At 38.4% G+C, this 71,789-nt stretch overlaps 5 protein-coding genes across 10 annotated transcripts; 2 read left to right on the forward strand and 3 right to left on the reverse strand.

The window, feature by feature from the left end:
* Positions 1-2,097: 2,097 nt before the first annotated feature.
* Positions 2,098-21,437, forward strand: LOC121985225 (translation factor GUF1 homolog, mitochondrial-like). 2 transcript variants are annotated; one of them, XM_042538535.1, is made up of 12 exons: positions 2,098-2,580; positions 10,405-11,155; positions 11,291-11,447; positions 11,589-11,643; positions 12,159-12,226; positions 12,295-12,399; positions 12,486-12,557; positions 12,634-12,747; positions 13,553-13,693; positions 13,780-13,839; positions 19,527-19,713; positions 21,392-21,437. In XM_042538535.1, exons 1-11 carry the CDS (start codon positions 2,233-2,235, stop codon positions 19,690-19,692), a joined length of 2,037 nt encoding a protein of 678 aa, XP_042394469.1. In that variant the 5' UTR covers positions 2,098-2,232; the 3' UTR covers positions 19,693-19,713; positions 21,392-21,437. The 2 variants fall into 2 exon arrangements, with proteins under 2 accessions (XP_042394469.1, XP_042394471.1); XM_042538537.1 differs by having other exon boundaries at positions 2,445-2,580; positions 10,409-11,155.
* Positions 21,438-24,619: 3,182 nt separating this feature from the next.
* Positions 24,620-25,458, reverse strand: LOC121987698 (mavicyanin-like). The gene is made up of 2 exons (XM_042541434.1): positions 25,207-25,458; positions 24,620-25,121 (listed from the first exon to the last, which is right to left on the reverse strand). Exons 1-2 carry the CDS (start codon positions 25,397-25,399, stop codon positions 24,730-24,732), a joined length of 585 nt encoding a protein of 194 aa, XP_042397368.1. The 5' UTR covers positions 25,400-25,458; the 3' UTR covers positions 24,620-24,729.
* A 4,295-nt stretch (positions 25,459-29,753) lies between these two features.
* On the reverse strand, positions 29,754-40,622 carry LOC121985226 (glucan endo-1,3-beta-glucosidase 14-like). Its single transcript, XM_042538538.1, has 3 exons — positions 40,259-40,622; positions 31,151-32,190; positions 29,754-29,999 (listed from the first exon to the last, which is right to left on the reverse strand). Exons 1-3 carry the CDS (start codon positions 40,323-40,325, stop codon positions 29,916-29,918), a joined length of 1,191 nt encoding a protein of 396 aa, XP_042394472.1. The 5' UTR covers positions 40,326-40,622; the 3' UTR covers positions 29,754-29,915.
* Positions 40,623-48,931: 8,309 nt separating this feature from the next.
* Positions 48,932-49,796, forward strand: LOC121986878. Its single transcript, XM_042540807.1, has 3 exons — positions 48,932-49,092; positions 49,163-49,271; positions 49,515-49,796. The coding sequence occupies exons 1-3, from the start codon at positions 48,932-48,934 to the stop codon at positions 49,794-49,796; spliced, it is 552 nt and encodes a 183-aa protein (XP_042396741.1).
* Positions 49,797-53,259: 3,463 nt separating this feature from the next.
* On the reverse strand, positions 53,260-56,644 carry LOC121985227 (zinc finger CCCH domain-containing protein 53-like). 5 transcript variants are annotated; one of them, XM_042538540.1, is made up of 10 exons: positions 56,442-56,644; positions 56,166-56,341; positions 55,159-56,071; positions 54,936-55,088; positions 54,667-54,852; positions 54,486-54,580; positions 54,129-54,416; positions 53,964-54,054; positions 53,730-53,864; positions 53,260-53,641 (listed from the first exon to the last, which is right to left on the reverse strand). In XM_042538540.1, the coding sequence occupies exons 3-10, from the start codon at positions 56,049-56,051 to the stop codon at positions 53,620-53,622; spliced, it is 1,863 nt and encodes a 620-aa protein (XP_042394474.1). In that variant the 5' UTR covers positions 56,052-56,071; positions 56,166-56,341; positions 56,442-56,644; the 3' UTR covers positions 53,260-53,619. The 5 variants fall into 5 exon arrangements, with proteins under 5 accessions (XP_042394474.1, XP_042394475.1, XP_042394477.1 ...); XM_042538541.1 differs by having other exon boundaries at positions 56,166-56,338; positions 56,442-56,459; XM_042538543.1 differs by lacking the exon at positions 56,442-56,644 and having other exon boundaries at positions 56,171-56,414.
* Between the last annotated feature and the right edge of the window lie 15,145 nt (positions 56,645-71,789).

Here is a 71,789-nt window from a genome sequence, read left to right on the forward strand (position 1 = left end):
TACCACATGCTAATTTTCTATGTGCTAATTCTCTTATTGGATCTTCCATTTCTAACTTCTTATTTGATTTTCATATTTTCTAAATATTTGATTAACCTTGATCCATTTAAATTCCATTCAATATCAAATATTTAGTCAAACTTATTCTATTTGACATATTAGTCAAATTTAAACTCACTCCAATCATATTCCTCATATATATAATTGCATCCACACAGGGTGGATCCTAAATTTTAAAGGATCATGTGAAAAAAAAATCATATAAAAAAATAATAAAATTGATGTTATAAAATAATCTTATTAACAGGACATATAAATTAAATTTATGTTTAGGAATTTTAAGATTTAGGGAGATAGTAATAAGAAAAGATCGGTAAAGGAGAAGAAAAGATCTGCTCTACTATTATTTCACTCGGATTTTTTGGGACACTTTTATAAAATTTTTTATAATATTTTAGAATTTATAATTATATATATATATTTTTTTCAACACGACATTTACTTTAAAAAATATATAACTTAAAAAAAAAAAAAAAAAAAAAAAGTGGATCCCACCCTTTTTTTCAATTAACAGTTTTGTTAACATCTACTTTATTTTTATATATATATAACCTATGCTCTGCTGGAGGTGGGCACTGTATTTATGTATTAGGTCTTATTGTATTACTCATAATTTAAGATTTGTATTTATGTATTTTATTTTTTATTTTTTTCACTATTAAAATGAAAATTGCTTATAAGTTGGAAGGTGTGCCCTTTGATAATTTCCATCTATCATTCTTAGGGTTGTAAATGAACCAAACGTTCGTGAACAAATTTGGTGTTCGGCTTGATAAGAGCTTGTTTATGTTCGTTCAATATATATAAGATTAATTAAACAAACAAGCTTGAACAACTTGTTAAGCTAAATAAACAAGCTTGAACATATATGTGTTTCAGCTCGTTAACGTTCGTGAACAATATTCGTGAACAATGTTCACGAACTATATTCATTAATAAAACTCTTTTCAATATGCTAAATAAACAATAAAATAAAATAAAATAAATAAATTTAAATTATCAAGCTCAATAACCAATCAAACAACTAAAAGTTTCAAACAATCAAACAAGCTTGAATTGAGAGCTTGATAACATCTAAACGAACCAGGCTCGAACAAAGCTCAAGTCAAGCTCGAACCAAGCTTAAGCCAAGTTCGAACCAAGCTCAAGCTAAGCTTGAATTGAGAGCTTGATAATATCTAAACGAACTAAGCTCAAGTCAAGCTTCAAACAAACTCAAGCTCATAAAAAATAAACCAAGCCAAACTTGAACATATATTTCAAAGCTTGGTTCATTTTAAGCTCGGTTTTGTTATCTTATCAAACACACTTGAACACCACAAAATTCGACTCGGCTAGACTTATTTACGACCCTAATCATTCTCCACGCCCATAAAAAAAATTAAAGTACCAAACCTTTACAAAGACATCTAAAAATAAATAAATTGAAATTATTAAATAAATAAATTAAAAAATTCATATGAAGAACAATTTAGATGTTGGTTCCCTTATACAAAACTTTATAATTTAGAAAAAATAAATACCATTAAATAAAAAAATTGTATGGAACAATGTCAAACTTGAATGGTTTGAGCTAGGGGTGTAATCAAGTCGAGCCGAACTCGAGCTTTATTTAACGAATATATTCATGACTCACGAGCTTATTCGAGCTTTTATCAAACCTAAATAAGCTTAATAATTATAAATTATAAATTTAAATATTTATTAATAATTAAATTATATATTTAGAAAAATTATAATATTTTTATTAAAATTTATAATTTTATTTTAATAAATAAATTTAATATATTTATCTATACGTTTCATAAGTAGTGTATAAAATATATAAATTCAATATCAAAATTTTTATTTTTTTATTTAAAAATTTATTTATGACTTTAAAGAAGATGTTCACAAATTAATAAATAGAAAATTATAAAATTAAAATTTAATTTATTTATCTTAACGTATCTTATTAAACAAGTTTAAATAAATTTTTAACTAATGAACGGCTTTTTTCATTTATCCACTAATTTGAGCCCGTAATATGTATAGAATGTATAGAACGGGAAGTGAAGACCGAAACCCTAAACCTTTTCCTTACGCGCCAGCTGCCGATGTTCCTCCCATTTTGACGACGAACTGGATCGAAGCCGAAGCGGGGGCTAGGAAGAGTGATTGGTTCAATTTCCCATGGCTGCTCTGGTTCGATCTTCCAGAGCGCTGACGTCAAAGCTTCGGCGGCATCTTCTCCGTCGACCCTATCCATCAAGCTCTCCTTCATCTTTGCTGGGTCTTGATCCGTCGGGAGAGATCTATCCATTCATGTTTTTGGATGAACGCAAATTTTGTTCCCAGTCTCGCCATGATGGCCGAGGTGGTGGGATAGATTTGAGCCAATACCCGCCCGAACGGATTCGGAACTTCTCCATCATCGCCCACGTCGATCATGGAAAATCCACACTTGCAGATAGGCTTTTGGAGCTTACGGGCACCATTAGGAAGGGACACGGCCAACCTCAGTACCTTGACAAGCTTCAGGTTCGGAGACTAACACGATAAGTATTTCCTGGCTGATTTTGTAAAGGACTAGGATGCTTGAATTATGAGTTTAGCTGCGGAGGTGTTGTTTTTCGCTGACCCAATGATAGAAAAAAGTTTGGATTATTTGTAGATTTTCTTGATTTCAAATGAACAATATGGCTTCAGTTGGCTCGCAGGTTGTTGTTTTAGTCGAGCAGCACTCTAAATATTAACATGAAACCATTAAAGCTGTCAAGCTTTATATAAAGGAGATAGGATGATCAATATCTGTTGCCAGATGCACTATTTGCTTCTGCATTGTTCACCAAGGAAAGAGTGTAGCTTAAACTTGAAGGGTTGAGTGTTTTTCTCCATTTTGCAAATAATGCCCTTGTTGGGTGTTTCTTCATGCACATCAATGCATTCATCAGAATATTGAAAGATGAACTTGGGGTTGCTAGTGTTGGTGCAATTTGCCTCCTTGGTGATCAGGAACGATTATAGGTTTTGATATGCAGACAAAGAGCTTAAGTTGAGATTGCTTTTGATTTTGATGTGTATTTGAGTCTTATAGTACTTGGAGGAATACACAGAGATAACTTGGTGTAGCCAAGGTCGATGGATACTCGATGGCTCGAGGTTCGTGGAGATCTGTGAAGGATGATGTTGAGCATCCGAAAGACCACAAGATAAGGAGGGTTGGAGAGTGACTAACTCGGGGAAGCGGACTTTGAAGTCAAAAGTGTGGAGAATAACACAGAGAGGAGCGGCTCAGGTGCATTCAAAGGATGTGAACCTGAAGGAAGATGACTTTAAGGTGAAAGTATAACTTCTTGAGAGTTGTGTGTTGAGAAAAAAATGTAAGGCGAGGGTAGATCTCAATATAGGTGGATTCAACCTTAGAAGTGATTAGAGTTAGAGTACTTGTTGACTAAGTTGGGGAAGCAGACTTTAAAGTCAAAAGTGTGGAGAATAACACAGAGAGGAGCTGAGGGCTTGGGTGCATTCAAAGGATGTGAACCTGAAGGAAGATGACTTCAAGGCGAAAGTATAACTTCTTGAGAGTTGAGTGTTGAGAAAAAATGTAAGGCGAGGGTAGATCTCAATATAGGTGGATTCAACCTTAGAAGTGATCAGAGTTAGAGTACTTGTCGATTGATATTGAACACCAGTTGACTAATGGCTGAGTTGTGGACGCAGTAACTATCGAATAGAATAGTTTTTTCATGGTTATCTAGTCCAGTTGACTGATGGATTAAATCAGTCAACTGGTGAAACCCTATATCTCAAATCAGTCAAGAGATTTGGAGTTTCTGACCTGTTTGTGGTAATATCAACTAGTGTAGTCGATTGAGGCTAGATGGCTAATAAACAAATTGATGAATAGCTAAGTCGACCGAGTTGATTGATGACAAATCCTAGTTGATAAAGTAGCAATGGTCGGATCTACTTACAACGGTACTCCAATCTACTGATGATGATTACCAATCAATTATAGTTGATTGGGCATCGAGTAGTAACGGTAGCCAACCTAAAAGAAAGCTATAAAAGTAGAAGTTGATGGAAGATTGAAGGTTAATGTCCTAGCTATATTTCAAGCAATTTAGAGCACTTTGTAATTATCTTTTCATCATGCTTCATTGTAAAACTCCCAAGTGCATTGTAAGAGGTTTTTCTACCTTTATGATTTGACTGAGAAGGAGAAAACTAGAGGTTGTTCAGGGTTGATCCACTTGAAGGAGTGGTAGACTGTGAACTAGGAGTGTGGGGGCTATCGAACCATGTTAGATGACCCATTGTTTAGCTTTTTATCGAATCACGTAGGTAAGTTTCTGAAACTATCAAATCGCGGTAGTTTCAAAATTACCAAATCACGTATCCATTTTCTATTTTACCCCTAACTGGAGCATTTATTGGTTGTATAAGTATGTCAGTACCATCTTAAATGTATCTTTCAGAGTTTTTCCTCAATAGATGCAACTCCGACTTTCTCTCTAATGCTCTCATTTCTTATTTTATCCATCTTCGTATGTCCACACATTCACTTTAACATTCTCATCTCTGCAACTTTCATCTTGTGCTCATGTGCTCGAGTCATAGTTCAACATTCAGCTCAATATAATGTAACAGGTCTAACTGTGATTTTATAGAACTTACCTTTAAGTTTTATAGGTACTTTCACATAAAACACTCAACGCTCCCCTCCATTTCAACCATCGTGCTTGTATTCTATGTAAGACATCTCTTTTAATCCCTCGATCATTTTGCAAAAATGATGCTAAATATTTAAATCTCTCGGTTCCGAGCAACTCGTCCTCTCCTATCTTAACAATTGTCTCATTACTTCTAATATTATTAAACTTAAATTCTGTATATTCTGTCTTTAATCTACTAAGCTTAAAATCTTTCCCTTCTAGTATTTCCTGTCGAGATTCTAGTTTAGCATTTACTCCTTCACATGTTTTATCTATCAAAATAATATCATCTGCAAACACATGCACTACGATACTGTGTCTTGAATGTGCGCAGTGAGTTCGACTTGATGTAACCCTATCTTTATTGGAAATACTTCAGTTACTCCGCCCGAAGTCTTTACTTTGGTTGTTACATTCTCGTACATATCTTAATTAGTTCAATATATGTCACGCTAACACCTCTCTTTTCTAGAATTCTCTATATAATTTCTCTTGAGATTCTATCATAAGTTTTTTCTAAGTAAATGAATACCATGTGTAGATCCTGTTTTTGCTCTTGATATTTTTCACTTAATTATCTAAGAAAATGTATAACATCTATTGTCAACATTCCAGCCATGAATCCAAATTGATTTTCGGTCACTATGGTCTCCTTTAATTTTTTTCTATTATTTTTTTTTTCAAAATTTCATGGTATGACTCATTAGTTTAATACTCCTATAGTTTACACAATTTTGTACGTCTCCCTTATTCTTATATAAGGGAACTAGAGTACTTATCCTCCATTGATCAAACATTTTTTTCGTTTTTAATATCATGTTAAATAATTTTGTAAGTCATTCAATACCTTGTTTTCCTATGCACTTCCATACTTATAACGACTTTTTCATTTTGCATCCCATTTAAAGTTTGTTCTACTTCTGAAGTTCGAATTGTACGATAAAAATTAAAATTTGTATACTCATTTGATTTATTTAAATTATATAAGTTAAGTTGGTCACCTAAACCTTCATTAAAAAGTTGATGAAAATACCTCTACCACCGCTTTTTTATTTTTCCATCATTTACTAATATCATATTACATTCATCTTTAATATATTCTATTTGGATAAGATCTCTTGTTTTCATTTCTCTCACTTTAGTTATTCTATTAATGTCTCTTTCCCCTTCTTTTGTACTCAATTTTTGATATAATCGTTCAAAAGTTTCATTCTTTACTTCATTTACTATTTTCTTAGCTTCTTTCTTGGCTATTATATATATTTTTAAAGTTTTTCTCGTTCTTACAAATATATAATTCCTTATAAGTTATTCGTTTTTTCCTTCACTTTTTCTTGTACTTCTCATTCCACCACCAAGATTCCTTACTTAGTGGTGCATGCCCCTTTGACTCACCGAGTATACTCTTAGCTATTATTTTCAACTTTGATACTATGTCATCCCATATTGTATTAGAGTCATCGTATATTTCACCTAATGCTTGTACTTCTACCTTCTCCTTAAATTTATTTTGCTTCTCATCCTTTAACTTCCACCACTTAATTGTAGGAGTTATATATATTTTCTTTCTATTGATACTATATTTGAAGCGTATATCCAACACTACTAACCTATGTTGGGTGGTTAAGCTTTATCTAGGGATGACTTTGCAATCTCTACAAATCTTTCTATCCTTCTTCCTAATCATAAGAAAGTTAATTTGCGATTTATTATTCCCACTTTTTAATGTGACTAAGTGTTTTTCTCATTTCTTAAAAAACGTATTAACTAATATAAAGTCATATGCTATCGCAAAATCTAATATAATTTTCCTTTCCTTATTTCTTGTTCTAAACCCATAACTCCCATGTACCCTCTTATATTCCTCATTTTTTACTTCGACATGTCCATTTAGATCACCTCCTATTAAAATTATTTCAATTGGTGGAATATTTTATAATATTTCATCTAAGTTGTCTAAAACCTTTGATTTGGTAGCTTCATCTAATTCTACTTGCGGTGTATATACACTAATTATGTTCATATTTTCTTTCGCTACTATTATCTTAAGTGCTATAATTCTATCCCATTTTCTAACTATTCCTACAACTTCATTCTTTAACGAACTATCTACAATAATAGCCACTCTATTTTTTGTTTTACTCTTTTCAGTGTACCATAACTTAAAACCCGAGTTCTCTATCATCTTTGCCTTCTTGCCTACCCATTTTGTCTCTTGTACATATAAAATACTAATTCTTCTCTTAATCATCATATCTACTACCTCTATTGATTTACCAGTGAGAGTTCTTATGTTTCATGTTCCAAGTTCAAAATATTAGATTATTAGTTTTCCTATCATATTTGTTTTTCTCCAACCTATGGTGTGAGAATTCTTGCCTATTTAACACTACACCTAAGTTCTCATGGAGATGTAGTGGTTATTGTTGATACGTTACAGTCGGACTTTATAACGCGAACTCTTACATATTTAGTATTACACCCGAGTTCTGGAGATGTAGCGGTCCTTGTCGAGACGTTACAGTAGGACCTTCTAACTCGTTCCTTCCGGGGAACAACCTAGTATTAGCACAATAATTTAATAGATCTATTCATTGAATATTTGTCATAGTTTTAATTTAGGCTGGCAACCTAACGCAACCCTCCTCTTTTATCCGGGCTTGGGGCCGGCTATGACCGATCGTCTAATTGTAAAAATATTCTTCTCCAATTTCTTGAACTTTTAATCACATTTTAGATTATTATTTTGTGGTGGGAAAATGTTTTGTGGCTCATTGTATACTTTGTTTCACATTAATATTTTCCTAGTCATATTTTTTAGGGAATCTAGTGATCTATTGTTTTGGTGAGATGTAAAATGATGGTCAATGGAATTTTTTATTAGTCAATCAAAAATGTGTACTTTCTGGGATAAAATTATTTCCGCTTGTAACTTGTGGAATTCATTATTTGTTTAGAACGAAGCTTATTTTCCCCCAAATGAATTGTCTATTCCTCTGTCTCCTTGAGCCCGTGTGCCACTTTTAATCCCTCTATGAACCGTGCATGAGTTCCTTTATGACGACACTACCTCATCCATCTCACCCTTGCCACCTCCTCTAACTTGCACCCACCACCTCCATCTTGCTCTTCCATGTTGACCATGGGACTAATGCTTCCGCTCATCTCCGCAACTTCCACTCCACCCATCCGCATTGACATGGGGCTGGTATCCACCTCCTCGTACTTGGCCCCGCCACCACTTTTTCCCACTCTTCTCTTGCCAACTATGGGGATGACGCCCTTGCCGACTCCTACCACTCGTCCTATTGCCTCCTCCCACTTGTTCTTATGAAACATGGCGTTGATACTCCCACCCCTTGCTGTGTTCTCTTTCAGGTTTCACCTCCCCAAGTCTGATATAACTACATCCTTTTAACTCGAGCAGTTGACCTTGTCCTTATCTTTTATCTGCTGCCGCAGATGCAGCAGCTTCCAGAATGGAGAAAACTTTAGTTTAGCCATGGAAGGAAGAAAGGTTAGAAAAGGAAAATGTTTTTATATATCACAATGAAGAGTAAATAATAGATTTTCTATTATAGAAGTTTTCCTTGGAGAATATGCACAAAAATTATTCTATGCAAAACAAATGGACCTTTAGCTGAGTACTATTATCCATCTAGCTTATTGTGAGTTTTCTCTTTCTATAAAATTATATGGTGTGTTAACTCTCCTTAAACCTTTTACTTTTTATTTGATAGATCCCAGATATATTTTGACCAAAATCAAGTCTGTTACCATTTGGATCTAACTAGTTGCGGTCAGGCTTTGCTATTTCACACAGATTCTTGATAAATTCTGATTAAGACTTTAGTCTAAAATGGGAATTAAAAGTTCTCTGATGATCAATCAAATCAGATTTAGTACCTGATTATGTTTGAATTCTGAATCAACAGTTAATGCAAATTTGTTCCTTGAACTATGCTATACATAACGCTTCATTCAATATTTGCAATGTTGTTGGCTATGCTTTACAGAGTTAGCCTAGAATTGGTTTGCTAGACCTATCAATCTTTTTTTTGGTCTAATGTGATCGTATCAAGACATGTCTTGGTCATTTCAAACTTAGTTGTTATTTGGGTTAATTGTTAAAGTCTAAAACTAGCATAAACTTTGAGGTTTTAACAAATATAGTACAAAACTTTAATTTTTAATTATAATACACATACTTTCAACTTTGTAATAGATCTGTTACTAACACAATTCATAGCTCTCTTTGATAAATCTTACATCACAATACATGTTGATCGTTTTGATCGTTTTAATCATAATAGACACATTTTCAATTTTGTAATAAATCTATCACAATCTTAATGCAATTCATAACCCCTCTTTGATAAATCTTACATCATATTATAGATTGACCCAAAATTTTATTAAAAAAATAAAATGAATATATTTAAAATCATTTGAAGCAACTTTTAATTGATATGTAACATACTTAGAAAAATGTCTCAATTGGATTTATGTTGTTGCGTGGATGGTTGTTAAAATTGTATCACAATTGCAATTTAATAGTTAAAAATTCAAGTATCGGTTGAATCAGCTTGGTTGGATCATTGAAATTGAAATTGGTAGGGAAAACAAAATATGAGGAAAGATATAATAAAATATTTATATTACAACAAATGCTCTAAAATTTTATAATCGTATTTATATTACAAAAATGACTATTTATACATAGCTGATTGTTAATAATGTAATATACAAATAATATCATTTATTGATATAAAAACAGTAAATAAGAAAAATAGATTATAATCAATAATAAATCATATTTTTATTACTTAATATTCAATATCATATGAATCAATTAGGTTTCTAGCTACATTCAAATCATTTTTTTTAGTTGAAGGAAGATGAATTTTAGGATGTTATCGTGTTCGCTCTCACTCCAAAATCTCACTCAATCATAGTGTGAAAAAGAAAGATGGGTGAAAATGTGAAATATTGAGGTTTACAAGTTGACAAGGACGAGTGAGTGATCCTTGAATCTTGAGATGTGACAAGGCAAGCAATTTAATAGGCTGACAAGGGCTCCTTCCTGTGAAAGGAAAGGCTAAATCAGTTAAGTTTTTTAAAGCCATCTCAATCTTACCTAGTTTTAACTCAATTTATCCATTTTATCATCCAATTTAATCAAATTTTAATGCATTCCAGTAATTTTCTAATATAATTTAATTAATTTGTAGCTAATTATTTTTAATATCAAATTTCTATATTTCCCTTCAATCTTTATGTTATGTTGATTTCTCAAAAAAATGGATTAACCATTGTCAATACCGATCCAACTTGGACAATCCTTATAGCTATGGACCAAATTTGCTAATTATGGTCTCATGAAAATAATACTTTGAAGATTTAAATAATAGATTATATATTTCTTTGGGGTAGAGTTACAAAATCATAAATATTCGTGCTAGATTTATGAATTATCCCTGAAGATTTTTGTAGCAAATGAAAAATATCTAAAGGTATTTTGGAATAGTGAAAAGTAAATTGTAACATTTTGTAGCAAGGCCATCTTTTCCAAATCCACACTTGGTTATGAATTCTTCTTGTTTTGGTCCTGGCATTTGATTTTCAACCTTTTGGCATTTGTATGTAGGTAGAAAGGGAGAGGGGCATAACAGTCAAAGCACAGACAGCAGCTATGTTCCATAGACATGTTGTAGATCACCTGGATTCTTCTGATGCACAAATGACACCTACTTATTTATTAAACCTGATTGACACTCCTGGTCATGTGGATTTCAGCTATGAGGTATCGAGATCTCTTGCTGCTTGCCAGGGTGCGCTTTTAGTTGTTGATGCTGCTCAAGGAGTTCAGGCACAGACAGTTGCTAACTTTTATCTTGCATTTGAATCTAATTTAAGTATAATCCCTGTGATAAACAAAATCGACCAACCTACTGCTGATCCAGAGCGTGTTAAAGCTCAGTTGAAGTCATTGTTTGATCTTGATCCAAAAGATGCCCTTCTAACTTCTGCAAAAACTGGTCAAGGGCTTGAACAAGTCTTACCTTCTGTTATAGAGCGCATACCTCCTCCTCCTGGAAAATGTGACTCACCTTTGCGAATGCTTTTGTTGGATTCCTATTATGATGAGTATAAAGGCGTAATTTGCCATGTTGCTGTGGTTGATGGCACTCTTCGCAAAGGGGACAAGATTGCTTCTGCAGCAACTGGTCAAAGTTATGAGATATTAGATGTTGGCATAATGCATCCAGAACTTACTTCTACTGGAATGTTATTTACTGGACAGGTTGGTTACATTGTTAGTGGGATGCGTTCTACAAAGGAGGCACGGGTTGGTGATACACTGCACTATGCCAAAATCCCTGTTACACCTCTTTCAGGTTTTGTCATATTGATGTAGCTGTTCTTTAGTCATTTTTTGTCTGTCATATGCTTGCTTCTAATATCCATTGCATTTCTTAAATTCATCACCTGATTTGACGTCTCTTATTCTTCATGAAACTTATCTTTTTCAGGTTTCAAGCCTGCAAAGCACATGGTTTTTTCAGGGCTTTATCCAGCTAATGGATCTGACTTCGATGCTCTCAATCATGCAATAGAGCGATTAACTTGCAACGATGCAAGTGTATCAGTCGCCAAAGAGTCTAGTACTGCACTTGGGATGGGTTTCAGGTGATCATTTTCTGTGTATTATAGCTGGAGTTTTTAGTTGATCCCTCTATTGTTGCTTTTTTTTTTTTGCACGTGAAAGATATCATAACCTGACAATACAGTGGATATTGCAACTTCTGAATCTTATGACTTCTCTTTCAGGTGTGGCTTTTTAGGCTTGCTTCACATGGATGTCTTTCATCAGCGGCTTGAGCAAGTATACAATTTCACTCTTAATATGTCCTGTTTGTAACATTCTAGGCTCTGTATGTTAGAGAACTCACAAATTGCTTACTATCTACTTGTGTACTTGTATAGGTCAAGATATTGAGCAACATACCATTTGGGGTTTGTTAACAAAGATAATTAGAAAGAACAAAGGAAGTTTATTGTTAGTTTAATGTTGATTTCGTACATTGAATTAGATCTTGAAGATGCTTAAAAATATCTCCTGTATTTTTTATTTAATTATGTTTTATTGATAATTCTGACAGAAGATAGATGTAGGTCAACAAATTTATACTTGAAGTTTTAGGATTGCAAGTATTATCAAGGTTATTGAACTATCATAGTTTGCCTTTTTATTTATTTATTTTAAAAAGATGCTCCTATCCTTTTTTACTTTTGATCTTCTCTTTGTTTGGGAATTTTCAGATGCTATATGGTGTACCGATTTTCTTACTGACTAATTCTAAGTTATATCTTAGTGTTACTTGCATTGTCCTCTTGTAGGAGTATGGAGCTCAGATCATATCTACAATACCTACTGTACCTTACATATTTGAGTTCTCAGATGGAAGGTGAGTTTCTGCTATAGTTGATAACATATGATTAACAACATCAACATCAAATTTTATCTTCTTATTAGTAAGATACAGGTTCAAAATCCTGCTGCACTTCCTTCAACTGCTGCAAAACGTGTCACTGCTTGTTGGGAACCTACTGTCATTGCCACCATTATAATTCCAACTGAGTAAGCTCTGCTTCCTGGTTTTGCTTAAAGCAAAAGTATTCTATATGGGAAATTTAGAGCTTCATTTTGCTTTAATTTATTCTTAGGTTTGTCGGGCCTATTATCACACTTTGTTCAGAGAGGAGAGGAGAGCAGCTGGAATATTCTTTTATCGACAGGTAGGTATTTGGACAAAGTATCGACATTGAGTTTGCAATATGTCAGTTTCTTTTGATATTTCTTTTAATTCTGCAGTCAGAGAGCACTCATGAAATACCGATTGCCATTAAGGGAAATTATTGTTGACTTCTATGATGAGTTAAAAAGTATAACATCGGGATATGCTTCATTTGACTATGAGGATTCTGAGTAAGTGCTGGTTATTTTGTCAGTTACACTGTTGTTCTCAAAGGTTAATTTTCATGGTTGTCCTCACATTCAATTGGTAGCTTCTCTTCATTTAGCCACTTCATTTAGCCTGTTTTGATGACAAAGGACAATGCTGGAGTTTTTGCTAGTATTCTGTCAAGTATTACTTATTTAGGCAAATTGGGATCCAAGAGAACCCTTGGCCCAGATAATACCTGATGTTTATTATGCACATCAACTGGACTGATTTTAGCCTTCTTGATTTCCATGGTTAATGGGACATTTTTATGCAATCAGTGCAGTTGCTGCAAGTGACCTCTTCCAATCTCTTGTTCCTTGTCATACACACCAAAGTTTTAGCATCATAGGTTTCTACTACTGTATCATATGAATGTTAGAACTAGAACTAAGTCCTTTGAGTAGATTTTAATTGGGAACTAAACTTATATAAGAAATTATGAGTCACCAACTGTAACAATTTATATCAATGCAATTGCTATTTTACAATCATCAAAGCCTCCTCGCTATTATCATCAAGTAAGCTTTGTTTGCCCCATTTTACTAGCATGAAGGTTTATATTGCGTAGTAGTTATGGAAACTTGCTTGTATGTGTAAGAACTGTTGTTTTTAAGTGTAGCTTGCAATTTCAATTCTTTTTAGTCATTCAGTCTTCAGAAAATAAAGGCCATACTACAGTTATATGATGCTTCTTGTGCCACGAGGATCAGATTCCACAAGCTATGCGCTTTAAATACTAATTGTCTTGATTCAAAGGTTGGTGGTAATTCTCATTTGTAATTGCAGGTATCAAAAATCTGATTTGGTTAAACTTGATCTCCTCCTCAATGGGCAACCAGTTGATGCCATGGCGACAATTGTCCATAACCTTAAGGCACAAAGGATTGGCCGAGAGTTGGTGGACAAACTAAAGAAATTTATAGACAGGTACAAGCACACATTGGGCAGTGATTTGCTTTTGACATCTTTATATTCATCTCATGCCTATGCATCATTCATCATTGTCCTGGCAGACATATGTTTGAGATAACAATACAAGCTGCAGTTGGATCAAAAATTATTGCAAGGGAGACGTAAGTTTCATAATCTCTTCCTATCTACTTAATTCACCTTGATGTATGATATGCTTGGAAGGGATCTAGTATTGGTCCATCAGGTCACATACTGCAGCATTTTTCTCTATAAGTACTATGCTATTCCTACTAGTCATACTTCTCACATGTGGGTCTCTTGAACTTACAATCATCTGTGTCATGATCTAGCACCAGCTTTCATGGTGAAAATTGCTCACTAAGATTGCTGAAAGTGCTAATAATATTCTATTATTGTTTTTCTTATTTTTTGCATGTATGCTCTTTAATCAAACTGGATTTTTCTTTAAAAACAAGTAAAACTATGTTATTGTTATTGGGACTCTGATACGATCTCCATGCACATCATCAGCCTATGCCACATCAGTTTATGGTGCCACAAAAGAAGAACATCATTTATACATATTCTAGAAGAAACAACAAAGCATAGGCATATATATAGAACACTTGTACTGCAATGCATAAAATAGGAAGATGGCTATAATTTCCATTGATAACTACCACCTATTTACAAATATGTAAGATGGTTATAACTTCCATTGATAACTACCACCTATTTACATTTATATATAGAACTTAGGACTAATAAGGAGATTGTCTTTGAAAATAGTTATTTATTTTCAATATTAGGAGGGTTGTCCACTCCATAAGGACAAATATATTGTCATAATTCTACATGATACATTCTTGTTTTCCTTGAGATAAATTGTCTCTAACATTTTAGTATCAGAGCCATAAAGTCCTTACCCACTTCCGCATACTGCCACAATGGTGAATACTCGATCAACTCACTCTTCTCTTCGGCTCATACCGAATGCTATTATATGACAACTTTTAGTTATCAATGCCAAACTTAATAGTATAGATGTCTTAGCCGTTGATGTGGCTATTCTCAAATTACAATCCCATATTCTTACAAAGGGAGATACGAGCCACAAGAATGATGAGCAACAGCATTCACTCCATGCAAACGAGTTTGACGCCGAATTACCTTCATGGGAACTTAATTTTCTACATCGACATCACACTAAAATGGATTTTCCAAAGTTTGAGGGAGGTGATCCTAGAGGATGGATTCTCAAAGCTAAAAATATTTTCATTATTACCAAACATATGAGGAACTGAAAGTAGATGTGGCTGCTGTGTATTTGGAGGGTGAGAAAAATTAGTTAAAGCCTTCCAAGAGAATTATGGTCCGGCAGAATTTCAAAATCCTAATGAACATATTTGCATTATTTTGCAAACTCACAGTGTTAAGGAATATCGCCAGGAATTTGCCAAAAGGGCTGTTTGTGTAAAACAATGGTCAAAACATTGCCTCCAAGGGGTTTTCTTGCATGGATTAAAGGACAAAATACCGCATTGTCTATGGCACAGACCAGCACTTGCAAACTTACATCCCTAGTGAAATCAATATTGCTGATCCTGAAGACCAATGATTAACACGAGATGCTATGTTGCGCACATTGAAGGAAAATCTTCTCAAGGCTCAGTCTCGTATGTGGTCACGTGCCAACACCCAACGACATGATATCCGATTTCAAGTTGGAGATTTGGTTTTCTTACGTCTCCAACCTTATAAACAACAATCCTTAGCCAAGCGCCGTTATGAAAAGTCATCACCACTGTTCTTTGGGCTGTGTACTATCACCAAGAAAATTGGACTGGTTGTGTATGAGCTTGCTCTTCCACATTCCTCCAAAGTTCATCTAGTTGTCTATGTTTCTCTACTACGTGGTGCTTATGGCTAACATAATTTTGCAACCATCGTCATTTCCCATTAATTCCAATTGGGAGTTGTTATTGACACCTGCCACAGGCCTGAATCGGATAAATGAAGGCGGACTTCCATCTTGGGAACTCTTAATCCAATGGCAAGATAGACCTCTTGAATAAGCTAGTTCGGCGAATTATGATTTACTCGCTGCCCAATTTCTGTCATTTCGCCTTGAGGACAAGGTTTCTTTCGAAGGAGGGGGTATTGATACGATCTCCATGCCACCTCATCAGCTTATGCCACCTCATCAGCCTATGGTGCCACATAAGAACATCATTTATACATATTCTAGAAGAAGCAAGAAAGCATAGGCATAGAAATAAAACACTTGTATTGCAATGCATAGAATAAGGAAGATAGTTATAACTTCCATTGATAACTACCACCTATTTACATCTATATATAGAACTTAGGACCTAATAAGGAGATTGTCTTTGAAAGTTATTGTTTATTTCAATATAAGGAGGGTTGTCCACTCCATAGGGACAAATATATTGTAAGAATTCTACATGATGTTAGTGAAATACATTCTTGTTTTCCTTGAGATAAATTGTCTCTAACGGACTAGCTATATTGCTCTTCTCCCACAAGCGATCTCTATGTAAACTCCATTTTGTAGAAACATCCAAGTAATTCAAAATTTAAAACTTCTCTTTTGTCTCCCTTTTGCCTTCGTGATTTTGAATTTAATCAATTCAATTTTTGAAATTATCACTTGATCATATGTCTTTGAACTCATTCACATCATCTTTAATATTCTTTCTTATTTAATCACTAATCATCTATAAAGTCAATGTTTTATCGTGCACTATAAAACATTATTTACTTCATCTCATAACCCTGCACTTCCATCCCAAAAAATAGTCATCCCTATTGTATTAATTTTCTTTACTTATTGTTTCTTAGTTGTCCATTATTCTAATACATGAAGCATGATTGGTTATGTCACCGTCGATCTTCATGCATATTTCTTCTAGATTAAGCAGCACACAATAATGCTAATAAAGGTTCATTTTTTAAAAGTTGTAGACTTTGTAAATGTTTGATTTACTAGATTATGTTATTTTAGGTAGATTCAAAGTGGTAATTATTTTGATTAGGGACAATAGTGTAATTCAGTAGAAGTTCAAATTAATTCAAATTTAGTTTGTAACTTGATTTGTCCCTAAAGCATTTAAGTTGGAATCTTAAAAAGGAAAAATGGAAAATTATCATCATTTATGAATAACCTTTCTCTTTGTGAGTTTTGTTCTCTATCAAAGATTGTTTAGTTTTTTTTGTGTGAGATTACTCGTCTTCGTCTTGCATGAATTGTTATTAGAGCTAGTTACCTGATACAGCGTTTATTACAACCTGCTTTTTGGTGTCGTTCCCGCAATCTCTAACATCCAAACACCCTGTTAACCAATGTCTCCTCCATGTCACTTCATCAACTCTTTTCCACAACTTTGCTGCTCTAAGCTTTATTCACGTATTCCCACTGACCCACCATAGCATGAATTCAGTGTTTATTCGTGTAGTCCCACCAAGCTACTCTTTTCCTGTTTTGCACAACCCTGCATTGACTCCCTCTGCCAGTTCCAATTTCATATATCCCTAGAGGTGATTCTCATCTTCTACTGCAAAACTGACATCAAAAGGACCCTCCTATTGGTCTAAAACCATGTCCACCCTTCCCTAAGCTTCCTTCACCTTCACGCATGCAGCCATCTACCACCACTCCTATAGTGCCACTGGATCCATCGTACCATCACCCACTTTGATTCTTGCAAACCACCATTGTTTGGCTTCTCCCTGCATCACTTGCTCCTGCTCCTATCGTGTAAGGACCTTAATAGTAGCTTGCTGCCATCTCCCTAATGGAAAAACTCTTCCTTCTTTCTCTGTCAGACCAACTCCTTCCTTACTGGTGTCTCCATCTGACAGTTCTCTTATAAATGTTGCCTCTTGTCCTTTTGAATAGCCAAAGATAAGTCACCTCCCATCCGCTTCTGCTAATGCCTATCCAATGGCCTGTTGCAAGGCCTCATTGTGGCGTGGCCTCCCTTGTCATGTGTGATTCCTTCCATGACCAGCTTTTATCCAATGTTGCTTTGACTTCAAGGTCTCCAATATCTTTTACCATGTGCTGTAGCCATACTGGTTCGTAGACAAGGTGAAGCATAGTGCATGCTGCACCACCAAGGAATGTGATTCTAAGGCACCTTCAGCACTGTTCACCTGAGCTAACTTATTTGTTTTAGCTCCTGCAAAACATGTTAGTCTAAATACAAAAGGATACCCTACAAAGCAGAGTTAACATGATAAAAACATAGTATTTTGACATTCTTAGGGCTGTCTGGTTTTAACTTTCGGATTTTTAATGCGTCCTCACTTATTCCTCTTAGGAGAGTTTACCTGATGCCAAACCGATTCTCTAGACTGTTTGGACTTTTGCTCAGCATTCGAGACTTTAGGACTTTCCGCCGGACATCCGAACTGTGGCTCGTCCAGTCTTCTGCTTGGTGTCTGTGATCCCCAGGATTTTCATCTAGTGTTCTCGACCCTAGGATTTTACCCGACGTTCTCAATCTGCCAAGGCTTTCCGTCTCATCCCTCAGACTAGGACTTCCTTGCCTAGCCGCAATTAGGGTTTTCCACCTATCTAGTGTCCACTAGAATTTCTTTGCCTAGCCTCAACTAGGACTTTCCTGCACACTTAGTCTTGTTAGAATAGAAACAAACTTTAACTTTGAACCATTTGCTATTATCAAAACTTAGGTTCGATAATCTGGTGCTTCCTGCACCAACATATTGTGGGTTGACTTAAGCTTAGTTAAAAGCAACAATTAGTTGGAAAAAAATAAAATAAAGAGCAAACGCTTATTGCAAAGCAAACTTTACAAGGTAGATTCGGGATTCACTATAAGGCCATCTAGCGTTGGTGCAAGGCAAAAATATAAAATTGCAAGATAATGTTTTTTTACTCTTGATGATCGAGACTTGGGCATGGTGGGATCAGTAGAAAATCCACGTTCACTATCTCAATAAAATAAAGAGCAAAGGCTTAAACAGTAATCTAGTTCACTGAAGCAGAGAGAAGAAGACGATTCGATGGGATCTGCGCTCAGGTTTCATATCTAGTGCAATTCTTATTACGAGGTAGATTTGGGATCCACTATAAGGCCATTCAGATTTGGTGCAAGGCAAAAGTGTAAAAATTGCAAAAGTAAAAAAATTTGTTCTTGGTAATTGAGACTCGGGCTTGGCAAGACCAGTAGCAAATCGATTTGCACTATCTCAATAAAATTGCATCCTCTTTTTTGAAAATTACTTTCATTTTATTAGTTGGATAATTTATTTATTTTTGCATTTAATTAAATTTTTATCAGAAGATTTTTGTACATATCATGTGTTATACTCTGTTTAAAAAATATTTCATCATGCATAATTTCTTTATTTTAGTTTATTACAATTCATGCTACAATATGAGAAGTCAAGAGTGAGCTCTGGTAAATGATAAAATGAGATAAAATAGATTGAGGTGCTGGGAATATTTTAAAAGGTGATCAATAGATTCTATATTTAATTGAGTTGAATAGATTAAATTGGAAGGATTAAGGGATGGTGGCAAAAAATTCTAATTAATATAATAAACAATTATTCAGTTAATTTCAATACCGCTAGTTGATGAAACAAACATCTACTTCATTGTAGCCAATAGTGATGAGATAATCATATCAGTAGGGATATCAACTTCATCATAACTGACGGATGAAATAATCATGTCTGTAGGGGTATCTATAATCACTAGCCATCACTCAAGCTGTCTGTCTTCCATATTAATTTTTAATTGCATTTTGAGATTAATCTTTTTACATATAACTGCTTGATTGTTTGCATCTTATTTCAGCCTTTCAGCAATGAGAAAGAATGTCCTAGCGAAGTGCTATGGTGGGGATATCACCCGTAAGAGGAAACTTCTGGAGAAGCAGAAGGAAGGAAAAAAGCGCATGAAGCGTGTGGGATCTGTTGACATACCACAAGAGGCATTCCATGAGCTCTTGAAGACCTCTTGAGCATAAGATAGGGGAATTGCGGTATGTAATTATCTTTATTTAGAATTTTGAGGCAATATGCTAATATGATGATGCAGCCTCCCCTCTCCACCATTGTAAAATCCTAACTTCTCCCGCTCCTCCCCCTTTCCCTGGCCAGCCAGCCCTTATACTGCCTTTTAAAGTTCACAAGGGCCTGCACACGCTGGTGATGTTTACACCATGCCATTGTGTTGAGGTTCCTGCCTCGCTGTAGAAGGTAGTGGTAGGGTTGACGACTGCCACCATGCTGTTGATTGTGGAATGACACATGTGATGCAACTCAGGATCTCCTCCTTCCATGAACTTTTTCTCAACATTATTGTTGGGGCTGTGTTCTTAGAGCAATCAAACATGCTACACAATTTGTATACCTTCCCCAATCTCACTTCTTGTAGGACCCTATCATCCATGTGCACTTGCTTTATCAAGCAAAGCAGGACCTGCACTCTGAAAAAAATACTTAATATAACAGTAGTGGGCTATATGATTGAGTTTTTATTTATTTATTTTTTTAAAAGAAAAAAGGAGGGAGATCCAACATTCTTGAGAAACAGAAGAGAGATTAGGAAGAAAATAGTTTTAAAAGTGGAGCTGGTAGATTTGCAAAAAATAAAATGAAGAATGCATGAGAAGGGAAAGACAAATAATTGAAAATGATCAGATATTATATTTTTTCCTCCTTTCTTTCATGTTGAAGAACCATTAAGTCTAGCTCATTTTCATTTTATGTGCATAATTAAAGAGGGAATTAGTTATTGTTATCCTTTCTAGCACAATTTTGGCTCCCAACATTCTCTCTTGTTCTCAGAAGATAATTGCAACGCTGATCTCACTTATGCTCGCTCGGAAGTCGTAGCACATCACTGTCTTCAGTTATAAATTTGAAAATGTATGCCTTTGCCTCTCTTTCGATATCCTTTTTTGTGTGTCAAGTAGATGCCTGATTTTTCACAATTTTCTGCCTGAGATCTTCATCCTAGAGTAATATTGGGCTTCAGACCCTTTACTCAATCTCTCTTGTTATTAATTCATCATCTCAAGAGAAGATGCTAGAACTTTAATCTATCTATTCTACAAGTTATCATTGCTTCCTTTCAAACTTCAAAATCCCATGGAATCCTCAGATTGATTTGACAGAAGAAGATTTTATCAAGTCTTTTGAAGATCATTATTATCTTCTAGTTTTCAAGGACCCCCCTCTGGAAAGATGTCTCAATTTCAGTCCAGCAATCAATCCAGGGCACCACGTCGTTAAGCTTCTCAGTTGCAGCACTTCTGCTTCGATTAGCATTATCAAGTCTCTTGGTCATTTTTTATCCTTTGTTTTTTTGGTAAGATCTTTTTAACTTTAACAAGCTTGATCTGAATAATATTTATTTTATTCCTGTGAGATTGGAGTATTAGAATTATGTGGTTCACTAGCTATATCTTGTGAATTTTGTCCAACATGAAGTATTTTGTTGTAGGTTTTTATGTTGAGTCACAATAACCTTCCTTAATGACACCAATATAACATTTGTTGTCCAATTTTTAGAGTTCACGTTTTTGTAATAATAACGTCCATTACTCAGATTTTTTTTTGCATGTGCTTTTCCAGGTAGTTCTTTTGTATTCGAAGGAAGGAGTTCTTATAAGTCCTCGAGATATTCAAATGACATGTTTGTTATTTCCTTTTCAGAAAATGTACAAAAGATTTCAAATGACGATGCTTGGATGCGAAGATCCAAATATGGAGATGCAACTGAAGAATATTAGGCAGAGGCAATCAAACCAGCAGCATTTTGCCCAATTATTCTGTAAACACTCTATTGCGATTTGAGTTTCTGGTTCTCCAGGATCCTACGGCCTAGCAAAGAGCCAAATTTACTGTACGACGTGAAGAAATAATAAATCAAGCTTCCATGAACAAGTGAGGAACCCTAAACCCTAAACTCCTACTTATAATTTCTATAATAAATTATTTTTTTGATGAAATATAATAAATTATTTGGGTGGGAAGTGTAGTTTCCTATGCGAGTGTCATTGAATTGAAACTGTATCTATAGTCCCTTTGGTGTTATTTGGTTTCACACAATGGTAACTGAGGATGATTTTGTATCTTAATTCGAGTTTTGATTAACCGGGACTCCTTCGATCATGTCTGATCTGATATAGCTGGGGCAATTGTGCAATGTTCAGTTGACGTTGTTTAATGATACAATATTAAAATAATTGGATTTGATTAAAATATAATTGAAGAAAAATATAAATGAATGATGTGAATTAATTTATTAATAAAAAATAATTAATTTAGTTTTGGGCCTTTGGATATGAGATAATTTATTCCAAAGATGACTAAAGATTCATCTCAATTTGGAGTCTATCCAAAAATTAATACATAAATTTAATATAAGTCACATGTATATATATTTATATTAAAATTGAGGACAACATTTTATTTTTAAAAATTTAATATAACATTTAGAAAGTATATTAAAAACATCATTCTGTTTAGAAAGATTGAGAAAGATAGTTAACAACAGTAAGATAGTTAACAGATAAGAATAAATAATCTTAATTAAAAGATTGAGAAAGATATATATTTTAATATTGTCAGTTTAAGATATTTAGAAAAGTTTTTCTACGATGATGTTGCCAATTTTAAAATATAGGACTGAAGAAAATTATAATAGTATATATATTTTTATATAAAAGTAATATAAAATTATTAATAAATTTTAAAATTATTTTACAAGAGCCTAAATTGTTAATAAAATAATAAGATATGTAATTATTTGGTGGGACACGGCAACTGCACTGACTTATGTGCATGAGCATTCACTAATAATGCGATTAGGCTGTTCATGGCACGCGGATTATCTTTTGAATATTTATTTTTTTTAATATTAAGCTAACATTCCATCCTCTCTCTCTTATATATGAAATATTATTATCTACCGGTTAGTCTAACTACAGAAGTTTGAACCATCAACTTGATAAATTCATTTAACATTGACACATTGCTCGACTCACGCAAAAGTTGAACTGCTCTTTCAAATTCGTGCTTTAGTCTAACTATAGATTCCCTTTCGTTCTTGGCTAGATTCTAGTGGAAACTTTTTTAAAGGTATGACTTAGGATTCAGGATTTTATCTTAAAGAAAAGGTGAAGTCAATACAACACAATCAAAACTCTCATTTAGGATTTTAAGTGTTTTCAGCTTAGAATTGTTTAACTTTAAGATTTAGGGTTTTTGATCTATTTCACTTGATGAATTTGAAAGTTCCTTGTCCAATACCAATTTGTAGTAGTTATGATCATGATTACTATGATATAATAATGAAAATGATTATATTCTTTGATCAATAATACAGTATAGTAACTGCGAATAAAAACTTCTACATGCTTATACAACTAGATACTCTGATCAAAACCTTTTTATATCACATAGTTGTGCGTTGTAAAGTTTATGTGATTGACTTTTGTACTAAAAACTCTACACTAATAAGATTTGCATCTTGAATTCAGTTGGGAAGTTCTCTAATCAACAACACACATAGCACTTATGTTGATAGCCGCTATGACCCCCACATATTGTCACAATTAGTATTTACATAAGTGTTTACTCTAATAGATCTCGATATCAATTTTAATAATTACAAAATGTCTCATTGGGTATCTAACCCTTCCCATGCAAAGGGACACTGTATTAGGGTAAAATGCTCTCATAATTTATATGGACGTTTAAGATGAACACAGGGGCGGCCCTGGAGGAGGGCGACATTGGGCGATGGCCCTGGGCCCATGATTTGAGAGGGCTCAATTTTTTTTTTTTTAGTATTATGTATTATAGGCATGTAATTGAGGTCTTGAATAGTTGGGCCCAAATTCATATTTCAGAATCTTTTGATATTGCCTTTTACTTTTATCTTATTAGGCATGTAATTGGGGCCTTGAATAGTTGGGGTCCAAATTTATTTTAGACATTTTTTTTCCGCCCTGAGCCTCCTTTGTAGAAGGACCGGAGCTAGATGAACGATATCATTTTTTACTCTAATAAAATGATAGTCGTTGTGCATTATAGCAATTGCGATCATAGCTATTGGAGTATCCATATTAGTTTTTCTATATTTCTAAAATTTAAAGTAAGTCATTCACTTTATTAAATTTAGACCATTATTTTTTACTCCACACTATATCGATTACACTTTTTTTTCCTCTTTCTTCTATTCTTTTTATTATTTTTTTCTCCCTAATATCTACTTTTCATTATCCAATTCACTTTCTTTATTTTTTCTTTCTCTTGAATTAAATAATATTTTAATATTTATGAAAAAGATTTTATTTTTTAAAATTTATTAAATTAAAATTTAAATTTAGAGAATGAATATGGTAAAAATTTTTAACATAAAATATAAAATTTAAGATAAATTTTATATTTACAAAATTGACGTGGATGTTTTTATAATCTAAAAATTAGTATTCTTTATATTTAGGTAAGCTGACGTGGATAGCTTTACGATCTAAAAATTGGTACTGTGATGATTAATTTATGTACTAAAAATCATCTCTAATTGAGATCTGCATCTTAAATTGAACTTACGAGTTCTCTAATCAATAGCATTAACATATTATAATATAGCTGCTATAAATTGAATATTATCTAAGCGGGTGGTTAAAAAGTGACAGGTTTATTAAACAGGGATCAATTATATCGACTAACTCAATATTACCTACTGTTCGTCGTCCTCGGTACGTTGGGCCGGCGTGGAGCACCCTCCTCGTCTCCTCCGTCGATCGACGACGGCCGGCGTGGAGCCGGAGGTCCTCCAGAAGCATGCATCGATCGAACAACCCATTCAATTAGTGTACATCAAATGATGTTTAAAATGAATCAAACAGAGGAAAGTTAACATCCATTAATCCATTTCAATTGAATCCATCCAATCCAATCCAATTTATTATTATTATTGCCGTGCACCAAGCATCAATGAATCATCTCCAGTAACACTATCACAAATCGACGTAGATATTTAATTAGAACAGGAAGTGAGAGGCGAGCAGGGATGACAGAGCGAGGAATGCCAAGGATGGAGCCCAACCGGCGGCCGAGCCGGGCACCTGGCTATTAGGGCCGGGCGCCGACGGCACAGTACTGCTGCCGCCGCCCGTTGCCGGAGCAGTAGGAGGAGCCGGGGCGGCGGCGGGAGTGGAGGCAGAGGAGGAGGTGACGGTGACAGCCAGCCTCTGGCCAGCCTGGCAGTGCCCGGGGAACCCGCAGATGTAGTAGTGCACGCCGGCTGTGGTGACGGACAAGCTGGCGGGGCTGGTCGTGTAGGTCGACCCGATCTGGTTTGCCGCGGAGCAGGAGTTGAAGCTTGCCATCGGCACTTCCACCACGTCGTGCTGCGCGTTCATAAAATTGAACACTGCGAGGACAAATTAAATCGTGAGCAATTTGCATCGATCGAAATCGAGTAGTAGTTATTGCACCGGCGACTCTCATTTAATTACCCAAGGTGTCGCCGACGGCGAAGGTCCGCGCGGAAGCCCAAGCGGAGTAGAAACTGTCGTTGGCGCCGGGAGGTATCCTCCACCCGGTGCTGTCGCCGACGACGTGAGTGGTGGCTGCGGCCAAGACAGAGAAGAAGCTGGCGGCTACCAGGACGAGCCCGGCGATGGTCAATGACGTCGCTCGTTTCGCCATCTCTGTGCTCTGCTATCGGCAACCTCCTTCTTCCTCTGTTTCTCTACCGATTTGCTTGCTTCAGTTCCGGTTACGATAGCTAATTTATAGCGATGGAAGTTGGGAAATTAACTGCTTTGCCGCGCTTTGACTCCTTCTCTCTCGGGTTTGACTTTGACTCGGCGTATGAAATGTTTACTGGCGGGTTTGACAAGTTGTTGTCGCGGCGGCGATCGATGAGGTTGGCGGTTCTTCTCAATTGGACTCTTTCCGTAAAATCCTCATTGATTTTGCTTCATCTTCTAGAAAATAAAGAAAGTTGCATAAAATGCCGAAGAAAAACATACCCAAGTCATCTTAATGCTCGATTTTGACTTTTAAAACGAATGACGAAGTAATTTATTGGGCAAAAGTGAAAACGACGTAAACACGTAATCTTCAACTCGTTATTATTATTATTATTATTATTATTTTCATTATTATTATCGTTGGTCTAAATTATAAATCAGACACACGTTATAGCTGTTAAAAAATATATAATGGCTATTATTAGTAAATAATTATTATAAATAATAGTTATTTATTTTTTATTTATTAAAAAATAATTATTATTAGAAAATTGTTATTTGTTTCCTAATTATTAGAAAATAATTATTATTTTCCTAATTTATCTATTTTCTAATTTTCACTTGTAATGTTATTTATATATACCATATGCTATCATTAATAATATATATAAATTCTATCATCAATATGGTATTAGAGCGATAAACTTAACAATAATTTTTTTTCTTTCTTTTTCTCCTCCCACATTTCTTTTCTCACGGTTCAAAAAAAAAAAAACTCTTAGTTTTCTTCTCCTTTCTCTGCCACTAACGCCAACGGGTTTCTACTGTTCACCTGTTGCTAAGGGTGATCACGAATCGGGTTGGTTCGGTTATTGGGGTAAAAAACTATACGACCCTATTAGATCAGATAATGCAATATCAGGACCTACATCCGACCCTATATCCGGCGGTTCTTATGTATCAGATATCCGACGGGTTGTCAGTTATTTGGATATCCGACCCTATATCCAATAAAATATAAAATATAAATATAAGTACAACAAAAAAATAAAATATTTTAAAATGATAATAGACATTACTCATTATACATTGTAATAACTAATCGGAAATAGCTACTATAACATGCAGCAGCTTATCGGCAGTAGCTACTACAACGTGTAGCAACTTATCAACAGTAGTTGCTACAAGTAGGGGTGATCGCGGATCGTGTTGGTTCGGTTATTGAGACAAAAAACTATCCGACCCTACTAGATCAGATAATGCAATATCAGGACTCTACATCCGACCCTATATCCGGTGGATTATTTTTTTTCGGTTCGGTTCTGGTCGATATAAGCGGGTTGGTCGATTTGACGGGTTGACTGCTCACCCCTACCTGTTGCTGCGGTCAGAGGAGGCGTCGTTGTCCAAAGGCAGCCCACCATCAGCCTTATTGCCGTAAAAAAAAAAGTGTTTCTGTCCGACCGCTTCTGTGATCTCTTTAGCTTTTTTAGAATATTCTTTCTCCCCTATTTTCCTTTCTTATGTTTTTTTGTCCTAAAAAAAAAAATTCTCTTTTATGACTTCCTCTTTTCCACCGTATAATAATTTTATTTTCTTTTTTAAAAAGGTCATTAATAGCGAGGTTCAATTCCTCCTCTTTTCTTTTTCTCTTCTTATTTTTTCTTATAGCAAGAGTAATATTATTATCTTTTTTCTTAAGTTTAAAGACATCAAATTTCATCCTTCTCTTCCTCCTCTCCTTTGTTTGTTTTTTTTTTTTTAAGTAGCAGCTGCATTATAACGATCTTTCCTTTATGAGTATTGTTTTAGCCATCTTTTGATAGGCCAAATAGCAAGTTTTTTTTTCTTCCAAGTTTTGTTCGATAACATATTTTCTAACATATGCAGCCATCAAAATGCAGTCTTCTCTCTCTACTGCTCTTATTCCGACGACAAGTCTGATTCCAGCATTCAAACAACAACACCTCGTCTCATTCTAGTTGTTGTCTTCTTTCATCAAAGGCAAAGTTCAACAAATCGTCGGTTCGTTGATCGCACTGGTGGATTTTGCTCTAAAAGAATACTCATCGGCCACCTTCTATAATGGTTGTCGTTGACGACATCACTCACTGGTTATCTCTTACAAATACTCCCGATTCTTCTTCTAAACAACGCACGGTTGTGTGTTCTTCGACTGAGGCTGAATATCGCGCCATTGCCTCTGTAGCATCTGAGATCCAATGGATTAAGTCACTTTTGACAGATCTGCTTCTTTCGGTTACCATGCCTGCTGTGCTTTTCACTGATAATTTGGGCCTCCGAACTGCGAGTTACTCATATTTCTGCTGAGGATCAGTTGGCTGATGCACTTACCAAGTCGCTTTCTCGACATCGGCTGTTTGATATTTATAACAATATTGGTGTCATTTCTGGGACACCATCTTGAGAGGGTGTATTAGGAAATAATTATTATAAGTAAATAGTTATTTATTTCCTAATTATTAGGAAATAATTATTATTAGAAAATAGTTATTTGTTTCCTAGTTATTAGAGAATAATTATTATTAGAAAATATTTATTGTTTTCCTAATTTATGTATTTTCTTATTTTCACTTGTAATGGTATTTATATGCACCATATGCTATCATTAATAATATGTGTAAATTTCATTGTCAATAATTATAATATTAAATTAGTTGTGTGCATTAATTTTATATTTATATATATATATATATATATATATATATAATCTGGCTCTTCAAATCGATTAATTTTATGATGACTGAGTCTGATCTTATAAAAATTTTCAACTGACGATAAATCAGGAAGTATTCATCGATATCTATCCAGACGATTAATATTCTTAGATCCACTTTTTACCGAAGAACCACTACGATTTTATAACTGTTATAATATTTGTAACAATTAAAATGCTGATTCAATGAGTTCATCCCCATTCACTTTGTAGTAGTAGTGAAATCATAATTACTATTATCGACTTATAATAATTACGATTTTGTAGTTTTACATTATGAACTCGACCTACTCATCTAATATTCACATTGTAGTAACTATTAAAATATGATTACTACACTACATAAACAGTTATGGTGTCATAATTATTATAATACAGTTGATCAGACCATAATTTAGTTGGAAGATAATAATGAAATCAGTATTAGAGGGCAGAAGGATAAATGCACCGATTGAAAAGTAAAAGTATTCAATTTGATGATTTGGAAAAAAATACAGACGTCATTTTAATTTTTCCCTCTAATTTATTTGATTTAAAGGCTAAATTATTTAGGTTTTTGATTTGGGTTGAATAATAGCTCAGATCAAGTGCCCCATCTATGTGCCTAACTCGCCATCTTCTCTCTAATTTTCAAAGAACGCGTTAACTTCTTTATCGGGCTACTCTCACACGAAGCAAATTTGAAGAGGAGAAAATGTATTCTGTTTCGGCTTTTCCTCCGATCCAGTAGTTTCCCACTTGGGTCAAGGCGTTTAGGATCGCCAATTAGTTAGGTCTAAAGCACACCACCGACCATGTGATTTCATTTTCCAGCCGAAATAATCTTCAATTGTTTGTAATTTTTGTTGAATATGAATTACCACAAGAGATTGGAACAACATTCAAAACTTTTGAGGGTTATTTTATGGGTCCATCCAATTTTGTATCAATCAGACCAGGCACCATTTAACCTATTTATATGTGGGGTAAGCAAATTAATCCTATTCAAAAGTTAGTTTCGATCCACCCGACCTACTAGGACTTCCTTTATCTGGTGTCTGGTCTTCTTAATTCGAACATAGGAGCCTCCACTTTCTTTATTCGAGGTAATATTGTACTCACATGTCTTAATCAGACTATGACTGCTGTGCACAATCGGTAGTTAAATCTTCTGACAGTCCATACCCTGATACCACTTGTAGGATCGTAAGGAATTTAGATATCTCCATAATTACATGATATTGTCCACTTTGGACCTAAGCTCTCATAGTTTTGCTCTTGGGCTCTACCCAAAAGATCTCATGTCAATGGAGATATCTTTTCTTTTTATAAACCCATGATCTTTCACATATGTTTTACAATGTGAAACTATGTTTACAATCTTGCAAACCCAACATCTATTAGATATAATTTGTGACATTAGCATAGGATGTTTAACATGGGCTTGGACCAAATTGATCTAAGCCCGAACTGATCAAGTATAATTTTATATATATATATATATATATATATATATATATATATATATATATATATATATATATAATAAAATAAAAAATATAAAATTTAAATCCATGGATTAGACCAGGCCTGACATTAATTCATTCTTTCATGGATCATGTTAGGCATAAGAAGAACGAAGTTAGAGCATATTTCTTATATTACAATGTTTTAGCAATTCTGTTCGAACTATGTGCAAACTAAAGCAGCAGTCAGGTACACAGAAGTGATCAATTGAAAGCAGTTTGTCGAATCAAATAGTGAAAACCAGAATGATTGCTACACAGTATGCGAGAACAATCGTGTATGGTGCTAACCATCTTTGTCTTCGAAGATCCTGTCATTGTGTATTGAAATTAGTCATCCATAAGCTATAAAAATTGCTTTTCACTAAACATAACATGACTAGGTCATCGATATCCCTACCACAAAACTATAGCAACAAACATATACATGTGTAAAAAAAAGTTGTCATACCAATATATTGGGTAAACTAAAGCTTTAGATGATAATGGTTCTAATTCATGCATAACAACTAAAAGCATGTCATTATCTCAATAAAAGAAAAATAACCGTATGTGCACAATTACAGTTTGATTTCTGATTACTCTAACAGGAGTCTGGACTGCTCTAGCTCGCATAAAACACAAGCCGACCAAGATCCCAAATGTTCAATATTTCAGATTGACTTACAAACAAAATCCTACAAGGCATGCCTTGTTTTCTTAGAAAAATGTACTTAATTTCATTACCAACTTGATGGGGGTCTTAGATTGAAGACTTACACATGGTACCAAGTGAAAAAAAAATGAAGAAAGAGAATGTCAATAAATAAAATCTATTAATTTTTAATGTAAATTAACTAAGTTCTACTTAATTTATTTTGAATCTCTAGCTTTTTTTCTAGAAAAATTTCTCATCAATCTTTTTGAGACTGCTTTCTCATACAAGAGGATCAGTCCTTACTGAAACTGACGCAGCTGAAGCTATTTGTATTAGTATTGACCGATTTTGCCAACCATGTGTAGGTCTAAACCTTTTAACACAGTTAACCTAGTATCTCTAACTCACTAGAAGTGAAAAACATCATAGTTAATGATTGCATCTGTGAATATTCTCATAATGCTATATTTTGTTGGTGCATAAGTATCTCTCAACACGTCTTTGTGCAGAAATTCAGACCATAGATCAACAGAGCAGGCTCCCTATAATAGATGATACACACCTAAATTCAGTAAGGTAAGCAGTTTAAACATCCAAAACAAGGCACCTTAGCTAATTGCAAATTGTGCAATAGAATAGTTCTAGGAACTTAGATCCCGTCTTTCAGTTTATAATGTATCTCATCGTAGTTTCCATCTACATACTCAGTTGCAAATTCAATTCTAAGTGTCTCAATGGTACCACAATGCAGCCAGGATTTGGAGACTGAAAAATGGAGAACTATTCTAGAAAACATGTAAAAAAAAATAAACAGAAAATTGTTACCTTCAAGGATAAGAGTTGTGAAGATGCACTTGAGGGCCGAAGGCCTGTAAAGCCAATGCTGTATGATATGCTCCCGTCAGCATTAAATATCCCGAAATGCTTCTCAGAGCTTGGGCCAGGCTTTAGATTCTCATTGAACAGTGCAAACACATAAGCCTTAACCACCATTTTTGGCCTGAACGGAGTCCCTTTCTTCTTGAGAAGTCGTTTACGTAGATTATAATTGTACATCCTTGCATTCTGCACAGTAGCACCAGCTTCATTTTCATCCCCAGAAGAAGACCAACCTGTCTCTGAAATCCGGACTTCCATATTAGGATAACCTGCAGCTTCCAAAGCAGCATAAGTTGCATCTATTTGAGCATCGAACATGTTATCATAATGAAGCCCAGTTTTTGCATCATGAACGCCAGAATTAGGCTGGAAAAGGGCGTACTTGATATCAATATGCTCAGGGTCACTTTTGTAAGCCAAGAATGGATAAGTATTGATATAGAAGGGGCTATTAATCCGTGAAGAGAACTCCAGAATGGGTTTCAAGTAAACAAGCATATCTTCTCTGAATGTACAATATGAGGGAGGGAAAGAATTAGCAAAAACAGCAGCTGAATGTGCAGTTGAGACTTCAACTTTATCTTCTAATTGAAGTCTCTTGAGTGCGTTATACACATTTTTCATGGCACCAAAAAGAGCTTCTTCTAGTTCCTGATCTGAACCACCTAAAACCTCATTGCCAATTGCAATTCCTTTGATGTGAGTATCAGGCAGAAATGCCTCCACATTTTCTTTGACCCAGCTCATAGCATGATCTTCATATACATTATAGTCTTTCAAATGCTCATTGGGAATTGACACAATTAACTCGATCCCAGATCCTTTGAAAGCATGAATGACACTGTGGTCAGCATCATAGATTCTCACATTCTTTATTTTTGCAGCTTTTAGGAGAGTGACCACACTTTCAGGTGGAGGAAGATTGTCAGCAATCCTACCATAGTTTATGCCATATGTTCCAATAAAAGCTTGAACATTCATAGTACCTTCATAACAATAAAACAGATTCCTTAAGGTCAGGACAGCTTTTGATCAAACTTCCTGGTACGTACATTATACATTCTATTACCTTTATATTTTAACTAGGAACAATTTTAAAATACTGGTTTCCCCAAGGAAACACAGTGCTAACTAAAAAAGGGCTAGTATTTCAGTAAGATTAGGGCTAGTCCCAAAGTCACTGATTATACCGAGAAAAAACCATAGTAGATTGCATTCAAACTTCTAAAATTACAGTGACACTCTCTCACAACATCATCACTAGAACCTCTTCTACCATAGGGCCTGTAGGTACTTGCGGCTTTCAATTAACACAAATTCAATTTCTCCCTAATTCCATTCTTTTATTTAAGGTATATTCTTAAGATGATAACAACTATTACAAGTAAGATTTAATAATTGCATTTTAGGTGATATTAAGATGATCATTTTAAGGGAGAAAACTTAACACAATTTCATATCTTAATACTCCAATTATTATATGTTGGTTCCAACTAATTGGGTCGTTAGATTGACTATATGTATCTTATCCTCTATTGAATAGTATCTATATCATAATAATCATTGTAAATAAATGCTAGCGACAATTTTAGTTGAGTAACTTCAGTTATGAAAAGAAATTGGAAACACCAGTGTAATTAATTCAAAATAAATCTCATAAGTCAATTCTGTCCTGAAACTCATGTTCATGATGTTTTTGTTAGAATTTTGGGACCATAATTGTAATTATAAATGTCTAATGTCATCAATTAAAGAAGTCATAGTTTAATGTGATCTAATTTATGATTAAGGAATATGACTTAAGGGTTTAATTGTTATGAATAAATTAATGTGGATACCATGTGCAATTTCTAATTTGTTGAGGGGCCAAATTATGTTTCTATAAATAAGGGTTATGGTCCCAGTTTGCAGATGATTTTGCTTTTGTTTTGTTTCCTCATCGACAAAACTCTCTGGATACTAAAGAAGATCTGCAAATTGAAGATCTTGCCCAAATCGACTGCATACTATGGATTCTGGTACGCTTCCGTAATTTCTGTCTATCCAGTTTATACTTTCTTAAGAATTTGAATAGAATGCATATATTTTGTGTTGAGATTTCTCAACTTATTTTTTTTTTCCCATCAAAGTGGTATCAGAGCCATCTATTCCAATTTCTTAGGAAAACTTTTTTATTCTGGGTACAAAGTTTTATCTTTGTATAATTTCAGTTTTGGTTCGATTGCGATTTTATTTTATCATCGCAATTTTCACCGCTTGCTCCCAAGCCGAACACTATGAACAGTGTCGCAACTGGCAGAGAAAAATAAATAAAAATTCCTACAGCGAGTTGGCTGCCTCTCGCTGGTTTTGCGCAAGCAGACGCCGGCGACAAGGGTGACCGGCGTTCCGATATTGGAAAGGGTCGGTGACTGACTGCTACGGTATGCCGTCGTTTTCGCTCCCTTATGGGCTGCTGTCGTTTGATGGTGGTTCGGCGGAAGGGACGGCGGCGGCGGTGAATCGAGATTTCAGAAATCGTGCGTCGGTTTTGACAACGATGAACAGTTGCACCAATTCAGAAAATAACGTGCGTGGTTTCGTCCGTGGCCACGTCCAGTTTTCACGTTCTGTTGTGAATGCCACGTTTTGGTGGTGGTTTGTCGTGCATGGCCACGATCATTAATTTTTAAATCAAATACAAGCATTTAATTGAGTAAATAAATAATTTATTTACTTAATTAAATAAAAGTAACAGTTAGGGGATATTTTATTAAATTGTCTTTATTTTATTCCCTTTAATGATACTCCATTGAATTTAATTATTTGGATAAAATAATTTAACTAAATTATTTTATAACATTAAATTTTAATTGGATTGTATGGATTCTATTAATATCTATTATTTTAAATTAAATTAAATTCGAATTATATGTCGCCAAAGTGACCTCTATTATTTGAATTTAATTCTATTTGAAATATTGAGATATTATTGAGGTATTAAATAAAGTGTAAATGTGTATATTTCTGTGAGTATTAATCGGCCCAAAGGAAGATTTATACTTAACAAATTATACATTTACTTGTGATAATAAACACGTAACAATTATAAGGATTTCTTTAGCTCATGCATATAATAAATCGATCCAAAGATAGATTTATTATTTGTCATGCATTATTGTTAGTGTTTGATTATTACAGAAAAGAGTACCATTTGCAAATAATATTACTGTCCAAAGACTTGATATTGTTGTTGCACTAGGTATCTTTAGATGAGATTTGCCATTTGTTTTTAATTAATTCAAAATAAGCATGTTATTTATGTTAAATTCTTGTGTTCTTTTTCAGCAAATGTTGCTACTATTTCTGCTAACTTAAGTTCAGTACCGATCCTTAATGGTACAAATTTTAAGGATTGGAAGGAGAACATTCTAATTGTTCTTGGCTGCATGGATCTGGATCTTGCGCTTAGGACAGAGCAACCCACTGCTCCTACAGATACTAGTTCCTCTGAACAGAGAGCTAAATATGAGAAGTGGGATCGCTCTAACCGCATGAGTCTTATGATCATCAAGCGGGGTATACCTGAGGCTTTTAGGGGCGCGGTGTCTAATAGTGTCACCAAAGCTAAGGAATATCTCGATGAGATTGAAAAGCGCTTTGCCAAAAGCGATAAGGCGGAAACAAGCACAATTCTGAAGAGCTTGATTTCCATGAAGTATAAAGGCAAGGGAAATGTTCGGGAATATATCATGGAAATGTCCCACCTTGCATCGAAGTTGAAGGCACTTAATCTTGAATTGTTAGATGACATGCTTGTGCATTTAGTGCTTATATCTCTCCCGAACCAGTTCAGTCAGTTCCAAATCAATTATAACTGTCAAAGGAAGAAATGGACTCTTAATGAGCTCATTTCATACTGTGTTCAAGAGGAAGAGAGGTTGAAGCAAATCAAGGCTGAAAGTGCCTATTTGGCAAGCACCCCTAAAGATAAGGGCAACAAAAGAAAGAATGAGGCTACTAAAGGTCCTTATGTGAAGAAACAAAAGCAGAATACTGACAAGAAAGGTTGTTTCTTCTGTAACAAGCCTAATCATGTCAAGAAAGAATGTCCTAAGTACCATGCATGGCGTGCGAAAAAGGGTACATTTTTCACTTTGGTCTGTTCTGAAGTAAATTTAGCTTCAGTACCTAGAAACACTTGGTGGTTAGACTCTGGTGCTACTACTAACATCAGTGTTTCAATGCAGGGTTGCCTGAGCTACCGAAAGCCAACTGATGCTGAAAGATGCATTTATATGGGTGATGGCAAGTCGGTTGAGGTGGAAGTAATAGGGCATTTTAGATTGTTGTTAAGCACTGGTTACTATTTAGACTTAATAGATACTTTTGTTGTACCTTCATTTAGACGGAATTTGGTTTCTGTTTCTCATTTGGACAAATTAGGTTACTGTTGTTCGTTTGGAAACGGTCAGTTTAGTTTATCTATTAATTCTACTGTTGTTGGAACTGGTTCACTTATGATTTATGACAATCTATATATGCTTGATATAAATGCTTCTTATATTGAAACCCTGAATGTGGAATCACGTGGTACTAAGCGTAAATTTAATAATGAAAATTCAGGTGCCTTATGACACAAACGTTTAGGACACATCTCAAGAAATAGAGTTGATCAGATGAGATTTTACACTCCATTGATTTTTCAGACCTAAATGTTTGTATTGAATGCATTAAGGGCAAACATACCAAAAGAAAGAAAGAGGGTGCATATAGAGCTACAGAAGTATTGGAATTGATACATACAGATGTTTGTGGACCATTTCCAACACCTTCTTGAAATGGTCAACAATATTTTGTATCATTCATTGATGATTATTCTCGATATGCATACCTATTTCTTATTCATGAGAAGACTCAAACATCGGACGTTTTCAAATCATTTAAGTTTGAAGTTGAGAACCAATTAAACAAAAGAATTAAGAAAGTCAGATCTGATCGTGGTGGTGAATACTATGGTAGATATGACGGTTCAGGTGAGCAACGTCCAGGACCTTTTGCTCAATACCTAGAGGAGTGTGGAATTGTCCCACAGTACACCATGCCAGGCTCACCAAGCATGAATGGTGTAACTGAACGACGTAATTGAACTCTTAAGGATATGGTAAGAAGTATGATTAGTCATTCAACCTTACCAATGTCACTCTGGGGAGAAGCATTAAAGACAGCAGTTTACATTCTAAATCGAGTACCCACTAAAGCAGCTACTAAAACACCTTTTGAGCTTTGGACAAGGCGAAAGCCAAGTCTCAAACATTTTCATATTTGGGGATGTCCAGCTGAGGCTAGACTATATAGGCCACATGAAAAGAAATTGGACTTCAGAACCGTAAGTAGCTACTTTATTGGATATTCTGAGCGATCACGGGCCTATAAGTTTTATGATCCCAAAGTAAAGACCATCTTTGAGACGGGAACTGCAACGTTCTTTGAGGATATTGAGTTTGGGGGGAAGAATAAAGTAACTGACCTTGTCTTTGAGGAGGAATGTATTCCCACTACTCTTCAAGAGGAAATGGTTTATATTCCTATGATTGTTTCTAATAATGATCAGGATTTTATTCCTGTCAGTGATCAAAATGCAATACCAGAACAACAAGACATTGTTAATCAACTCCCAGAAGAACAAACTCAACAACCTCAAGAACCAGTGCATGTAGAACAAGTGCCTTTACGAAGATCCACTAGAGAAAGGAGGAGTGCTATTTCGGATGATTACATAGTACTACTTCAAGAACATGAGGAAAATAATGGTATGGCGGAGGATGATCCAATCAACTTTCGTCAAGCCATGCAAGATTCAAATTCTCAAAAGTGGATTGAGACAATGAATGAAGAGTATAAGTCAATGCAAGACAATAATGTTTGGGAACTTGTCCTATTACCAGAAGGTGTGAAACCCATTGGTTGTAAGTGGATTTTTAAAATCAAACGGGATTCAAATGGTAATGTGGAAAGGTATAAGACACGTCTTGTAGCTAAAGGCTATACTCAGAAATATGGGATTGACTTTAAAAAGACCTTTTCTCCAGTTTTAACGAAGGACTCTTTAAGGACAATCATGGCACTTGTTGCACACTTCGATATGAAACTCCATCAGATGGATATTAAGACAACCTTTCTCAATGGAGACATCGAGGAAACAATCTATATGGTGCAACCAGAATACTTTGTATTAGGAGATCCAAAGAGTATGGTTTGCAAACTTAAGAAGTCCATCTATGGGTTAAAACAAGCATCTCGTCAATGGTACCACAAATTTCATCAAATAATCATCTCATTTGGTTTTGAGGTAAATGTGATAGATGATTGTGTGTATCATAAGTTCAGTGGGAGTAAGCATATCTTCATGGTTCTATATGTTGATGACATTTTGCTTGCCACAAACGATATAGGTATGTTAAATGATACCAAGAGATTTCTATCTAGATATTTTGAAATGAAAGATCTTGGTAACGCATCTTTTGTATTAGGAATCCAAATACATCGAGATCGTTCTCGAGGTATTCTTGGATTATCACAAAAGAACTATATCGATAAGGTGCTTAAAAGATTTGGCATGCAAGATTGCAAACCAGGTAATACCCCAGTCGCTAAAGGAGACAAGTTTAGTCTTAAACAATGCCCTAAAGGAAGCCTCGAGACTCAAGAAATACAAAAGATTCCTTATGCTTCAGCTGTAGGAAGTCTTATGTATGCTCAAGTTTGTGCGCGTCCGGATATTGCGTACATTGTTGGAGTGTTGGGCAGATATTTAAGCAACCCAGGAATGGATCATTAGAAAGTAGCAAAGAGGGTAATGAGATATTTAAAGAGAACTAGTGATTACATGCTCACATATAAGAGGTCAGATACTCTTGAGATCATGGGATATTCTGACTCTAATTTTGCAGGATGCCAAGATAGCATGAGATCCACTTCAGGTTATGTTTTTCTGTTGGTTGGCGGAGCTATCTCTTGGGGAAGTGCCAAACAGGGGCAGCAGAGTTTATAGCATGTTATGAGGCATCTAATCATGGAATATGGTTGAAAAATTTTGTCACTGGGCTGCGTATTTTGGGAAATGTTGAAAGACCACTGAAGTTATTTTGTGACAATCGATCAGCTGTATTGTATTCTAACAACAATAGGAGCTCGACAAAATCAAAGCACATCGATATCAAGTTCCTTGTTGTGAAAGAAAGAGTACAAAGTGGACAGATTTCGATAGAACACATAGGCATAAACTCCATGATAGCAGATCCTTTTACAAAGGGTTTGTCACCCAATGTCTTCTATGAGCATACCACTCATATGGGTGTTATTTAGTTTGGTGAAATCTAGATCTAGTGGGAGTTTGTATTATATATGTTTTCTATATATGTTTGGTTATGTTAATGAAACATATGTGTTTGGAGATTATCTAATCAGATATAAAGTTCAATGTTTACTTCATTACACTTTGTATAACTTAAGTTAAAGTTTTGATCTCACTTTGGTTATAAGGAGGACCAGTTGAAAATTGACATGAATAGATCACCTTGCATGTAATTTTCATGTCACATATTCATAATTGATCTATGTCATTTGATTATATTGACGTACGTGACCATTGATGGTTTAGTTGTGAAAGATACAACGAAGACTACATTGATCCTATGTCTATATAATTAATGGACGAGATTGTTAAGGAAACCCTACAGCTATGATGACAAAAGTTATGAGCTCATTAAGGTTAACATTTATAAGTTTACACATATGGTCCAGTGGGAGATTGTTAGAATTTTGGGACCATAATTGTAATTATAAATGTCTAATATCATCAATTAAAGAAGTCATAGTTTAATGTGATCTAATTTATGATCAAGGAATATGACTTAAGAGTTTAATTGTTATGAATAAATTAATGTGGATACTATGTGCAATTTCTAATTTGTTGAGGGGCCAAATTAGAAATAGACAAACTTATGTTTCTATAAATAAGGGTTATGGTCCCAGTTTGCAGATGATTTTGCTTTTGTTTTGTTTCATCATCGACAAAACTCTCTGGATACTAAAGAAGATCTGCAAATTGAAGATCTTGCCCAAATCGACTGCATACTATGGATTCTGGTACGCTTCCGTAATTTCTGTCTATCCAGTTTATACTTTCTTAAGAATTTGAATAGAATGCATATATTTTGTGTTGAGATTTCTCAACTTATTTTTTTTCCATCAGTTTTACCAAAGATGTCAATATCAAAAATTAATTTATCATGATTGTTTCAAAAAATATATCATCAGCTCCTCATTTCTGTTTATCAAAGCAATTTTTCATCAGTACCTTTTTTTCCCTATTGCTAGAGTTGCATAAACTAAGCCTAAATTCAACGAGATAAGTATCACTCTGCTATTTATCCTCAGTACAGGAAATTACAGTACAAGTAGTCCAACATACTCTATCAACCTGTTTGGAATCAATATCAAAAAGTCTAATTCCTTAAAAGAAATTGATTGTTGAAAAATCAAACCTATTTTTTTTTCTAACAGATAAGTGAATTGCGTATCTTGTTTTACCAAATTAACAGCGTGATTTTGTAATGCATATAAATTAAAATAATAACAAACCGCCCCTTTTGTGGGAATCACAATTTTCATTCTAAAGAATTTACTATTCCCAACAAAGAAATTTATTTTAAAAAAATAATTTTGAAATCTAATTCCAGTTTGTTCTTGGGTTTTAAACATAGTATTTAAGAAATCTGAAATAGAACAAAATATGATAAAATGAAACATCAAAACCATATAAGTTGCACTAAACATAATAGTGGAAGCAAATCAGTAGCGATCGTAAGAAATCTTGAAATGAAGGAGAAGCAGAATTCGTCCCAGCTATGTTATGATCTATGTTTGATTGACCATCCCAACCTAGATTGAACTGTGGCACCCATCCATGCCACAAGACAAGGACGGATAGGAAAGCAATGGCTACTTCCAGAACTGAGCCAATACTTCAATAACTGCTAAGTAGAAGCAGAAGGGTAGCGTTGAGCATACCGTGAAGCAGGATGACGATGACGAGACAGCAGTCGAGGAGCGGACGACGAGGGCGCGCGGCGGGCATCCTTCTCTTCTACCAAAGCAGAAGAGGAAGAATAGGGCAAAGAGGCGAGGATTTCTGGCGCGGCTGGGAGGAGTATTCCACCTGGAACAGCACAAGGAAGAAGCATTGATTGCTTTGTCCTGGGGCATGCCATGGACGAGATTCTTGCCCTCCGCCTTCCGAATCGCGGTCAGCTCGATACTCTAGCGGGAGGAAAGCAAAGCACCAGATCTACCAGGAACAACAGTGTCAACCACGAAGGTGGAAGGGATGGTTAGGCGAGAAGCAGAAGGTGGAGATGAAGAATCGATTCTTCCCCACTCAAGCGAACTCGGCGCCTCATTTTATTTTTATTTATTTATATCAAAGAGCATCTCTTGTAGCACTCTTTTCCCACCTAAATCCTCCGGAACGTTTTCTTACGCCTAAATCCAAATCCTGAATCGGGCGCAAAATCATGTGTCTTCGTTTTTTTTTTATTATTATAAAAAAGAACATCCCTTCCCACCTTATTAAATCCTTGTAAATGGTACAATATTTAAAATTATTATCTTATATGAGACACGTTCAATTCTCAACCGGTTTATCAATTATATAAATATGATAAATCTGTATTATAATAACCATCACATCATAACTATTATAATATTATAACAATTTCAATTTCATAATTACTATTATATTTGATCCGGATGGGGCGAGGGGCAGGGGAGTAATTAGGGAATCAGGGAGGGGCATTTTAGTCATTAAGGAGGAGTAGGGTTGGAGGTAAAAGGGGGGGGACTGTAGCACATCAAAAGGGGGGGCTTTTTTCTGGCCTCGACGGCGGCCAACGGAGGGAGATTTTTTCTCCTCCTCGCGCCTCTCGCCGGAGCGGGCGAGATCATCGACGCTCTCCTCCTCTCCTCCAGCCGACGAACGTCTTCAGTAGCCACCACCTCTCCTTCCCACCAGCCGCTGCTCTCCTTTCTTCTTCACCACGAGGCCATCGCAGGTGACTCCAGCAGCCGCCTGTAGCTCCCTCGTCCTCACCACTTTCAGCCATAGCCGGCTGCGAGCGCCTCCGGGAAGGCTTTCTGGGGTTGTGGTTTCCGTCGCCAAGCATGAGCAGAAGACGCCTCTCTCCCTCGTGCGCCATCGCCTCGCCACCTTCCGTTCCTTCTCGATCCACGCCGAAGCAGCCACTTCTGGCAGCCACTGCCGTAGTCACCTCAGGCGATCAGCGTCCTCGGCATCCAGCGCCGTCACCTCCGGCTGCCGTAGCCGCCTTCGGCGACCCGTGCCGTCAGCACCTCCGGGCAGTCGTCGTCGCCCACCGAGTAGTTGTCATTCGAGTGCTAAGGTATCGTATTATGCTTATATTTCGGCCTGCGAGCCGAGAGAGTGCTCGGCCTTCGTGCCGTTGTTGTATCCCGGTCTGCAAGCCGGTAGAGTGTTCGGCCTTCGTGTCGTTGTTGCATTCCGGCCTGTGGGCTGAGGTTGTAGTCGGACAGTGCATCATCCTACTGATCCATATCGCGTCCGGCTCCGAGCCGTTGGAGCTAGCTACTCATCAGGCGGACATTTATCTACTATTCAGAGCCGCGACGACTCGATCGGTATACCGACCAACTCATTCATCCATCCGAGGGCGCCCCCCTGGGCCAGGGTACGTTCTCGTACCTTTTCTGCATTTAGTTAATTATTTTGTCGTTAGTATTCGATTGCTCATATATCTGTGGGATTCGCCTCGAGCACCGAGGTACCAGAGGCCGGGGCGACCCGGTCGCTGGATACAGGTACAGTTGACCGGAGGAGGACTTCTGACGATCTGGTCAACGTAGAGGACAGCTCATCGACCGGGTCAAGAGGATGCGGTCAACCTTCCAGACACGTCATACCTGCAGGTTCGTCTTCTCAGCTTCCAGACAGAATCAAATTGGCGCCGTCTGTGGGAACGCGCCTGATCTGGAACGTGAAGATGGACGACGCCGGAGAGTTCTGCTATCCTCATGACCTAGGTCAGTCTTTCCGTTATCTGTTCTCGGTTAGTTATGTGATTTGTAGTAGTTCTTCGAACGAAGGCCCCCGTGCCGATCGGCAGGGAGGTTTATATCCGAGCCACAGGCTCGAAGACGAAGGCCCCCGAGCCGTTCGGCCGGGAGGTTTGTATCCGAGCCACAGGCTCGAAGACGAAGGCCCTCGAGCCGTTCGGCCGGGAGGTTTATATCCGAGCCACAGCCTCGAAGACGAAGGCCCCCGAGCCGTTCGACCGGGAGGTTTATATCCGAGCCACAGGCTCGAAGACGAAGGCCCCCGTGCCGATCGGCCGGAAGGTTTATATCCGAGCTGCAAGCTCGATGGTGAAGACCCCCGAGCCGTTCGGCCGGGAGGATTATATACGAGCCAGGGGCTCGATGGCGAAGACCCCCGAGCCGTTCGGCCGGGAGGATTATATACGAGCCAGGGGCTCGATGGCGAAGACTCCCGAGCCGTTCGGCCGGGAGGATTATATACGAGCCAGGGGCTCGATGGCGAAGACTCCCGAGCCGTTCGGCCGGGAGGATTATATCTGAGCCGTACGGGCTCGATGGCGAAGACCCCCGAGCCGAGCAGCCGGGAGGATTATATACGAGCCAGGGGCTCGATGGCGAAGACCCCCGAGCCTAGCAGCGGGGAGGTTTATATCCAAGCTGCAGGCTCGATGGTGAAGACCCCCGAGCCGTTCGGCCGGGAGGATTATATACGAGCCAGGGGCTCGATGGCGAAGACCCCCGAGCCGTTCGGCCGGGAGGATTATATACGAGCCCGTAGCTGCTACAGGCTCGATGGCGAAGACCCCCGAGCCGAGCAGCCGGGAGGATTATATACGAGCCAGGGGCTCGATGGCGAAGACCCCCGAGCCGAGCAGCCGGGAGGATTATATACGAGCCAGGGGCTCGATGGCGAAGACCCCCGAGTTGTTCGGCCGGGAGGATTATATACGAGCCCGTAGCTTCTAGGGGCTCGATGGCGAAGACCCCCGAGCCGAGCAGCCGGGAGGATTATATACGAGCCAGGGGCTCGATGGCGAAGACCCCCGAGCCGTTCGGCCGGGAGGATTATATACGAGCGATCATCACCGGTTTCGGGCCAGTTCAGCGGACCCGCTCAGCGGACCAGCACATCATATGTCTATATCCCCCGTTCGGGGTTGAGCGGCCTTCATGGTCACGGACCAGATTATGATCATCTATCTCGCTCGATGGCGAAGACCCCCGAGCCGAGCAGCCGGGAGGATTATATACGAGCCAGGGGCTCGATGGCGAAGACCCACGAGCCGAGCAGCCGAGAGGATTATATACGAGCCCGTAGCTGCTACGGGCTCGATGGCGAAGACCCCTGAGCCGAGCAGCCGGGAAGATTATATACGAGCCAGGGGCTCGATGGCGAAGACCCCCGAGCCGATCGGCCGGGAGGATTATATACGAGCGATCATCACCGGTTTCGGACCAGTTCAGCGGACCAGCACATCATATATCTATATCCCCCGTTCGGGGTTGAGCGACCTTCACTGGTCACGGACCAGATTCATGATCATCTATATCCCCCGTTCGGGGTCGAGAAGTCGCCGCGGCCACATATCTATTCTTCCGATCGACATCATTCCGGTCGCACGCGCGGTATCGTCCGCCCGACATTTATCCGACCGATCGACATCATTCCGGTCGCACGCGCGGTATCGTCCGCCCGACATTTATCCGACCAATCGACATCATTCCGGTCGCACGCGCGGTATCGTCAGCCCGGTATTTATCCGACCGAGGGCGCCGCGCGGTATCGTCCGCCCGGCATTTATCCGACCGATCGACATCATTCCGGTCGCACGCGCGGTATCGTCCGCCCGGCATTTATCCGACCGATCGACATCATTCCGGTCGCACGCGCGGTATCATCCGTCTAGCATCTATTCATCCGATCGGCATCATTTCGATAGCTCGCACGACAGCGTCCGTCTAGCATCTATTCATCCGATCGGCATCATTTCGATAGCTCGCACGACAGCGTCCGTCTAGCATCTATTCATCCGATCGGCATCATTTCGATCGCTCGCACGACAGCGTCCTCTAGCATCTATCCATCCGATCGACAGCACTTCGATCGTTCGGTCGGTATCTTCGCGGCTGCGCACTCGGCATTGGTCCGATTACAGACTTGGTCTGCTCGGTACCGTTACCATCTCCTACGACACCACTATTATAGCGACCGCTCGAGCGACATTATATTATTGGTTTAGCGATTTAGCTTTGACATCGAGAGCGGTTCAATTCTTTGCAATAGACTGTCCAGTCAGTCGGACTCACGCCTCCTTCGACTAGACTTGAAGGGGAGGCTTGTGATCCGGATGGGGCGAGGGGCAGGGGAGTAATTAGGGGATCAGGGAGGGGCATTTTAGTCATTAAGGAGGAGTAGGGTTGGAGGTAAAAGGGGGGGACTGTAGCACAGCAAAAGGGGGGGGGGGGGCTTTTTTCTGGCCTCGACGGCGGCCAACGGAGGGAGATTTTTTCTCCTCCTCGCGCCTCTCGCCGGAGCGGGCGAGATCATCGACGCTCTCCTCCTCTCCTCCAGCCGGCGAACGTCTTCAGTAGCCACCACCTCTCCTTCCCACCAGCCGCTGCTCTCCTTTCTTCTTCACCACGAGCCCATCGCAGGTGACTCCAGCAGCCGCCTTTAGCTCCCTCGTCCTCACCACTTTCAGCCATAGCCGGCTGCGAGCGCCTCCGGGAAGGCTTTCTGGGGTTGTGGTTTCCGTCGCCAAACATGAGCAGAAGACGCCTCTCTCCCTCGTGCGCCATCGCCTCGCCACCTTCCGTTCCTTCTCGATCCACGCCGACGCAGCCACTTCTGGCAGCCACTGCCGTAGTCACCTCCGGCGATCAGTGTCCTCGGCATCTAGCGCCGTCACCTCCGGCTGCCGTAGCCGCCTTCGGCGACCCGTACCGTCAGCACCTCCGGGCAGTCGTCGTCGCCCACCGAGTAGTTGTCATTCGAGTGCTAAGGTATCGTATTATGCTTATATTTCGGCCTGCGAGCCGAGAGAGTGCTCGGCCTTCGTGCCGTTGTTGTATCCCGGTCTGCGAGCCGGTAGAGTGTTCGGCCTTCGTGCCGTTGTTGCATTCCGGCCTGTGGGCTGAGGTTGTAGTCGGACAGTGCATCATCCTACTGATCCATATCGCGTCCGGCTCCGAGCCGTTGGAGCTAGCTACTCATCAGGCGGACATTTATCTACTATTCAGAGTCGCGACGACTCGATCGGTATACCGACCAACTCATTCATCCATCCGAGGGCGCCCCCCTGGACCAGGGTACGTTCTCGTACCTTTTCTGCATTTAGTTAATTATTTTGTCGTTAGTATTCGATTGCTCATATATCTGTGGGATTCGCCTCGAGCACCGAGGTACCAGAGGCCGGGGCGACCCGGTCGCTGGATACAGGTACAGTTGACCGGAGGAGGACTTCTGACGATCTGGTCAACGTAGAGGACAGCTCATCGACCGGGTCAAGAGGATGCGGTCAACCTTCCAGACACGTCATACCTGCAGGTTCGTCTTCTCAGCTTCTAGACAGGATCAATAATATTATAACAATTTCAATTTCATAATTACTCTATAATATTTATATTTATATTATAGCAACTATAAAATTATAATCGATATAACTATAACAATTATGAAATGATAGTTGCTATACCAGGAGGAGGATGAGGTGTCATATAAACTTTTTCATAAAGATCACCATTTAGAAATACACTCTTGACATCCATCTGAGATATTCTCCATCGACAAACAAAAGCAACAACAATCAGAGTACGAACAGTCGTCATTTTTGCAACAGGAACAAATGCTTCCTCATAATCCATATCATACTTCTGAGAATAACTTTTAGCAACAAGACGAGCTTTTTATCGTTTGATAGATCCATCAGATTTAATTTTGATCTTATATACCCAACGAGAACCGATAGTATGTTTTCCTGGTGGCAATGAGACCAAATCTCATGTATGATTCTGATGCAAAGCAGTTAGTTCCTCAGTCATAGCACTCTGCCAAAGTGGGTTACAAACAACTTCTCTATAGGATACAGGTTCAGAAAGACAATGAATAGATGCAACAAATGAAGCAAAAGAATGAGAATAACAAGAGTAAGCAAAATTTGATACTTTAGTAGACTTACGAACACGAGTGGATTGACGGCGGTGGAGAGAAGGATCATCTGTAATCTCAAGAGATGATTGGGTGGTGGCAGAAGGAGGAGGATATGGAGCGGATATCTCGGGAACCAAAGTGCTAGATTCAGTTGAACTATCAGTAGGAGCTGTGGGTGAAGTTTCCTCAATGTCGGTATTGAAAGGATCAATGCAAAGTAGATCTGACTTTGTCATATTATGCGAACTAGTAGGAATAGAAAAGAATGGAATATGTTCAAGAAACATAACATGACGAGAGACATATAATTTTTGACTAACATGATCAAAGCAACGATATCTTTTTTGACTAACACCATAACCCAGAAAGGCACAAAAAGTAGATCGAGAGGCTAACTTATTACGCTCTGCATGTGGACGAAGGACAAAGCAAGTATAACCAAAAACACGCAAAGAGGAATAGACAGGAGCATACCCATACAATTTTTCAAAAGGTGACAAATTTGAATTGTGTGATATTGGAATTCTATTAATGACATGAGTAGCAGTAAGGATTGCTTCCCCCCAAAAGGCACTAGGAACACTGACAGACAATAAAAACGAACGGGCTGTTTCGACAAGATGTCTATGTTTCCGTTCAGCCACGCTATTTTGTTTAGGAGTATCTGTACATAAGGTTTGATGAATAGTACCATCAGAAGCAAGTAAATGTAAAAATTGATTCGAAGTGTATTCACCCCCCATATCACAATAAAAACACTTTATTACACTAAAATGTTGAAATTTCACAAGAGCTCTAAAGTTATTGAAAATTGTAAGATAATCAAATCTGTATTTCATAAGATAAACCCAAGAGTAACGAGTGCAATCATCAATAAAAGAAACATAATACCTTGAACCTCCTTTAATTTGTAGGAATAGGAGAGGGTCTCCACACATCAAAAATGGATAAGATCAAATGGAGCAGAAGAAAAACTAGGCTAGAGAAGGAGAACATGGCTCTGATACTATGTAGAAATTAAGAGAAGGAAAAATTAACCATATTATTGAATCCAAAATTGATTAAGAAATAAAGAGTAGAAGACCTTTATATAGTTAATTATAAAAAAAATCTAAACCCTAAACTGAAAAGATAAAAAATTAAATTGTCCTAAGGCTATATACAAATAATTCTAATAGATTATATAATATAAATTATATAATCTAACAATACACACACCAAGTTAGGCTCTACTTAGATTTTGAAACATAAAATTTATCTATAGATTTTTCTCTACAAAATTCTCTCTCAATATTCCATAACATTTCTACTTTTTTTTATTCTTTTATGAAATCTCGTTGAAGGGGCTTGGACAAGATCAGCATCCTTTTAGTTTTTTTTTTAAAAAAAAACATTTTTCTTTTAAAAAAAAAATGTAAGCTTTTATTTTTATTATTATCATCAAGCGCATTAAAAGGCAATTCATCTAAAGAATAACCCTTTAGCTTTTGATCAAAACGACCCTTTAAACCTTTCATAACTGGTTTAGATGACCTAGCTAGCTAGAATCACATGCTTGATTTTGACACTTAGGCCGCTCCATTTCGAACTTGAACTATAACAGCACCACAAGCATGGACTCGAGATTTAATTCCATCAATTTATTAACAGTTGCATCTACACGAGAATCCCTCGAGATCGATTCAAGAACAAAACATTCTTTTCCTTCCAACAATTCTGAGGTGGATCTGATCCAGACGATGTTTTGCTAAGAACAAAAATGGATCGATCTATATACGAGCGCATACTCAAAGAAACAACGCCAATTTAATTCCTGGCGTGGAGTTCATGAACTGCTGCTAAGACTGATTTGTGGGCTTTGGGGTCGCTTGCTTGAATGCGACAGTGGGAACGATGCGGTTTTTCTTTGGGATTCGTATAAATTTAGAGGGCAATCTTTAGAATCTTTTTGTTTTTTTTTAATCTTTTTTTTTTTTAGTTTAAGAAAGTGTGGAGGGCGTGTTTGGGTGCGAGAACTCGTAGAATATCGAATGAAATGTATACAAGGAATCATGAAGCACATGAGAACATACGAGTTATCGTCTGGCAGGAGAAACTAAACTGTCATTAAATTTCTCCGGACGCGAAGATATACATACATCTTCATTCTTCGATCAAGAGCTGACCTTATACAAATAAATAACTCGACAACTGATCAAAACCAATCTTTCAATTCAATGCCAAATTGCTTACAGGTATACATGACATGCATGGAAGCTAGCTTTATCATGCGTTCCACGTTACTGATAAATATATGTGCACATCTACATGATTCCTTCATTGTACACTGCAAACAGCTCATCGACCTATAATATTCAATTCGATTTCGACATATATATATACATATCAAAGCCTCTCTTTCTTTCTCGCAGTCGAAAGGGAAATTAATATATATAGCCGAGAAATTATTAACGGTGAAGAAGATGTTGGAGAAGCAGAAGGCGGGTGATGCATTGCCGTTGACTTCCCTGAACCACATCTCCATCCTCTGCAAATCGGTCGAGTCCTCTCTCCGTTTCTTCCAAAATGTGCTCGGCTTCGTCCCCATCAGAAGGCCCAGCTCCTTCAGTTTCGACGGCGCATGGTGTGTGCGCGCGCGCGCATGAGGTTTATTTAATTTACAGTATTTGATTCCATCACTCGTTGATCTGCAGGTTGTTCAACTACGGGGTTGGAATTCACTTGATACAGTCGGAGAATCCGAGTGATTTGCCAGCAGCGAAGGGAGAAATCAATCCCAAAGACAGCCATATCTCCTTCCAGGTACAGAACTGCAAACAAATTAAAATGATATATTTGTTAACGATGGCGATGGGAAGTAGGGTTTCGAACGAGCTAAGACAAGTTAAACTTTAGGTCGTTCGAACTTATTTGATAAAGTACTTAAAACAGTTGTTTAAATTTGGTTTGATTTATTTTTTAAGAGTTTGAATTTGGTAGAGTTTAAATGTTTTCTAGCTTTCAATTCAAGTTCTTTTTTTTATTGTTTGAGTAGTAAATTTGCAGTGTGAGAGCATGGCGTTGGTGGAGAAGAGGCTCAAGGAGATGGGCATATCGTACGTACAGAGCCGAGTGGAGGAGGGAGGAGTCCACGTGGACCAGCTGTTCTTCCATGACCCCGATGAGTTCATGATCGAGGTTTGCAACTGTGACCGACTTCCGGTGATTCCGCTCGCCGCCGGCGATCCTGCGACGGACTGCCAAAGGTCGGATGATGCACTCACGAGCCATATGTCACTGATGCCATGCATAAAGTGTTTTCCTCAGGCAAAAACAACAATTGTTTAACTGGAAAAAATAAATGAAATGTTATCGAGTGATATATATAATATTGTTTGTACGTTAATTATAATCGTGGAAAGAATATATGCATGTATTATTGGAAAAAATAATAATGGTGTATTTAGAGAATGAATGATTGCTTGAGTGTTGCTGCATAGATTGATCAAATGTTTGTTCGATATTATTCTGTGCTGGAATTGATGGGCCAAAAACAAATCCATCGAACATTGCATCGATCTCAAGTCTCCAAGATTTTGGATTGGCCTGGGCTTAATGTGGTGATAAAAGATAAAATGTATTTTTCAAATAATCAGGATTTGATTTTCATGCCAGATATGATTGAATTATTCTTGAAGCTGGTGCGCTATGTTAAAAATTATCGGGCATCTTAAATTTATCTGATGGGTGAAATATGGGATCAGATCATCTATCTCAAAATTAATAGGGCTGTAAAATTTGATATATATTGTTGGAGATATGTGAATGGAGAAAAGGTGGAAAGAAAAGAAATACTATTGTAAATAAGACTTTAGTCCCATATTAAAAATTTAAAGGACATATTGATTAATTTATATTGATTTACATACCTTAATAATGTGGACAAATATAAAGGGAGGAATTCTCTTGTGCATGAATGTCGGATTATATTGAATTAAATTAACTTATATACTAGCATGACTTATACAATCTAGTTCCAGGGCTTTTGGTGCCCTTCTTGTCGAAGGGGATATCGCCCGTCTGCATTTCAACCCATCTATGAACAACAACCCCCTAAGGCAAAATTTCGAAGGGGAATAAATAATGAGTTATGGACACTATCATCAGCCCAACAGCAAAATGGAGTCTTATTTGTTATCCCAGAGCAATTGAGACTATTTGATGATACATTTTTCCGCTGGGAAAGGCTCTCACCCAGACTGGAGAAGGAAGGGAAGGGACACAGAATATCCTATCCCAAATAAGAAGAGTATTTTTTGTCGAAGATCCAGCCCAAGGATCCATTATTATCCAGGACATTGCATACAGAGATCTTGAAAAGCTTTCTTGTGATAATGCAAAAAACATTATCCAATGCAAAACGACTACATGAGATTAGCCGCCAAAACAGGAAGACTCTATGTTGGACCAGAGCTCTTTGAAAAATTCTGATTCAAAATGTCAGGAGACCTAGGCAATCGAATTAAAAGGGCATTTGATGAAAAATATCCTGACTTAACAGTGAGAGTGTTCCCCAGAGTCATTTTCGTACATAAATTCCTGGAGCAAGAATGCAATGATGCAGCTTTCAAAATGTCACTAAAAAATCTTTCTTTTTGCAGTCAAATACCCATACCTGGCTACTATAAAAATCAAGGACAAGAAAGGTTAGGACTAAGGCAATCAAAAACATTCAAAGGAAAATCACATGACACACATGCAAGAATCGAGAAGAGAAAGCACTTGATCAGAAATAAAAAGTGTAAATGCTACCTATGCGGACAAGAGGGACATTTTGTTTGAGAATGCCCCAATGAGAAGAGAAATATCGAAAGAATAGCAATATTTGAGCAATTGGACATCTCAGAAGATTGTGATATCCTATCTGTATAAGAAGGAGAAAACCAGAGTGATGCTATATATAACATATTTGAAGGAGAAGATATGGAAGACTTAAATAGGTTTATTCAAACCCTTCACCTTAATTATATATATATATATGTTGGGACAAGTAGATGGTGGTTACATGCCACAGATAAAAGTCTCTGATCAACAGTCAAGCTGCCTCCATAATTGGAAGTTAAACAAGAAGATACTACCCCTACAATCTACAACATGTACCTGTTGTAGGAGGGCTATACTCTTCAAAGGGCAAGAATACATTGCCCCGAGTGTTCTATAACGACATGCAATTTATGTAGACCATATTACTTCAACAAAGAAGTACCAGTAGCACCATCCCCTCCAACTCCCTTCTTTCCATAAAATCTTATACAAAAACAAAGATATTATATTACGTAGTGCGAAGGAGAAATAGAACGCTTGCAAAAGGAAGTAGCATATTATAAAAAATAGTTTGAAGAATTGCTATTGGAAAAGGACTCAAGGGCAGAATTCCAAGCCTTAGAAGAAGAAGAGGAGGAAGCTGTAAATATACTTCTCGAAACAACAATTACCAAGACCGTAGCAGCAGCTCCAAGTCAAAGGTTAGTAAAGAATATGCTGTATAATCTGACGGTAGAAATTGAGATCCTAGGGATTCCAAAGTTCCCCCTAAAGGCGATACTAGACACTGGAGCTACAACCTGCTGCGTCGACCAAAGGTCAGTACCAAAGGATGCTCTAGAACAGAATACCTTTAAGGTCAGCTTCAGCAGGATTAATTCCCAACAAAAGGCTAATATGAAGCTAAAGCAAGGAAGAATGACTATAAGTGATAATGTTTTCCTAATACCATATACTTACAGCTTTCCAATGGTACTGGGAGATAATATTCATCTCATAATCGGCTATAATTTTATACGAGCTAGCATGGAGGACTGTGTATTGAAAGAAATACGATAACATTCTATAAAAACTTAATAACTATAAATACCTTATCGTCCATTAATGCAACAGCAATAGAGGAGCTGAAACTGAAAGAAGAAGAATACATATAAATCAAAGAAATGGTCAATTTTTTAGTTGGGCGGGCCAGTTCTGACTTCCAACAAAAAATTAACTTATTATTAAAGGAGCTATATGATCAAGGATATATTTATGAAAACTCCTGACAACATTAAGAAAAGAATAAAATATTTTACCAGCTAAATATCAAAAATTTAAATTTTATTATTGAAGATAGACCAATCAAACATTTGGTGCCTTAGCAGAAGGAAGTCTTCAGTAAACATATAACATTATTATTAAAATTTAACATAATTCGATCAAATAAAAGTAAACATCGAATCATCACGATTATTATCAATTCTGGACAATGGATCCAAAAATAGTAAAAAAGTAAAAGATAAGACAAAATGAAAAATAAACACACTTTTACAACATTTAAAGATGAATTAAGGTTCATTTGACTTTAGAAAGTAAATAATGCAAGGCAATTGGAACACTTTGTTACAAAAAGTAAAATTTACCTAGCACAATCGATCTCACGGTTATTTATAAAGAGATAGATCGAGAAGGTACTGTTCGACAAATCAACTGGAACACACACCATCGACAGTATGCTGTAAATTCGCAATCTTTGTCTTCTACGTGACAATACAACACAAAAGGGCTCGCCTTTCTGAGCAAACAGGGTAATGATAATATTCAATTTGCAAGCCATTTATTAATTCTGCAAATCTTTCTCTTCCTTTTTTTTTTTGAAAGTATAACCTCTTTTATTTTTTTTTTTCAAAATCAAAATCAAAATCTGATTAATCTTGTTTCAAGATTGCGCGACAGTCTGAAGTCTGACTAAGGAATCCTTTACCCTTTTTCTTTTCCTTAAAAATTAAGGAATCTGAAGTAGCTCCATTTCACAAAGAACCACTGTGCAGCTGAAATGCAACCATAAACCACTGTGCAGAAGAAAGAAATGATGATCAAGCTATTTACCATTTCCTTCTCTCTTTGTTCGTCACAACTAAAGATGACAGAAAGCAACAAAAAAAAAAAAATAGACTCCTGCGTTTCTTTTCAGGCCGAACTACCCTGTTCTCTTCTGTTTACTTGTTTGTAAGACTCTGATCATAAGCAGCTATAGCTAGTAGTGGTAGCTATTAGGGTTTGGTAGTAGTATTTAGTAGACTAGTAACTAATGATAGGTACAGCTTGCTCCTTCCCAAGCTCCTCAGCTGCCAAAGAGCAATTGCTACATTCCAATGGCTCCAGGACTGTAGGACAGACCAGAAGTTAACGATCATGTTTGAACTACTATTGCAGGATATCAGATTCATGAGGTTCTTAAATTTATTGTTTTACCTTGGCGTTGGGATGAAACATGACTTGTAGGCGGTCATGTCGGTGACGGCCGTGAAGGGATCCACGGCGTGGACGGCGGCAATTGATGACTTGGTCGGCGATGTGAAGGGGCTCTCGGGCAAATTGTTCTCCATGCTATTTTAATGTTTCACTCGCAACGATTATGAGATTGAAACAAATGCTCGCAACAACATTGAAAGAACAAATTGGTAATCTTTTTGTTTTTTTTTCTACCTTTCATGGAAACCGCTATCTTGACTGGGGTAGGAAATAGATCCTGTTTGGCCGGCCACAGAATTAGAGGCGTTCAACATCTGCTCCGCCCCTAAAATGCAAACAGCAGTTACATTCTGAACAAAGACAGGAAGCATCTATGATGTTTCTTCAAATATGGGTCACCTCCAATTGGAGAGTGTTCTTGGCTGCTGCTGCTGTAGCTGCCATTGCCGTTTGAATCAGCTGTCGGTATCGTGATAAACGGAGGAGCTGAGCCGTTCGGAGAGTTGATCGAGGCTGGTGCGGAGGAGGAAAGGCTACGTTTCTTGAGGTCGAGAAGTTGAAGATTCATTAGCCTTCTTGCTTGCAGCTCGATTACCCGCTGCAATTCAAAGGATTGCTGCTGCTCCTCCAGCTTCCTGCGCAGCAGCTCCTGGCCACCATTGTTGTACAGCATCCGAGCTCCTACCACTTCATCAAGATCAAATTTCAGCTAACTCTGAGTTTAAAACGAGGAGAACCGACCGACCAGAAACTAACCGAGCTGCTGAAGGTCATAAGGATCTCCTCTAGATTCGATGCCGGTGGGAGTTGCGCAGCCGGAGAAATAGCCCCTTTCACTCTGTTGCTGCTTCCTGCATGAATTATCAGAGCGTGAGCATGCAGCATTGTCGAAAGCTTGCCGCATTTATGATCGATAGAGATGAGGGAGGAAGAGTGCCTGCACTTGTCGAGGACCTTGCCCTTCTCCTTGTAAGGTTTGACCAGAACCCGAGCATTGCAGACGAAATGAGGATTCCCTTTGGCCAAGATCAGATTCACTGTCTCCGGGTAGATGAAGGTGACGAAGCCGAACATTCTCTTTTGCTGATATGGGATCCTCACGTCCTGCACCGGCCCATAGATGCTACGGATTCCGAGAACAAAGATTGAAACGGAGATTGGATGGGATAGCTCCAAGAATAAGCAAAGATCTGATTAGAAACAAACCTGAAGTAGTTAGAGACGTCTTCTTCGGTGAAAGTGCTGTCGGAGGGGAACGTCAGATAGATCTGCCTTGAACCTGGATTCACCATCGCTGCTAAGTCGCTTCTTTCTATCTTTATTCGCAACAAAGCTGCCGCCGCCGCCGCTGCTTCGGCCCTGTTGAGAGGGGCGATGGGGACATTTAGTTCATTGTCAAATTGCAGACTGAAGAAAGTAGATGCTTTGCCTTTGGCTTTCATTTTGGTGCTGCTGGAGTAAGAAGTCAAGTGATTTGGTCGCCGTTGACGATGGAGAAGACGGCAGGGAACCTAGCGGCGAGTAGGGAAAGGCTGACGCCATGAGCTGCGACGTGGCGCTGATCCGCTGGCTTTGGGCGGCCGCAATGGCGGTCTCCTCCGGTAGGCCGTGTAGGAAGCGGCAGGCGGAGCCTTCTTTGCAGTATCCTCTGGAGTAATATAAGCACGGCTTCCAAGCGAATCCCCCAGCAGCCCCGTCAGAACGGAGAGGGAGATCGGCAGCAGACCAGCTCCGGCGGTGGTGGTTTCCGTTGATCCCCCATCCTACCCTGTAAGGAAACGGTACCCCGTCTACGTCGCCACTAGTGCTACGACACGACACATCAGGGCAAAAGAGATCACCGGAGACGGTAGATTTTTGGTCAACTCGTACGGAGTGGTCGCCGGTAGCCGGATCGTCCAGGAAGGAGAGATGGTCTTGAAGCTGGAACTCATCGACGATGGGATCACCAGCGGTGGCGCCGCCGTCAGGGCTGCGTAGTTCGTCGGGGCCTCCACTGGAGCGGGAGAAGGTGGGCGACGGTGAGAAAGAAGTAGGGGAGGAGGCCCCGGCGAGAGAGGAGAAGCGAGAGGAGTTCCGGCGAGAGCTAAGACTAAAGAGGGGAGGAGCAGAGGAGGGGAGGGACGGGCCGGCGAGTCCAAGGTCGCCGCGGGCCTTGAGGATGACGGAGTGGAGCAGGGCGTCGGGGCCGAAGGCGAGGCGGATCATCTCCTTGTCGCCCTGCTCCTGGATCAAGACGTAGCCCATGATCTTGGCCGCGTTCTCCGCGTCCACGCTTTGTATCCTCGCCAACACCACCCGCGTCGCCTCGTACACGTCCATGTTACGACTCCCCCTCTTCGCTGCCCTTCCAATCCCGCTTTCATCAGAAGACGAAACCAAGCAGTAAAGCAGAAGCAAGTATTTATGAGAAGGAAGAGAGAGAGAGACTCTAACCTCACCAAGAATGCTATCAGTGAAGTAAAACGATTGGGAACTCAGTTGACCATTAATGGAGCAAACTCTCCGGCAACCATGCCACCGTGCCCCGTCTCCGGTCACAGTGTAATCTCGGCGTTGATTCCCCTACAAAATAGTCTACTCCCTCCTGCTCCCTCTTCAGCTCTTCTCTGCTTTTTAATTGAGAACAGAACAGAACAGAACAGACGGTGAGTATGGATAGCCAAATTGATAAGAGACAGAGAGAGAGGAGAGATAGAGATCTGGATCTACTGAAATACAGGAGCACGACAGCACGTTCCCTTTCCCACTCGGGGCCCCTCTGGCTTTGGCCTCTACCACCTGAAAATCTCTGTCGATCTCATCTTTATTTCCCTCCTCTGGCTTTGAGATTCTCTCTGTGCGCTGCCTAAGCCATCATTTGGGTCTCTGGCCTCCATAGTCGCTCTCACTCACTCGCCCTGGCTGGCCTCTGTGGTCAAACTTTATTGCGGCTTTCGTGGTGACAGGCAACTGGCGAACGCCAGTTTTATTATAATCAACTCGCGCGAGAGATAAAAAAATCAGCAGCATCGAAAGCTTCGGTGAGATGATCACGGTGGTTGGCGATGGTGAATCAACGATATTTTGATTCGGGCATCATGCGACACAAAACCCATGCAGAGGTCAGGTACTGCCGCCACTGTTCCTGCTTTGTCATAGCTCTTTTAATAATGTAGGGCGACCTTCTTTGTCGGAACGTGCAACAGCTTTTACTAGGGCTTTAGCGGCGTGAACACTTTGTTTTTATACTTCTCTCTTTCCCTTGGATGTCTGTCACTGCTTACGGCTCGCTGCTGCTGCTGCTGAAATGAGCGTAAGGTTTTGGAGCTTTCCTCGGCTCTTTAGTCGATCTCTTTCTGCTTTAATTGGTTTCGCATGATGACGAGTTCGGGGACGGGGAGGCTTCACATGGAGGGGGTCTGGCGAGCAGTCAGCATGACCACCACCACCACCACGCTGTGTCGACGTCTCTTAGCGGAGCCAACTTTAATTTACAAAGGCATCTATGTTCACGAGCGGCGCTGAGGGTTTGAAGCCTCATGCAGCACAACTCGTGCGCCAGGTGCACGTGTAAATGTCAATTCTAAAACTAAGATTTAACCTCGAGTGAAGTATCCCAGAAGAAACTTGATGTTATTTTGTCTATGTTGCGTTTTCAAAGAGGACAGATTCAAAATTCTGAAATTTTCAAAAGATTCATCATAAGGACGTACTTAATTTTAATACTGGTTTTCTCTTCCGTCTACAAGTCAAATATATGAGTAAAATGATATTGAACTTTCAAAATAACAATAGTATTTTAGTTTTTCAAATTCTGTAACATCCGACTAATTAAGAATTGAGACGCATAACCTCAATTGATACGGTGAAGTCCAAAAATTAAGTTATATTAATATTTTTTTACATTAAAACTAATTTTAAAATTTATTAATAATTTTAATTTTTTATCTTTCTTAAATAACAGATGTATAACCTAATTTCTATTATTATTTGTATTGTTTCTTGTTGTCGTCTCAATTTTCATCTATTTTTCATCATTCTCTCCTTTTCTCTCTCCAATAAATCATGCTAACATTTGAATAATGTTCTTTAATTATTTGATACTAAATATTTATTTTATATAATTTATATGTATTTATGTATTATATTACACTTGCAACGTGATGATGAGTAATGATGAACTTTGAACATCAATATTGAATACCCCAAGAGATTCTAAGTTGGTTAGAGGGTGACACACTTATTATAATGAAGTAAAAGATCAATTTTCGACTGGTGCATGTCCTCAGAAAAAAAACCTCACTTATCCCTAGTTAACTTGGTTGTTGACTATAAACTAATTCCGTGATTTATTTACTTTCATATAACCTACCATTGAACATCAATACTAAAATAAAGTTAATCCTTCAAAATTAACATCATTGTATTTTAATTTCTTGAACTCAACAACACACTAGTGCTTGAAAATAGTATCAAAAGCCCCCGCGGGCTGGATCAACCGGTTAAGGCGTGGCATCCTTGCACAATGAGTCGTAGGGTCGAAGGTCCACGGACGCGCACTGGATGAATAATCTGGGTCGGCTGTGTTAAATTCCGGAGACACCACGCTTTACCCGGGCCAGCATTCACCGCTGATTTACCTCCTCCTAGGATCCCTGTGGGGCCAGACCTAGGGGCCGCTGGGCGGCGGGACCCGCCTTTTGCACAATTGAAAATAATATCAAAATGATATTAAAAATTTTAAAATCAGCACTACAGTACTTTTATTACTTGAGCCGAATTGAACTTTTGAAAACCACCACCTAAGTAATAATGAACTTTTAAAATCAACACCCCAGTGCTCTAATTTCTCGAATCCAGTAACACAATCGTGTTGAACTTTGAAAATCAATACCAAAATGATGTTGAACCTTCATATCAGCACCATAGTATTTCTTGAACTCAGTAACACATTAGTGCTAAATTTTAAAAACAAGCATCAGGTGGTATTGAACTTTCAAAATCAACACCATGATATTTTAAGTTCTTGAACCCAACAATACAGTGGTGCTAAACTTTGAAAATCAGTCTTTACACGAAGTTATGACTTGTGCCAATTGACACATTGAATTAATTTTTATAAATAGACTCTGCACTGATAAAAAGCCATGAGCTAAGGCTTTAAGATAGGATGAGACTCATGGGTAATGCATAAACCTCCTAGATTTAATTGGATCTAATTAGAGCTAACTAAGGTCATCAATGAATTTTAACTAAAATACAATGATAAATCTAAAAGATTTGGAATATTAAAACTTGGGCATGGAGTGGAAGAAGGTAGTGTAGAGAATCTATAAACGATGTACAACCCTACTTCTAAGTGTTTTATACGAAGTTATGACTTTGTGTTATCTGATGCACAAACTGAATTAAATAGACTCTGCACATATAAGAAGGTCATGTAGCTGAGGCTTTAAGATACGATGGGACTCAAGCGCAATACAAAAAACATCCTAAACTTGAATTGGATCTAATCAGAGCTAATTAAAGTCATCAATGAGTTTTGATTGAAATTCATTGATAGACCTAGAGAATTTGAATTACTGAAATCTAGGTATGGAGTGGAAGAGAGGAGAAGGTAAAGATGATGCACAACACTATTTTTGAGTCTCCTACCTGAAGTTATTATTCTATGCCAATTGGTACACATGTTGAATTTTTATAAGCAGATTTTGCATAGATGAGAAGGACATAAAGTTGAGACTTTAGGGATGGTGAGACTCGGGGGCAATGTAGAAATATACTAAACTTGGATTGAGTCTAATCAAGATAATAAGATCATCAATGAGTTTTACTGAAATTTATTAATGAGCCTAGATGATTTGAAGTATTGAAACTTGGGTGGAAGTGGAAGAGGAAAATATAGAGAAACGGGAGAGGGTGTCCAACTCTACTTTTGATCCTCTTACAAGAAATTATGGTTCTATGTTAATTGGCGCACAACTTGAATTTTATAAACAAGTTTTGTATAGATAAAAAGGTCATGAAATTAAGCATAGTGGGACTCAGGGGCAACACAAAAACCTATTAGACTTGGTTTTAGTGCCATTAGAATCGGTTAAGGTCATTAATGAATTTTAGTCAAAACTTATTAATGGACTTAGACAATTTGAAATACTAAAATATGGGTATGAAGTGGAAGAGGGGAGTGCAGATAATCTAGAGATGGTGTGTAATGTTAGGATCGCTGGCGGCCGACTAGAGGGGGTGAATAGCCCCTGCACAAATTAAAACAAAAAAAAATACCTTTCTCGGCTTATAACTTAAGCAAATACTTGCATAAAAATGAATAATAAACTGAAAAGACGAGACTCATAGATTTATTTGGTTACAACCGGGAAGGTTGTTAATATAAGGAAGTTGAATCGTACTAAGAATCTCCTTCAGGCGGAGAAGCCCCTTACAACAATGAATGCACAGAAAACAAGAAGCTAAACAGAAAACTAGAAACGCACAAGTGTTGTTGCAAGAATGTTTGTTGTGTTTAGCTTTTGGGACTAAGGTTATATTTATAGCCTTGGTCGGGGCGCCTGGAAGGGTTCTAGGTGCCTGGAGGGGGATAAAGTTTTATCCCCTTCGCAATGGATCGCGGTCAAACACAATCCGGATAAAACTTTATTTCGGGCGCTCGGACTGAGTCCGGGCGCCTAGACCAGGAAGGTCAACCTCATTGACTTTTTCCAGTATGAGCCTTCCGTTTCGGCTTCGCTTGCTTCGGTCCGAATCTTCCACTCCGGCTCTGCTCACTTGGGTGATTTCGGTCATCCGAAATAGGGCTCACCCGAATCCAACTTCTGGCCTTCTCCTCAAGCAAGCTTCCGCTCCGGCTTCTCGTCCCTCGGAAACGCCACGCGCCTCCTTCTCGTCCGCCCGTGTACTCTTCCGCAACACCTCATCCCTTAGACGCATTGAACCCATCGACTCTCTCTCGTGCTGTTCTTCTCGCTAGCTGCGTCTTTTGCTCGACTTCCTGTGTTCCTAAGTTCCTGCACACTTAGACACAAGGTTAAACACAACAGGACCTAACTTAACTTATTTAATCACATCAAAACAACGTTGGAGGTACCAACATATAACCCTACTTCTAAGTCTCTTACATGAAGTTATGGTTATGTGCCAATTGACTCAGAAGTTAATTTTTTTGTAAACACGCTTTGGATAGATAAAAAGGCCATGAAGTTGAGGCTTTAGAACATGGTGGGACTTGTGGCAATACAGAAACCTTCTAGACTCTGATTGAGTCCAATCAAAGCTGACTAAGACTATTAATATGATTTGGTCAAAACTCATTGATAGACCTAGAAGATTTGAAATACTAAAACCTAGACATGGAATGGAAGAGGGGAGAACATAGAGACGATGTGCAACATTACTTCTGAGTCTTCTATATAAAGTTATGACTCTATGCCAATTGACACATAGGTTGAATTTTTGCAAGCGAATTCTATGTAGAAAAGAAAGTCATGAAGCTAAGGTTTTAGGACATGATGAGACTCAAAGGCAATGCAGACATCTACGAGACTTAGATTAAATCCAGAGTTGACTAAGACCATCAATGAATTTTGGCTGAAATACATTAAAGAGCCTAGAGGATTTGAGATACTAAAATTAGGCATGAAATGAAAGAGGAGAGTGTAGAGAAGGTAAGGATAGTGCTCAACCCTGGTTTTGAGCTGTTGGGTTCTTCGGGCCGCGAAAACCGCTTTTTCGCGTCGCGGAAACCCCGAGTAACCCAAAGCCATGGATCTCGTGCAAAGATTGGGAAACAAAACTTTTTCTTGTACGAATTTGTAAAACTTTAGATCTACACTAGATGAAAGTTATACCTTCGAAGCGAAGCCCTTCGCGTTCCCGCTCGTCCAAATGATGCCGAATCTCAAGACCGTCAAGTGTCGGTCCTCTAGAAGTATCCACACGGACACACTAGATGGAGGTGACCAAAAACCAAGGTGTGCTAGCACCTATGTGGTTCGGCCAAGGAAGGAGGAGAAGGAAAGGGAGAGCTTGAGAGGAAGAACACAAGGAAGAAGAAGGAGTTACACCACTTGAATGGGAAAATCAAATCCCCACCCCAAAACCAAGTGGTCGGCCACTTTCAAAACCCACAAATTAATTGCAATTAATATGAAACCATTAAGAGAGTGACTTTGTAACTTCCATGAGGTGGCACCCATGATGATGTGGAACATCATTATTGGTCCACCTAATGCCAACTCACCAATGAGGTGGCAAAAGGTTAAGTCAAAATTGACCTTTGGTCTTCCTTCTCAAGTCAAGTCAAACTTGACTCAATCTCTACCATGGTGGATCTAATCCAACCATTTGATTCGAGCCAACTTAATATAATGAATCTAATTCATTAAATTAAATTGATTCAATGAGTCAAAATCTAAATTAGACTCATTTAACACATGAATCAACTTGAGTCGAACTCAAGTTAGCCCAATTAGGATTACTCTTAATCCAATTTGATTCATCAAATGAATCTAATCCTCTTGGTTCATCATATGAACCTAATCCCCATCTAATTGTCCTTAGTGTGTGACCCTATAGGTTCTTGTAACGTTGGCAATACCCTAAACCCATTTAGGAGCATAAGTAATGAGCGGTATCTAACAACACATCATTACTACCCAAGTTACAAGAATGTCGAGATCCGACATCACCTTGTGACTACCAATTGTGACCACTCACAAAATAATGACAAGTGTCCTTCTATCCTAGACATCTAGATTGATCAATGTGAGGCATAGACCGTGTCATCCTCTAATCAATCTAAATCTTGAACTCCAAGTAGACTCACTCGATCAAATGAGCTCAACATCTAATGTTGACTCATTTGGGCATGACCATGCACTTAGTGGTCTCACTCTATCAAGAATACCGATGTCGCTCCCGTCATATGGGAGGGATAGATCCCATCTACATCACTCACATCCCTCTACATAATTCGTTATATACCCAGTAATCGCCTTTATAGTCCACCCAGTTACGGGTGACGTTTGACGAAACCAAAGTACATAACTCCTTATGTAGGGATCCATGGTGACTTCAGGTCTAAGGACTAATAGTCATACTAATAGCCACATGAGAAAGTATATGACACTCATATAACGATCCATGCTACTTTCTCATGGTGGGTCATTCAGTATACATTCTCTAATGCATACCCATGTGTCAGCTTGATATCTCTATATCCATGACTTATGAGATCAAGTCATCGAGCTGACCTACATGCTAGTCTTATTGTATTAACATTGTCCCAGAATGCTAATACTCGACTAGGAATGATTTAGAGTAGTGTTCCCTATATCATCTCACTATCGATTCAACTAATCGATTGATATAGGTATGAACCTTCTACTCAAGGACGCTATTATACTTAGTCTATTTGGCACTAATATAAATAAGTATAATAACCAAACAAATGCCTTTATTAATATACAAGAATATGATATACATGAGTCCATACAATCATCAAATGATTGGCTGTAGGGCTCTAACTAACAATCTCCCACTAGCACTAGTGCCAATCAGTATAGGCTCTAAGGCCTAATGACCTAGTGTGACCATCATGCTTCCTCTGTGCCAAAGCCTTGGTCAAGGGATCTGCGATGTTAGCCTCTGTAGGTACTCTGCAAATCTTCACATCTCCTCTATCGATAATCTCTCGAATGAGATGGAAGCGCCGTAGTATGTGCTTGGTCCGCTGGTGTGAGCGAGGTTCCTTTGCCTGTGCTATAGCTCCATTGTTGTCACAATAGAGCTCAACTGGTCGGCGATGCTAGGAACCACCCCAAGTTCGATGATGAACTTGCGGATCCAAATCGCCTCCTTTGCCTCGATGCGGCAATATACTCACCTCTGTTGTAGAATCACCATCGTGTCCCGCTTGAACTCTTCCACTCACGGCACCACCATTTAAGCAAAACACGAACCACGACCGCGATCGGTAATCATCCCGATCGGTTTGGAAGCCAGCATCACTGTAACCCTTTACAGTTAGCTCATCATTGCCTCCATATATCAAGAAATATTCTTTAGTCCTTCGTAAGTACTTAAGAATATTCTTGACCGCTATCCATGACTTTCACCGGATCGACTGGTATCTGCCGTCATGCTCAAAGCATACGAGACATCAGGTCAGTACATAACATGGCGTACATGATCGATCCTATGGCTGAGGCATAAGGGATCTGATCCATGTGGTCTCTCTCTCTAGAAGAGGGACCTTGAGTCTTGAAGACTCACGCCATGTGACATCGGTAAATCCCTTCTTGGAGTTCTGCATGGCAAACCGAAGGAGTACCTTGTCAATGTATGTACTCTGACTTAGGCCAAGCAATCTCTTAGATCTATCTCTATAGATCTGTATCCCTAGAATGCGGGATGCTTCACCTAAGTCCTTCATTGAGAAGCAACTCCCTAGCCAGGTCTTGACAGACTGAAGCATAGGGATGTCCTTTCCAATGAGTAGTATGTCATCTACATACAATATGAGGAAGACAACTATGTCCCCTACAACCTTCTTGTAGACACAAGGCTCATCTTCGTTCTTGATGAAACCAAACTATTTGATCGCATCATCGAATCGAAGATTCCAGCTCCGAGAAGCTTGCTTTAGTCCATAAATGGACCTATGCAGCTTGCATACTCTGCTAGTATGCTGTGGATCTACAAAACCCTCAGGTTGTGTCATGTACACATCCTCGAGTAGGTTTCCATTCAGAAACGCGGTTTTGACATCCATCTGCCATATCTCATAGTCATGGTAGGCTGCAATAGCAAGCATGATCCGAATGGACTTAAACATCGCTCTTGGAAAAAAGTTTCATCATAGTCAATACCATGAATCTGCTTGAAACCTTTAGCTACCAAGCGACCCTTATAGATAAGTCCATCCATGTCAGTCTTTCTCTTAAAGACCCACTTACACCCAATGGGTTTTACCCCTTCAGGTGGATCAACCAAAGTCCATACTTGGTTGGTGTACATGGATTCCATTTCGGATCTCATGGCTTCTAGCCATTTCTCGGAATCTGGTCTCATCACAGCTTCCTGATAGGTGGTAGGCTCATCCTCTATGAGCACAACGTCATCATGGTCAGACAAGAGAAATGAGTATCTCTCAGGCTGACGACGTACCCTATCAGACCTGCGAAGAGGTATGTCTACTTGAACCGGTTGTTGTTCCTCAACTCCTTGTGGAACAACATCATCCACAACACTTTGTGGTTCCAGTTCAATTTCCATCGAGGCATTAGTGCTATTGTTCGCATCTTGAACTTCTTCAAGATCGAACGCACTCCCACTAGTCTTTCTAGAAACAAAGTCCCTTTCTAGAAAGACCCCAGTCTTTGCCACAACTACCTTGTGCTGACTGGGAATGTAGAAATAATATCCCTTAGTTTCCTTGGGATATCCGATGAAATAACACTTGTCGGATTTGGGTCCTAATTTGTCTGAGACTTGACGTCGTACGTAAGCCTCACAACCCCAAATCCTCATGAAAGACACCTGGGCATCTCTCCCAGTCCATATCCTATATGGTGTCTTTATCACGGCCTTTGATGGAACTCGGTTGAGTATGAAAGCTGCCGTGTCTAGAGCATATCCCCATAGATATGTCGGAAGATCTGTGTGACTCATCATAGATCGTACCATATCTAATAAGGTACGATTCCTCCTTTCGGATACACCATTCCACTGTGGTGTTCCAGGAGGAGTGAGTTGAGATAAAATCCCACACTCAGCTAAGTAGTCACGAAACTCATGGCTTAAGTATTCACCACCTCGATCTGATTGAAGTACCTTAATACTCTTGCCAAGCTGGTTCTGTACTTCATTCTTGAATTCTTTGAACTTTTCAAAGGATTCAGACTTATGTGTCATCAAGTACACATAACCGTATCTACTGAAATCATCAGTAAATGTGATGAAGTACCTATAACCGCCTCTAGCAGCAACATTGAAAGGGCCACATACATCACTATGTATGAGTCCTAACAAATCAGTTGCTCTCTCGCTATGCCCACTAAAGGGCGTCTTGGTCATCTTGCCTCGTAGGCATGACTCGCATATCTCATATGATTCAAAATCAAATGAGTCCAGCAAACCATCCTTATGGAGCTGGGATAAGCGCTTGTCATTTATATGACCTAAGCGACAGTGCCAGAGGTAGGTTTGGTTCATGTCATTTGACTTGAACCTCTTGGTACTAATGTTATAGATAGGGCCATAGTTTGCAAAATCGCGATCCGGATCGTAGGATCGTACGATCCTACGATCCTAAGACCCAAAATCGATCCAGGATCGTGCAGAATCGAGTTTTGCAGCAGGATCGCAGCAGGATCGGTAGGATCGGTAGGATCGGAACAGGATCGGTAGGATCGTAACAGGATCGGAGCAGAATCGGAGCAGGATCGGTGGAAGCTTTGAGAGGTCATAACTTTTGACTCGGATTGAACCACGGGGCCTATAATATATCAAATCAAAGCTCGTTCAGAGATCTTTAATAAATTTCAAAGTTTATCCTTAACCACCCTATTTCAAACCCAAAAAATATTATTTAAATCCTTTTCGGATGCCTAGAAGATTTTATTTTTTATTATTATATTTTTTCATCTTGTTAGGGTTTTAAATTATTTAAACATATATTTAATTATTTTTGAGTTAGTTTTATATCAATAATATTCTGTCATTTTCCCCCCAAAATGATGAATTTTTGGATGTCTATTGTCTAGTATTGTGTGACATCAACCAATCTTTAGAAGATTATTTTCGACGTTCATATTTGAATCAAAGGATCCAATAACTTTTGTTATGTACGTTATGTGCTTTATTGGCCTTTAAATTGGATCATCTTATAAACCAAGGAAATATTTTTGACGTTGAATGTGTTATTATTATTGTGTTAATAGAAATTTTATATTCTTTCATTTTATGATATGAAAATATAAATATTATTACTATGTGAGAATAATAGTTAAATTACTAGTTAATTTAAATTTGTACATGTAGTAATGTAATATAAGGTGTTGAGTGTAAATGATTGCATATATATGCAAAATTAGTTATCTATTTATATGTAAATGAGTTTTTTAAGTATTTTTTCTAATTATTAATCATGTATGATAAGATTTTAAGGGTTTTTGGTAGGATCGTACGATTCTACGATCCGATCCTGACCGATCCGATCCTGACCCTAAATCGATTCTACGTAGGATCGCGATTCTACAAACTATGGATAGGGCTCTCAAGGTCTAGAATATAGAGTCCGTTTATTAGTGGTGCACTACAATAGAACATATCTTTTAAATAAATAGAACAACATTTGTCTTTTATTATAAAAGAGTATCCTTTCTTGTCTAAACAAGAAACTGAAACTATGTTCTTAGTAAGAGCAGACACATAACAACAATCGACTAACTCTAGCACAAGCCCAGAGGGCAGAGATAGAAAGTAAATCCCTACAGCAACAGCAGCAACCCGTGCTCCATTGCCTTCTCGTAGGTCCACCTCGCCCTTTGTCAATGCCCTGCTATTTCTCAGCGCCTGCACATCAATACAAATGTGAGAAGCACATCCAGTATCTAATACCCAAGATGTAGAAATAGATAGATTGACTTCTATAACATATATACCTGAAGTAGAAGTCTCACTTCGCTTCTTCTTTAGATCCTCCAAGTATACCTTGCAGTTCCTCTTCCAGTGCACGGTCTGGTAGCATCCTTGGCGACCCCTCCTTTAGGCTTCAGTGCCTTGCCTTTGCCCTTGGTTTGAGACTTTCCCTTACCTTTGGGCTTGCCCTTGCCCTTGTGCTTCTGGACCATCAGAATGGGCTTAACCTTCTTAAGGTTAATCTCAGCAGTTCGTAACATGCTAAGTAGCTCGGGCAGTGGCTTGTCAATCTCGTTCATGTTATAGTTGAGAACGAATTGACTATAGCTATCCGGCAAGGACTGCAAGATCAAGTCAGTGGCCAGCTCTTGGCCAAGTGGGAACCCCAGTCTTTGTAGGTTCTCTATGTACCCAATCATCTTGAGTACATAAGGACCTACAGGAGCCCCGTCTGACATCTTGCACTGAAACAGTGCCTTCGAGATCTCAAATCTCTCATGCCTCGCTTGTCCCTGATATAGTTGGCGAAGATGCTCAACCATATCGAAAGCGCCCATCAACTCATGTTGCTTCTGAAGCTCTGAGTTCATGGTCGCGAGCATTAGACAGGACACATCTAATGCGTCGTCTTGATGCTTCTTGTAAGCATCTTTGTCGGCTCGCAGGGCATTGGCAGGAGGAGCCTCCGAAATGGGCTGCTCCAGAACGTACAGCTTACACTCCTGGGTGAGAACTATTCTCAAGTTCCTGTACCAGTCCAGGAAATTCGCTCCGTTGAGCTTGTCCTTCTCAAGGACAGATCGCATGGAGAAGGAATTCGTGTTCGACGTCATGGTTATCTACAACAGAAAATTTGCAGAAATAAATATCATATTCTTTAAAAATCATTTAATTAGGCCTTTAATTAAATGATGCTCCCACTGAATTCTTGTGGGACAAGATCCACATCATACTAACCCTTGAGTTAGCTTTGGCTAATACGCCCAAGGCTTAGTATGATCGGTAGGTAACGATTACCAATTACATCTCTATGCAACTCTTGTTTATAGAATAAAATCCTCATTTATATTAAAACTCGAGTTAGCTTTGGCTAATACGCCCAAGAGTTAATATAGATGTGATTTTGACCTATCTTTCCAACTATTGGAAGAATGCCTATAGTTGACTCGATCCAACCGAGTAACTATGAATACTCAATCTAATTGAGTTTGTATTCACCCATGCGTTGATAGGCGGGACCAAGATTGTCCCTCCGTACCCTACCAAGATAATATGTATTGCTCTACTTTGGCAGATTCAACAATACATGTGATCGAGGTAGTGATAGGTATCACGGCACGGTTAGACATTTTAGAGTTGGTTCGATCTAGATCTAATCTAATCGAGAAGGATGCATCTTGTGCACGACTTAGATCTAATCTAATCGCAAGGGTGCATCATGTGCACGACTTAGATCTAATCTAATCGTTAAGGCACTAATTAATTAATTAATTATTAAACATGCATCAAATACATAACAATTAATTAATTAATCTATTTGTGATTTAGTCATGGCCCTACTACGATCTTCTCAAGCCAATGAGAAGATCGAATGGTCAACCTAGGGTCAACAGCTTCTCCAAGCTCCTCCCTTTGACCACCTTGTGTTGCTCGTGCCCGCCTCGGAACTCCGTCTCGTGTGGACCCTCCACCGCTCCAATTTGTACATTACAATTTGAAACTCGAGTTACATTCGAGTCTAAATCTAATTTACAACCAGAATATAAGAGAGAGGCACGACTCGCAGGTCGCGAAAATAAAATAAAATTACAAGCACGCACATCACATAACGGCACGCAGGCCGTATTATGAATTACAACACATTGTCCAATCAAATTGGGTCTTTGGGCCATGACTATCACAAATTTAATATATAATCCAAAATTATATATTTTCATAATTTTCTATAATTTTAAAATTAATTTTTAAAATTTTTACGAGTAAAATCTCCCGGCGGTCCCGTTTAGCGGTTTCGGGCGCAATCGCGGAACGGATCCCCTTGCGGGGCCCAGGGGCAGCGCCCCTACCCGCGATCTAACCATCGCGAGGGTTCCTTTGCGATCCAACAGCGCCTAAACCCGCTGTCCCAAAACGATTTGGGCCGAGACATTGCCGTTTCGGAAAAATCTTCCCGGCGGGTTCGTTTTTAGCGATTTCGGGTGCAATCGCGGAGCAAATCCCCTTGCGGGGTTAGGGGCAGTACCCCTACCCACGATCTAACCATCGTGAGTTGCTCCTTTGCGATCTAATGGCACCCGACCCCGCTGTCCCAAACGAATTTAGGGCAAAACGAAGCCGTTTACAAGAAAACTTTCCGGTAGCCGAAGCCTACAAGTGCCGAGACACTTGTGCTTCGCTTCTACGGAAAAATTACTCATAAAAACTCTAAAAACTCAATTTTTACAGAAAATTACAGAAGGTATATTTTTCATAAAAATACAAACGAACTCGTACAAGTCTTTGCACGTGGCTCTGATACCACTGTTGGGTTCTTCGGGCCACGAAAACCGCTTTTTCGCGTCGCGGAAACCCCGAGTAACCCAAAGCCATGGATCTCGTGCAAAGATTCGAAAACAAAACTTTTTCGAAAAACTTTTTCTTGTACGAATTTGTAAAACTTTAGATCTACACTAGATGAAAGTTATACCTTCGAAGCGAAGCCCTTCGCGTTCCCGCTCGTCCAAATGATGCCGGTTCTCAAGACCGTCAAGTGTCGGTCCTCTAGAAGTATCCACACGGACACACTAGATGGAGGTGACCAAAAACCAAGGTGTGCTAGCACCTATGTGGTTCGGCCAAGGAAGGAGGAGAAGGAAAGGGAGAGCTTGAGAGGAAGAACACAAGGAAGAAGAAGGAGTTACACCACTTGAATGGGAAAATCAAATCCCCACCCCAAAACCAAGTGGTCGGCCACTTTCAAAACCCACAAATTAATTGCAATTAATATGAAACCATTAAGAGAGTGGCTTTGTAACTTCCATGAGGTGACACCCATGATGATGTGGAATATCATTATTGGTCCACCTAATGCCAACTCACCAATGAGGTGGCAAAAGGTTAAGTCAAAATTGACCTTTGGTCTTCCTTCTCAAGTCAAGTCAAACTTGACTCAATCTCTACCATGGTGGATCTAATCCAACCATTTGATTCGAGCCAACTTAATATAATGAATCTAATTCATTAAATTAAATTGATTCAATGAGTCAAAATCTAAATTAGACTCATTTAACACATGAATCAACTTGAGTCGAACTCAAGTTAGCCCAATTAGGATTACTCTTAATCCAATTTGATTCATCAAATGAATCTAATCCTCTTGGTTCATCATATGAACCTAATCCCCATCTAATTGTCCTTAGTGTGTGACCCTATAGGTTCTTGTAACGTTGGCAATGCCCTAAACCCATTTAGGAGCATAAGTAATGAGCGGTATCTAGCAACACATCATTACTACCCAAGTTACAAGAATGTCGAGATCCGACATCACCTTGTGACTACCAATTGTGACCACTCACAAAATAATGACAAGTGTCCTTCTATCCTAGACATCTAGATTGATCAATGTGAGGCATAGACCGTGTCATCCTCTAATCAATCTAAATCTTGAACTCCAAGTAGACTCACTCGATCAAATGAGCTCAACATCTAATGTTGACTCATTTGGGCATGGCCATGCACTTAGTGGTCTCACTCTATCAAGAATACCGATGTCGCTCCCGTCATATGGGAGGGATAGATCCCATCTACATCACTCACATCCCTCTACATAATTCGTTATATACCCAGTAATCGCCTTTATAGTCCACCCAGTTACGGGTGACGTTTGACGAAACCAAAGTACATAACTCCTTATGTAGGGATCCATGGTGACTTCAGGTCTAAGGACTAATAGTCATACTAATAGCCATATGAGAAAGTATATGACACTCATATAACGATCCATGATACTTTCTCATGGCGGGTCATTCAGTATACATTCTCTAATGCATACCCATGTGTCAGCTTGATATCTCTATATCCATGACTTATGAGATCATGTCATCGAGCTGACCTACATGCTAGTCTTATTGTATTAACATTGTCCCAGAATGCTAATACTCGACTAGGAATGATTTAGAGTAGTGTTCCCTATATCATCTCACTATCGATTCAATTAATCGATTGATATAGGTATGAACCTTCTACTCAAGGACGCTATTATACTTAGTCTATTTAGCACTAATATAAATAAATATAATAACCAAACAAATGCCTTTATTAATATACAAGAATATGATATGCATGAGTCCATACAATCATCAAATGATTGGCTGTATGACTCTAACTAACATGAGCATCCTACATAAACTTATGTCTTTGTATCAATTGGCACGGATTGAT

Source organism: Zingiber officinale, chromosome 5B (genome assembly GCF_018446385.1).
Source record: "Zingiber officinale cultivar Zhangliang chromosome 5B, Zo_v1.1, whole genome shotgun sequence".
Classification (NCBI taxonomy): domain Eukaryota; kingdom Viridiplantae; phylum Streptophyta; class Magnoliopsida; order Zingiberales; family Zingiberaceae; genus Zingiber; species Zingiber officinale.

Excerpts from the sequence above, each read along its gene's own strand:
- LOC121985226 (XM_042538538.1), bottom strand. The coding sequence starts at position 40,325 with ATGCCCGCCGCGCGCCCTCGTCGTCCGCTCCTCGACTGCTGTCTCGTC. Across the intron at positions 32,191-40,258 it reads CATCGTCATCCTGCTTCACG|GTACTATGAATGTTCAAGCT; the intron begins GTATGCTCAACG and ends ATTGTTATGAAG. Across the intron at positions 30,000-31,150 it reads CACAACTCTTATCCTTGAAG|GATCTTCGAAGACAAAGATG; the intron begins GTAACAATTTTC and ends ACACAATGACAG.
- LOC121986878 (XM_042540807.1), top strand. The coding sequence starts at position 48,932 with ATGTTGGAGAAGCAGAAGGCGGGTGATGCATTGCCGTTGACTTCCCTG. Across the intron at positions 49,093-49,162 it reads TTCAGTTTCGACGGCGCATG|GTTGTTCAACTACGGGGTTG; the intron begins GTGTGTGCGCGC and ends GTTGATCTGCAG. Across the intron at positions 49,272-49,514 it reads ACAGCCATATCTCCTTCCAG|TGTGAGAGCATGGCGTTGGT; the intron begins GTACAGAACTGC and ends GTAAATTTGCAG.
- LOC121987698 (XM_042541434.1), bottom strand. The coding sequence starts at position 25,399 with ATGGCGAAACGAGCGACGTCATTGACCATCGCCGGGCTCGTCCTGGTA. Across the intron at positions 25,122-25,206 it reads CGCCGTCGGCGACACCTTGG|TGTTCAATTTTATGAACGCG; the intron begins GTAATTAAATGA and ends TTGTCCTCGCAG.
- LOC121985225 (XM_042538535.1), top strand. The coding sequence starts at position 2,233 with ATGGCTGCTCTGGTTCGATCTTCCAGAGCGCTGACGTCAAAGCTTCGG. Across the intron at positions 11,448-11,588 it reads GCACTTGGGATGGGTTTCAG|GTGTGGCTTTTTAGGCTTGC; the intron begins GTGATCATTTTC and ends CTTCTCTTTCAG. Across the intron at positions 13,840-19,526 it reads AAAATTATTGCAAGGGAGAC|CCTTTCAGCAATGAGAAAGA; the intron begins GTAAGTTTCATA and ends ATCTTATTTCAG.
- LOC121985227 (XM_042538540.1), bottom strand. The coding sequence starts at position 56,051 with ATGGACGTGTACGAGGCGACGCGGGTGGTGTTGGCGAGGATACAAAGC. Across the intron at positions 54,853-54,935 it reads GACGTCTCTAACTACTTCAG|CATCTATGGGCCGGTGCAGG; the intron begins GTTTGTTTCTAA and ends CGGAATCCGTAG. Across the intron at positions 54,417-54,485 it reads TTATGACCTTCAGCAGCTCG|TGGTAGGAGCTCGGATGCTG; the intron begins GTTAGTTTCTGG and ends ATCTTGATGAAG.